General features: G+C 40.0%; 3 protein-coding genes across 6 annotated transcripts in view; all 3 read right to left on the minus strand.

The window, feature by feature from the left end:
* Positions 1-15,770: 15,770 nt before the first annotated feature.
* LOC147178599 (glutathione synthetase-like) lies at positions 15,771-18,535 on the minus strand. Its single transcript, XM_086066916.1, has 7 exons — positions 18,465-18,535; positions 18,228-18,305; positions 18,065-18,134; positions 17,233-17,427; positions 16,611-16,692; positions 16,253-16,439; positions 15,771-16,123 (listed from the first exon to the last, which is right to left on the minus strand). The coding sequence occupies exons 1-7, from the start codon at positions 18,533-18,535 to the stop codon at positions 16,000-16,002; spliced, it is 807 nt and encodes a 268-aa protein (XP_085923042.1). The 3' UTR covers positions 15,771-15,999.
* Positions 18,536-35,366: 16,831 nt separating this feature from the next.
* On the minus strand, positions 35,367-57,838 carry LOC147178600 (glutathione synthetase-like). Of its 4 annotated transcripts, none has more exons than XM_086068294.1 (14): positions 57,789-57,838; positions 51,461-51,519; positions 47,217-47,349; positions 46,917-47,062; positions 46,618-46,693; positions 43,668-43,807; positions 43,256-43,372; positions 39,484-39,564; positions 39,253-39,330; positions 39,099-39,168; positions 36,955-37,149; positions 36,333-36,414; positions 35,975-36,161; positions 35,367-35,844 (listed from the first exon to the last, which is right to left on the minus strand). In XM_086068294.1, exons 3-14 carry the CDS (start codon positions 47,346-47,348, stop codon positions 35,721-35,723), a joined length of 1,428 nt encoding a protein of 475 aa, XP_085924420.1. In that variant the 5' UTR covers position 47,349; positions 51,461-51,519; positions 57,789-57,838; the 3' UTR covers positions 35,367-35,720. The 4 variants fall into 4 exon arrangements, with proteins under 4 accessions (XP_085924420.1, XP_085924421.1, XP_085924422.1 ...); XM_086068295.1 differs by lacking the exon at positions 57,789-57,838 and adding an exon at positions 51,590-51,990; XM_086068296.1 differs by lacking the exons at positions 47,217-47,349; positions 57,789-57,838 and adding an exon at positions 51,590-51,991.
* Positions 57,839-58,960: 1,122 nt separating this feature from the next.
* Positions 58,961-72,089, minus strand: part of LOC147178601 (glutathione synthetase-like) — a 13,443-nt gene continuing 314 nt past the window's right edge. Inside the window, exons 2-13 of the mRNA XM_086070309.1 lie at positions 69,918-70,050; positions 68,801-68,946; positions 68,506-68,581; positions 65,791-65,930; positions 65,144-65,260; positions 64,861-64,941; positions 64,665-64,742; positions 64,514-64,583; positions 63,416-63,610; positions 62,700-62,781; positions 60,686-60,875; positions 58,961-60,543 (exon numbers count right to left, since the gene is read on the minus strand). Of these exons, the coding sequence (XP_085926435.1) occupies positions 60,420-60,543; positions 60,686-60,875; positions 62,700-62,781; positions 63,416-63,610; positions 64,514-64,583; positions 64,665-64,742; positions 64,861-64,941; positions 65,144-65,260; positions 65,791-65,930; positions 68,506-68,581; positions 68,801-68,946; positions 69,918-70,049 (1,431 nt within the window). The 5' untranslated portion in view covers position 70,050 and the 3' untranslated portion in view covers positions 58,961-60,419. The remainder of the gene's footprint in view (positions 60,544-60,685; positions 60,876-62,699; positions 62,782-63,415; positions 63,611-64,513; positions 64,584-64,664; positions 64,743-64,860; positions 64,942-65,143; positions 65,261-65,790; positions 65,931-68,505; positions 68,582-68,800; positions 68,947-69,917; positions 70,051-72,089) is intronic.

The following is a 72,089-nucleotide window of genomic DNA, read 5'->3' on the forward strand; positions in this document are numbered from 1 at the left end:
AAGACTCTAATGATAAATATTGTGGTTTGCCGTTATCTTATTACAGTGTGCCGTATCTTCCTCCTTCTTGCATTTTTAATCAGCGAGAGTGTTGTCCAACAGCTGATCATGTCTGTCCTCTTCCCGTAAGTGCTCGTTCCTCACTTGCATAATCAGCCACTCATCCGTCCTGACTGTTAGATTGGGTAATACTGACGGAAGCATCGCTCATCACTCCGACCCTCTTATCGCTCCGTCTCACTGACTCTGTCCCTTCCTTCACCTTCTTGCTTGCACAGCTACTATTCGCTAAAAGATGGGAAATTATGTGGACCCCTGGGTCAGTGTGTGACTCTAATTTATATATTTTTTAATACCAGTATTGTCATGGATAGAGCCTCAGTGTCTATTAAAACTGAGCATTAGTATTACTATTAGAAGATTTGTTTTTCATGTAGGTCTTGGATAGCATAATGAGCGAAGAGTGCGGCCGTCGTGCCCCATACGGGCCTGCCAGACATTTACTGTATATTATTGCAGTGAACATTTTATGGTATAGCTTATTTCAGTGTGTTCCGGTACATTCAATAGGGAAGCACAACACAATTCAAGAGGGACTCCAGTTTGCCTGGTCAAGAACAATTGAGAAAGGTGAAGGTGCAAAACTGAACATGTGCATTTCTCCCTTGAATCCTATCATGCTGTTTTTTGTCTGAACAATTGTCTGTGTATTCTTGTGTGTACTATTCTGAACCATTTACAGGTAGGAAGATAAAAAATCCAATATTTGAAATTGAAAACCCTTCTTGGCCAAAGCTGCAAAATGTTACATGTCTGCATGTAAAATTGTCAGATCGCTTTGCAAAGATAATCAACTGCAAAGCCCCCCCCCCCCCCCTACATCACTATTGAGAGTCTTGTAAATCCTGCATTCATTTAACTTTTTTCCAAGATTTGCTTTCTTAATTAAAATTTCTGTTATCGTGATCATTTTTAAAATGTAAATCGAATTGTGACACAAAGGACAATATAAGGGGGAAATAAATGTCAATTTTAGCAACTATGTAAAAATACTTAAAATAAATAAATAAACATTTTAAAGAATTTTTATTTCAATAATTTCAAATTACACAAATAATTGGTGCACCATTGATGAAAACATGAGGGATAATTGCATTGTAATTAAACATTTATAATACAATGTTATTAGCAAAATAAAAAATACTGTTTTAATACTGTTTTTTTTTAATATTATTTAATCTTTCAATGGCCTTGCACATTTGTCAGTTTTAAAAAACCAAATGTGGGCCCACACCTGGAAGGGAGCAACAACCCCCTCATTGTATCTCAGGATGTAAACATCATCACTCCAGGTTTAAACCAATGACAAAACCTTCACACATAAAAACCAAAGCACAACCCTTAGCCAATCCCTGTTCCTAGACTGATGGCGTGTCACCTTAACTGAGTCAAGCAGAGCAACCTCACACTTCCCGAGACTACTTGTTGACTATTTGTTATTCGCACTCATTTGAATTTGTTAGTCAACATCTGTTTAACACTCATGAGTGATGTGGGTTGCACTTTGTATTTTGTTGACATTGTAGCTTAATCAAACATTTCAAATTAGCCAGAGGTTTGAATGGTTGTTTTAATTTTGTCTTATGGGCCTTTATGCTGTCATATAGAATTGAGCATGGTCCTCGCCGGACTTACTGAATGTCACGTTGTCAAAACGTTTCGATTTCTTCCATGTCCTGCTCTCTTACTTTTTTTGTTTGTTTGTTTGTTTGTATAATTTAGTTTTGCACTTCCGTGTCCTGTCTGCTTTTGGACAAACTGATAAGAAGATGCAGTCATCACTCATCGTGATGCAGTCATCACACTAGCAAGTTGATGACATACTTGATTAGTTGGTAGGGATTAGAATCAATGGAGAACAGAAAAAGAAGAAAATTCCCCAACAAATGGCGACATTTATGGACGAGATCAAGTGTAGTTGTGGCCATGTAAAAAAAAAAGAAAAGAAGTTTGGTTCTCATGAGAACATGTTGCTGAACATCATCTAAAAGCAACACTCACATATTTTATTCACTCTTTGAGACCTGAACCCATGACCTTTACACTGTAACTCAAAAAGATCAGTCACATTACAGGTTTAGATTGAACTTTTAAAAAGCCAACAGCAAATTTGTTTCACAGCCACTGGGTCTAGTGATGGTCGTAAATTGAAGTCATAAAAATATCTGTTTGAGCGTGGAATCATTAACTCATTCACTGCTGTTGACGGCTATAAACGTCAAAAATTCATTTGAACTATTTCTATTAGTTTAACATTTTTTTCCACTTTTGTTAACAAGAGTATGAAAACCTATGGAAAAAATCTTTATTGTATATTTAGAACAGATATAAAATTTGTGATTAATCGTGAGTTAACTAGTGAAGTCATGCGATTAATTATTAATTAAAAATTTGAATCGTCTGATGAGATGATTATTAAAAATTAGGGGTGTCGGGCGATTATTATTTTTTTATCGGAATTAATCGCATGACTTCAATAGTTAACTCACGATTAACCACAAATGTATATCTGTTCTAAATGTGCAATAAAAAAAATCGAGGTTTTTATACTCTTGTTAACAAAAGTAGGGAAAAAAAGTAAAACGAATAGAAAAATTCAAATGCATTTTTGACGTTTATAATCGTCAATGGCAGTGAATGAGTTCAAATAAATAAATAAATAAATAAAATGGTCTACCCTGATTTTTATGTTAAAATAAATGCATCAGATTGCATATTCAGGTGTACATTCCGTGTAAAATAGAAAAGAGCAGAGTGAAGCAAACAAGGCAGAGCACAACATTTTCTCATCAGAAAATGAGACGTGATGGTGTTCATTCATTCATTGACTCATTAAGTAGGAATGCGTAAACGTCTCCTGCTCGCTTCGTCTGCATGAGAAGACAGCCGGCAGTCATCCTCCCGCACCTGTATTCACATGAACGTCAACCTGCATGTGGAATTTGTTTTCACGTGCGAGCAGTGAGTGATTCAGGCACAGAGAAGCAACTCCCTGCCCCGCCTCAGGACTCCGACGCCGGGTCCCACGGGCCGAGGCCTTCCCTGGCACCTCCATGTCCAACATGTCTGGGCAAGGATGATGCGAGGAGGTCCGTGAGATGAAGGTGTCGGGAGGTTGGCACATGCATGAAGGTTTGGAAAAACAAAGTGATCCTATTTCAATCCAGGGAGAATTCCCACACAGTTGGTTGCATCAAGTTTTCCCAGGAAAACAGACTGAAACTCCTTTGTGACAACATGGGAACCAAAGGTCATATGCGCATGTTGGGAATTTCCAATTCAGCATCACAATGTTGTTTATTTACATTTTTAGTATTCTATATCAATTACATGTATTCTATTGCTGGTGTTGGGTTAAAACATTGTGGCTGCAAAATCGTCACTTTTCAGGAGACCCCGAAAACATTCAACCATAAACGTGTATCATCAAAGAGAATAAGACATTTTTTTAGATTGGTCAATCATTTGTAAGAATGACACCCACGTGTGGACAGACCAAAAGTATAGATTCCTGAAAAAATATTGATCTATTGTCCGACTTGTGAGTAAATGTAAAGGTTGCATTTACAGTATGGTTGGCATACCGTATTAGCATATTTGGGCAACACACAAAAAAAATAATACAATACTACTATGGAAATAGTCAAGAATAAAATCAATTTTTTTTATGAAAATTAAGTTGTTATATTTCAAGAACTTTTTTTGTATATTTTTGGGGGTTTTCTTTGTTGTTTTTGTGATGAAAGTGTGCCTCGTTTAACATTGTTTTCCATCCTTATACTTGTATATTTACATATTTTTTCTTTTAAAAATACAAATTTCGTTTTTTTTTGTGTTAGCTGGTTATTTATATATCTAAATAGACCGGACTTAGAGGATGAAAACATCTTCTCAAATAAGCTTGTTTAAGAAGGGGAGGGGTCTATATGGGTCCCTAATTCGCTAACAAGGAAGTACGTTTTTTTTTTTTTTAAGAAGTGGTTTGATGGGAGCTACTTTCAGGTGTTTCGGAAACTCGCCTGGACTGAAGCGAGCAATTTCCGTAAGTACGTATTGCACAATATTTGTGAAAAAGTAAGATGGTCTTGAGCCAAGGCAGAACGTTGTTGATTTTAGCTGCATGATTAACTGTTTTCGCTACATTTTTTTTTTTGATCAACTGTATCAAATTCAGACATGGTAATTGAGTGGTTCCTGGCGGTGTTACATTATTTTGTGACTTTGCTAATATTTGACCAGGCGGATTGTACCTTTTCACGAAAATAGCAAGCAAATTCATTTCATTTATCTGCTGAACGGAGTTCTGGTGCTATATATTTTGAAAATGATCTTATATTTTATCTTTGGAGGTAATGATGTCAATAATGTGACCTTGAGTGTGTGTCTGACTTTTCGCATGTATAAAGAACAGGCGTATTCCTGTGTCATTTAATGGGTATGCTGCAGACCTTTTTTTGCTGCAAAGTTCCAAATTCTTATGTAGATAATAAGCAGAGCATAACATGTATCCAAGAAACCCTCGATCTTATTCAGATCCTGCTGACTTTTGCAAGGTCACCACAATGATAATGTCCACAAGAGAAAAAAGAGTGTGAAGTCGAAGCGAGAATTACGAGTTCTTAATGTTGAACTTGTCTTTTTTTTTTGTGCCCTTCGGTTAAGCATTAGCAGTGAGCAGCTTTCCCAGGCCTGGCAGGCTTCTGTGGGAGTCCAGGAAGTGAGTGCGCTCGCTCAGTGTGTCTCTGTGTTTGTCTCCAGGATGCCTGTTGGGTTTCCAAGGTAATGGGGGAGTGCGTTGCCTGAGCCAGGGGCGACCCTGACTCTCTCTTTGGCCAGTTCCTTAAGCAGCCAGATAGGCTGCGAGATGGGGAGGCAAAGCGAAAGGTTATGGGAATAGGAACTTGAAGAAGCCACGTTGAATAGATCAAGACATAATCATGAGCGAAAAGGTTCTTTTGGGCATTCATGTTGGGGTTACTTTTAGTTTGTTTATCTTAAAAGACGTGGATACGGCAGGAATAGAATACATATTAGTTTTTGTTTCTTCATCACTAGATGTAAAAAAAAAAAAAAAAAGACAAAAGCTAAAAACGTTTCAGTACTTAGTATACACCTGCCACCAATTCAAGTGCCGATGATTTACCCCAAAATAAATGACAGCAGGCTTTTCCTATTTTTTTGTCATTCTAGCATAAACCTGGTTGTTTTGTGCTGACACTGACTGCTACTTGGAACTGTTCCTAATTCTTCCCCTCTTGTCTGAGGCTCCAGTTCCAGCTCAAGGAAAACAGCACCAAATGCTGCCAGCATCATGCGTCACATGTGACATGTGGGAAAATGTGTGCAGGAAAACACGACTGAGGCTATATAAAAATGTTCTCCCTCTATACAGTAGATTAAAAAAAATACAATTCAAAATGCATTCTTTTTTTGTCATATGTCATTTCAAACAAATCTCAAGAGCTTGATGTAATTAGTCTGATGCCTCCGTAACAGAGTAATGTCTGGCAGTTGATCTCGGTGAAACAAGCAGTACCAGATGTCCTTAGACGACTTTTGTTTGGAAATTGTCCAATAATAAAAAAAGTAAATAATGGATGGGTTCAATGTTTGTATCCGCGTCGTAGTTATTGAGTGTGAAAATAATTTGAAGGTGAAATAGTTGGCTGGCGAACTGAAGTTTAATGGTTTTGCCACTAAAACTAATAATAGTAAAAGTTGAAATGACTCATCAGTCAAAGCCGGTTCGATAGTCATTGAAATAATCACAGCTATTTGCAACCCCTTTGTTATTTTTAATTGAAAGACTTGTTAAAAGACTTTTAATTGTGCCGTTTTGATCTTAAAGACACAGCTTCAGCAAATAAAAAACATAATCATTCATTTGTGCTGAACTGTAACGTACAATAACAGCATGGATGACTTAATAATAAAATACAAATGTATTAAGTGTTCCACAGTTTCTGTTGATGTCTGGAACCTGCTCTTCCGGCGAGCTTTGTGGTGAATAGCGAACAACAAGGTAGACAAGCAGGCTTGCAACCAGGTCAACCAGGTTGACCTGTTTCGGGTTACTCGTCCACATGGAAGAATCTGGGTGGGACTATTGAGTTTCACCTCAAATATTTATGCTAAAGGTCACTGAGACCAGAAGCAGATGATACAAGAAATAGCCTTCCATCCCTCAAAGTGGAGAGTAAACAGTGTTATTCATTTCAGGGGGTTCTCTACCCCCCCAACAAAAAAACAACAACAGTCAAATTGCACGCCATCACCTGGTAGAATTCAACAAGTAGTAAAAGTGGTGAGACCTCATGCAGGCCTTGAAGGAGATGCCGGGGGAGCGCCACATTCCACTTGGCTGACTGAAACGCGCCGGACACGTAGTCCTGGTGGCTGCCATATCCTTCAAGGGAAAAGGTCAACATCCCCTCCCTCGCTGTGAGGGCAAAGACTACAACTCGCAATTAGTGCTCGGTGTCTTTGTTGTGTTATGAAACGCGCGCACAGTCATTGAACTGTGAGTCATGCGTTTGCTGTGATGTTTAATTGTGCTTGCCATAAAAAAAAAAAACAACAACATAAAATTGTACTGAGAAATTGGCGGCAAATTGGGGCAGCGGTTGGCAGAGACCCACTAGATTCAGCAGGTAGTGCTGTTTTTTTATTTATTTTATTTTTTTATAATACCCATCCGTTCAATTCCTTTTAAAAACGAATGTCTGCTATTTTGTGCATTGCCATAGGAGACAAGTTGAAAGAACATGTCGTTCGGAGGAGAACTTGCCTCACTCCTTTTTTTCCACATAAAAAGACCACTGCATTGTAAACGAGAACACAGTGTATCACTTTGATCAGCAGCAATAATGCCATTGCTGAATCGCCCCTCGGCGCGGTGAACAAGACGTCGGATGCCATTTCCTTCTTTTGCAATAACCACGAGTGTTTGCCTCCAAGCACGAGTTGTGAGTCGTCATCCGAGAATGCGTGATTGCTTGTGATGAATGCGATTAAAGTGTTCTACCTTTGCACTTTGACTCTCTTTTTAATCCCCTCTTCCTGTTTGCCTTAGCAAATATTTGTCATACCCTCCACACCCACGCGCTTTCCCATTAAGCCCCTCCTCCCGTCCGCCACACACACGCACACACACGCACGCACGCACACACACACGTGCTGGCTTCCAGTAAAGATGCAGCCTCAAACACTTCCCCATTCCTGAAAGACCAATAAAGAACTGTGATGTGGCAACACTTCAGCTTCTGCTTGCTTGTGCTGACAGGATGTGCGTGTATGTGTGTGGGTGCGGGTGGGGGGGGGGGGGGGTGTTGGCCTCGGGCAGAAAGACATTATGTGTGTGTTTGGAAATACAATGCTGGACACCGATGTTGATAAATTTGAGACCGTGCTGTGGTGCATTGTCACTATAGGAAGTGATGAAGGCGAGGACTTACGTTTAACCTTCCTGTTATATCAAACTGAATTGTACATCTAAAGAATAATAATAATAGTACATGTCATAATAATAATAAAATGTGTATTTTCAAACAGTATAGCACATCTTCCTTTGGTCTTGTTCTTTCCTTTTTATCCATGTTGTTACTTTCAAATTATTTTATATATATATATATATCTCCAAGACGATTCGATATGCATCTCGATACACGGGGTGCGATCCGGTACTAGGACGTTTCGATTTTCAAATGGAACGATTCTGTTTGGTTCGATTCAGTAGAATTACGATTCAGTTCAATTCGGTGCAACGATTATTTGATTACTCGACAACTAGTCAATTGCCAAATTCAATTATAATTATTTTGATACTCCATTAATTGTTTGAATATCTTGTTGTCTGCTTTTATTTTGGAAAACAATGATCAACATTTTTGCATATGTAATGCTGACATGTTACAGACCAAATTAGTAAGTATGAGTTCTTTTAACATGCATCTGCCTAACAAAATGCAACACTTGTAAGTATTATTTTAAGGTTCTTCAATATTTAGGCAATATTGTTTTTTGAACATTTGAGTATGATTTTCATTCAATATTTTTCATGACTGGACGGGCTAAATAGTTGTCTGCCATGTCATCCTTCGTTTCCCCCCGTAACTTTCGAGCAAGCCCAAGGGGCGATTCAAAGTTGTTTTATGCGGCTCGGGGGCAATGTAGTTACGTTTTGGAGCAGAAATATTCCCGTTTTTATCCCTCCTCAGTTCGCGACAGAACGGCTTGTTTGCTAACACTCGCTAGCAGCAGCATGCAGCGCCGGCAGATATAAGCAATGCGTCATTGGTTTGGAGCAATGTTGAGAATAAACTGTAAACAATCACGTGAGTCACTGGCCGCATGGAGGATTGTGGGATTACTGTATGCAAATAGCCATGTTTCCCCCCCTCCTCGTCATTGGCGACGTGGCGAACGGCTAGCGCGCACCCTGTTGCAAGTGTACCTGCATTATAAAATCGATTTATAACGTTTTGACCGGACCATCGGCCGGTTTGAGCTATTTTTAGACCGATTCATTAGTCCGTGTGCCGGTGCACTTGCATCGTTCAAATCGTTTTTTGTTACATCCCTAATATATATATATATATGCATACACTTTCAATGCAAGGTTGTCGCCACTGAAACACACAGCTTGATGACGTATGAACAATTGATGTACCTTCTAATGAGCACCGTGTCAAAGCTTGGCGATCATTTAAATGAAAAATAGTGTCAAAGGGAAACGTGCATCACTGTTTGCAACACTTGATAAACCTCCATTAAAAGAAGCAAACCCAATTTATTCTTATTCAGCTCCTATTTGTTTTCCAATTAGCCTAAATCACTGAACAAATGACAAGAGGATGAAGCTTTAGTGACACATGCTTACATTTCCAAGGTTATCACATGCAAATGAAGGCAGACTATTCACTTGGTCACAGCTTCCTGAAGATGAGATGTGAATGGCTGCCTCTCTTCCAAATGTATTATTGTCCCTCACAATGTCACGTGACCAGATATCATGATATCGGCTTACACGGGATACAGTAGTTCTGTTAGCCGAGGTTGATGGACTTTCTGTTTTGTACAGTATAACTGCAAACGATGACATTATGTAACATTTATTGTTGATTTAAAAGCTACTATTGTCAGCAGAATTCTAACTTCTTTCAGCGCGGCTGGTCATTTCAACACACTGGAGCTCCTGTGACTGCCGACGGTGCATTCCAGCAGCATCACACGTAGGAGGAAGAGTAAAGATCAGATCCTGTTTTTTGAACCTTTCCGAGTTCACAATGACATTCCACTGCTATTAATGAACTCTTACCAAACAGCCGGATGGAAAATCCAGAGAGAACATTCAGCCAAGATCACAAACTCCTGACACACCCTCGCTACACATTAGTTATCACATGTTTGCTCACAGTCAGGGAAGCCTGATCGCACTAATCAAGTCGAAGTGGAATTTCATGGCTTGTGTTCGTTCCCTCCTGATGCGATACGGGGCCTCCGTAAAACGGTTTCCTAAAACTTCAGCAGTGATCATCTACACACGTTCAAGTTGCACAAATGCATGAGAAACTGCAGCAAATCAAACAATAGAATGCTAAAGAAAGAAAAATATGGGGGTCTGTAACATTGGTTAATATAATGTGTGTGTGTGTATATATATATATATATATATTTACAGTATATATAACATATAACATCACACACCTGTGGAAACAGGGGCCATGTTGGAGGTCGGCACATTGTTTTGTTCCGGTGCTTATTGAGGGTTTGAATAAATGAATTGATTGAGGCAAAATGAATTACTGAGCAATGATTGGCTGCAGTTAGGAAGAACAAAGTCGAATTTCACTTTTTACTCGCACTCATTTGTAATCAACAGAGTGAGAAGACTTTGTCAAGGAAAAGATGGAGGAGGGATTTCATGAATCAGCAGAGCTTGATTGATTGATTGATTGATTGATTGATTGATTGATTGATTGATTGATTGATTGATTGAACATTTCAGTAAATATGCCAGAATTAGCCAAAAGCTGATCTCAATCTGGCCATGGATGCCCGCAGCCCATACATTCAATTCGTTGAAGGTAAGCCTTAACACTTGATAATTTTTTTTTTTTTTTAAGTGTACTGTACATATATTTTAGTTGAGCTGTCTTTTATTATACAGTACATATGCACAAGTGAAATATAGGATTCTGAACTCTCCATGCTATTGGCTATCTATCCTTGAGGTCAACTTACCAAGCTTATATGCAACATTTCTAAGATGAACATCATGCAAATCAACTTGCGATTGTGATTGGTTAGTTCAGATCCAATCATGAACCAGAAGTGTTGACATCATCCAAATGATGCGTTTTATTGGTTTAAAGACGTGAATATGTCATCTATGGGTCTGAAGGGTTAATTAAGTCAGGTGTCAGATAATCCGGGTGATGACGTCCCTATTTTAATTGTGCTTGTCTACTCGCACAGTTGGGTGGTTTCATTTGAGAAAGGATCGTCATCATCGTTTTTTTTTTTTTTTTTTTAACAGCCGCTTTGTTATTATGTCATGTCTTTGCCACTGCATTCAAAGCTTCTCTACATTTTGTCAACTTTTTAGCACTCACTTTAGCAAATCTAAAATCTAAGTGGACTGGAAAATTCATAACATATCTGATATTAACGAATTAGCGTTATACGGACAAAATAAACAAATGAAAACAAACAAAAACAAACCTCCAACATAATGACAAATACATATCACATGATCGAAAACTATCTATAATCCCCATAAAGTGCTATTATTTGATACATTTCCTGTCTGTCTTCCTGTCACTTCTCACATAACTCCCTAGTTTGTCCATTAACAACCCAGTGGTTGTGTTACAAATGACTACTTTGGCCTGTGGGGCAAATGTGGCTCTGCCCCATAAACCTTTTATTGTTTATCTGTTTGTTTTATTGTTCAAATTCTATTTGAGGCTTCACAATGCATCACATATGAAATGTATTACCTGTGCAAGTAAGTACAGTACTTTACATTACTTGGAGGGAAACAAAGTACAGCAGAAAATAATTATTTTCTAGAATCAGATGTTTTGGTCACTGCTTGCACCTCGATCAAATTCACCAAAAAGAAAAAAAAAACTCCATCCACCGGTCGGAAACCCCAGTATGGCAAAGCGCCGTCTGCTAAATTCCCAAACACGCTTAAAAAAAAAGGTTTGCACCAGCACGAAAATCAAGAAGCAGCAGTTTTTAATCCCCAAGTGCACATGACCCGCCTACAAAAATAGAGCCCAAAAAAAGTGGCAATTGACTCCGAACAGCCACGAGCAAACATGACTATTCTCGTTAACAGGGTAAAGTAGGGGTGAAAAAGTGGTATTGAGTGTCATGCAAAAGTATCTGCCCCTACAACCCAATACACACTCACTCAAGCACACAGTGGCGCATAAAACTTGCTGACGCCTCTGCCTTCCTACCTGAGGAAGGAGTCAAAAAGGAGAGCAGGGTGACTCTGACCCACTTCCATCCTTTCACGGCTAACATCCTGCCTCTCTACCCCTGTGTCGCTGTGACACACACACACACACACACACACACACACACACACACACACACACACACACACACACACACACACACACACACACACACACACACACACACACACACACACACACACACACACACACACACACACACACACACACACACACACCTAAGAGAGAGAGGTCACTGGCTAACTGGGCCAGAGCACTTGTGTAACGGGCTTATTACCGCACAGTTGTTGGATGTGAGGCAGGTTGGATGGATGGAGAATTAAAAGGAGTTCAAAACATAACATGGAGGTGGGGCTGCACCAGTGACCATTCAACAGCCAATTGAGAGATTCCTGTACCACTGCCTTTGTTTTGCTCATGCAAAAAAAGGCCTGTCATCATTTTGCAGGCAATTAAAAGGGACATGAGATTTAGGCTGGGAGCTAAAATTAAGCACAGCGATTGCACTTTACAACTGTCATGTGACACAATTTACATTATAGTGGACCTCCAAAATCCAAAATAATCCATTCCAGGATACCGGCTGACTGCCAGGTTGTTCTAAATTATTTTCCAACTTCAAATAACCTATAATACAATTCAACAGCAGTTGAACAACTCACCCTTGAAAGATGCTTGTTGCCGGCAATCAAAAGGCAGCAGGAAGGTTTTGGCAGAGCGATACTGTCACTCAGTGGTGTTTCATTGTTACTACTGAAGGTGTAGCACATGACAGTACAGGATGTCAGAAAGCAAGATAAGAACACACTTTTAGCTTTGGTAATATGTACCGTAGAAGAAATTGGCAGGTTGATTAATATAGTCATGATATAGAAATCAGCTGCTGTACACACGATCTATCATTAGCATCAGTTACAAATTACAATACCACGTTGGGACTCCAAACCTTCAGTAAAAATTCAAATGGAAAGTACGAGGGTCAGTCAATAAATAAGGTGAATTTTTCGGTATAAGGACTTCTAATACAGACAGAAGCTGACTTTTTTTTTCTTTCTTCAACGTAGTGTCCCAGCGCAGTAACACACTTTTCCCATCTGTGCGCAAGCTTCCGTATTCCCTCAGCGTAAAAATCTTTGGACTGATGTCGCTCTCACAACACTCTTGACTTTGTCACTTTCAAACTTCTTTAAACAATTTAGCCCACTTGTAGACATTTTTTTCCCCCCCGACTGAAACACGTGGCAACATACACAGTTTACATTCTCCTATGAATTATAACTGGTTTGTACCCTTCAGCAACTGCCCGCTGTTCAATCCTGGAGCATGCTTCTTGGTCGGCCAAAAGTTTTTCTTTAATCTACAAAATAAATTAAATCCATGTGAAAAAGAAGTGAAACACACACACATATATATGTGTGTGTGTTTCACTTCTTTTTTTATATATATATATATATGTGTGTGTTTCACTTCTTTTTCACATGGATTTAATTTATTATATAATAATAATAATAATAATATAAGTAAGCTTCTATCTGTATTAGAAGTCCTTATACTGAAAAATTCACCTTATTTATTGAATGACCCTTGTACAAATTTGTATTGTGATCCAAAATATACACTGTCGGCAGTGGGTGTTATTTATTAATTTATTTTAATTGACTTATTTGACAAATTATTGACTACTCCAAAGTGTTGAAAATGGCTTGCTCTCTTTGATGATGCAATATGAACAAACATGCCGTGGGTCTCCTTAAAAGTGACAAATTTGTTGGTCCAAGGTTTTGGCCTGACGCCAGCTCCAATTAGCAAGCAACATGAAGTAGATACAACTTTATTTGCTTTAGTGTATTTATTGTTTAGATTATATTTGTGACGGGCAGGGGTATTGTCACTAGACTTTGAGTTTAGCCATACTCAATTGATAAACTCCTTCAAAGGGACCAAAATCACAAATGTTTTTTTTTTGGTCCTTTTTTTCTTTTGAGGCTCTGGCAGCAAAAACAAAAGGATGGCGTCCGGCATACGTTTCCTGTGGGACATGATCTGGTACAGGCGGACTTCAGCGGCAATGACCTCTGTTTCTGTTTGATGACCCCCGCTGAGGAATTTGTCGTACTTGCAAGTCAACACTATTAAAGATAAAAATAACAGGAAGACTCCGGGGGTGACACTGGTTTTCCGGTACGGAAAGAGCCACAGTGGTAAAATTGTGTAATAATTGTGTTGATGTTGTAAGCTTTCGTGTACACTTTAGAGCTGCTGCTCCTCAACATAGAGAGGAGCCAGATGAGGTCGAGCTGGTTTGGATATTCCTGGACGCCTCCATGGTAAAGTATTCCGCCCCAGAGAAGACCAAGGACATGCTCAAGAGACGACATCTATCTGGGAGCATCACAAGATGGAAAAGCTGAATAAAATGGCTGAGGGTAGTCTGGGCTTCCCTGCTGCCCTTGTGACCCAGATAAAGAGACGGTCTAGTAGTGGTTAGCTCTTGTGCCACATACTTCTGAAGTTCTGGGTTCAATTGTCAACATGTGCCCCCCTGCCAGTTGCTGGTGACAGAGTCTTGTTTCCTGCCTCTTGCCCACAGTCAGCCAGCTTAGGCTCCACTCAGCCACCACTCAAATGAGGACAGATGCAAAAAAATATGTACATATATTAACACACAGCTGTCCCTCAAACTCATATATAAATAATAAAATAATGATCAAAATAAATAAAAAGATTATTTGCTCATTGGGAAGACTAATAAAGAGCTATTATCTTGTGTACATGGTTTTTTTTTAAAGAAAGAAAAGGGAAAAAAACAGCTTTTACTGCCACCTGGTGAATTATTTGCAACACTGCAAGCTACACAATATCCCTTCAAAGTATTATACGTCACTAATTAACAATTTGTCTCACAAATCAACGAGCATAATAGCATAATTTTAAAACGGTTAAAATAATGTAAATAATGTTTTAGAGTTTTTTGTGTGTGCTTTTTTACAACCTCTGGGAAGGAGGGTATCAGTATTGTATATCTTGACTTGGAAATATTAACCGCAAAAGTGTTTCAAATCTGACCGAAAGTAAGAGCATCTCTTGTACACAACACTCCTATAGGAACTCTATAGATTTGAATTGGATTCAGGTCTGACCTCTGGCATGACAGTGTCAGTAAGCAATGTAATCAATTGTGCAGTATTTCATTCCTTTTCAACATTAAAAGTTGTAAAATATTTTTTTTTAATACATTTTCTCCTCATGGTGTACAGTATTGTTTTGATAGCCACTGTAGGAAATTGTAACCACCAAATGCTAACTAAGCCTGTATACATGCATGGCAAATTGGAGGATGTTGGAGCAATATCTGCATGGTTCTTTGTTTTTAATGTAACACAAGACTGAAGCCTTACAATACAGTATCATGCTAAATGTATGAATACATTTGATGCGATGGTTGAACAAATGTTTACTTCAAAGTATGTTGTCAGCATTTGTGGGCTAAATGTTTGGGCCTTTTTAAAATAGTTCTACTGAGGTTGTATTTGTTTTTACAGGGCACGCAGTATCAGTATCATGGGCCATAGACTGTAGGTTCCACACCTGCGCATAAAAAAACAAATATTTCAAAATATGTAAACATATGCCAACCAACAATGTTAAAATTTGTATCCAGTGGACCAAAAATTGACGTTTAGTGTTGACGTCTAGTTTTTTTAGATGCTCACTGTGCTGATCATATTTGCAGTTAGGATTTGCTCAGGTCTGAGGTCTCACATCATAGTTTGAACTCTATCGTTTCTCACCGAGCAACGCAGGCCTGCGAGAGTGCACTCACATAGCGAGTGTTGCTTTTTCGGCAGGCTTCCTTCAGTGTTGCAAAACGGTACAAAGACATTTGTTACACTCTCTCAAACCCTCTTTATGCTTTTAAACCGTTTTTGTTGCCACCATTATTAAAGTTTGAATGTGTTAAAAATGTCTCTGAACAGCGCATGCATGCAAGGTGCACGCATGTAGTGAGTGTTGAGATTTCGGCAAGTTTCGTTCAAGACTGCAAAACATTGCAATGGGATTCCTGGGAGAACCACGAGACAGGAAAGTCAAGGGCAGACAGGCAAGGCAGAGCAACTTTATTCATATAGCACATTTCATACACAAGGCAACTCAATGTGCTTCACGCAATCAAAAGTGCAACGTTTAGAAGCATTCACAAACTGTGAAAGTTAAAGACGACAGTTAGAGACATTCAAAAGCAAATAATAAAAGCAGCCCACCAAAATTATTAAGAGAACTTACAGTGACAACATTTAAAAGCAATCAGACGATCAATCCTTGGAAAAGAGCTGGAGCATCTTACATCGGCTTGTACTGAACAATCATCAGCAGAGCCTTAATTAGGCGGCTGTGGCTGATTTGCAGACTTGCAAATTGTGTCAAGCCCAGGTACACGTGCACCTTCTTAGAACAGGAGCGGGTTGTCAAAGAACGACACTCCTACAGCTGTACCACCGTCAGGGTGCTCTGAACTCTTCGTCCTCATAAGATAGCCCACACAATCGTTCATCGCCATGTCTTTACCTCGCCTGCACAAAAATGACATGTGCAAGAGAAACCTTTTGCTGTCTTTCTTTACTCCTCATCCTGAAAGTAGCAAATGTGAAACAAGCATCCTAATGTGCCCGAAATGCAATTCTATTAGTGGCTGTGCTTACCTGACATAGGCTCCAAAGAAGCCCAGTTCACTCAGACAATGACTTAGTTTGAGGGGCTTGCCTCTTCTCAGCAGGTAGTTCTGTGTAGGCACGGGCTGGATCTTATCCATCAGGATATAGGCCATCCTCTCCGGACTGTTTACTTTGCCAAGAACCTCACAGATATCTTGTCCGTAAATGTTGTTTCCTGGAATTATAGAAGTGTGATGACTTTATTTACCAAGGTCAAGCTTTCTGGATTTAGCAATGCATCAACAAGAGCAGTACTAACCCTAATGCATAAAATGCCACCATGCAGAAAACTGATCGATGTTTTGCTGCATGATGAAATGAATGCCTTTTATTTCTTTGACCGTACCTCCTCCTTCTCGCTGAGGCTTCAGGACAAAGCGATCCGGTGCCGCCAAAGCCATTGCTACCGTTTTGTCACCTTCTGCTCCCTTCAATTAAAATAAATAAATACACTTAAGAAATGTCACATAAAAGCATAGAACACTGTAATACATATGCTAGGCCAGTAGTTGGAAGTTTCTGTTATAAATAGTGTTGTATAAATGGGCCCTCAATTGCAGTATAGGGATGTAGACAGGAAAACAAGCTTGTACATTTTTTGGGCTCGTCTTCTATCCTCCCATAAGGAATGTTTCATCTTACTGACAATTTTTAATTTCATTCATTTCATTTTTGTTTTATGCTAGGATGCCTGTTTGGATTCATGAGAGCCTCTCAAAGAATGAACTTCACTGTTTGCATCGACTATTCAGAGTTTACTATCTCATTGTGAATCGTGATTTTCAGAAGTTAGGTGAACATTTTTTTCCCTGATGGTCTTTGCTTTCTTGGGAATTTGAATGAAACAGTCGTGTTAATGATTTCTGTAGAGATCAGCACTAGTAATTACTTGTAGATAATGGTTTTGTGTGAAAAAAAAGCTTTTGTGTAACTTGTATTGTGATTCACAGGCACAGCTTGTTGCTCACCATGTCCAAAGTGTAAAGGCCAGCAAAGGTGGCCCTCACTTGCTCCACTACTTGTGGCTGGTTGGGGAAGAAGCGTTCCAGAACACCGGGCTTAGCAAGCACCTGCTGCACCTTCTTAGTTCCAGCCAGGTGGGTGCTGATATCCGGACATTTCACAGCCAAAGAGCACTCCAACATTAGGCGGGCCTCCCAGGCCTATGAAAAAGAAGAAGAAAAGAACTGGAACAATTGAAACCTGTAGGGTGGCAATATCCAAGTATGATTTGTTTTTACATGTTAAGGATCCTGATGAGAAAAGGATCTCAGGTTTACTTAACTTTGGGATCCGATCAGTTATTTATTTATGCTCTCATTAAAAGAAAAAAAAAAGACATATTAGTTTACATTAATGTAATTAATTAATTAGTGTGTGCTCTGAATGCAGACATCCCAAAACCATAAAAATCTAAATATCTATATTTTTTAAATGTACATAAATGTTTTTCACATACCAGTGACGAAATGCTGCCGCAATGTTTGATGATGCATTTGAACATAGTGACGAGTCAATGTGTAGACTTAAGTCTGGGATTGATAACGATATGAATCAATGACTTTCATAATCAATGTATATGACTGATGCGTATAGTAAGAATCAAAAGGGACAGATTACTAATGAGCCATGGCTTCTACCCGTCAGCCCTACTTTCGAATGTTAATGTTGCAAATGATGATGTGATCGATGTAACCTGTAATAATGTGTCCGAAAGGAAAAAATGACTAAAACAAAACAAAAAGAAGTAGTACACTTCAGTGAGGAGTGTGGGTATTGAGACAGGGCCCAATTCACTACCTTTTCAGACTTGTAGTTGTGAGGCATATAGCCATTCCTGAAGTAGACCACTGCAACCTCCTGACGATCACTAAATTAGTGGGGCAAAACTGTATCAGAACAAGCAAAAAGACAAGTCTACACCGTTCTTCATGTTGGGTATTGATGGACAGAAGACACTTACACGAACAGTCTCTTGTTGTCATCAAGTTTTCCAGATTCAGAAATATCCTCAAAACGTTTCCGTATAGTGGCAATATTCCTGAAAATTATGGAAGACTGTGAAATTATCATTAAATGAAAAATGTTCAGTGAGGAAAGGATGCTTTTTTCCCCCAGAAAAGCTGCAAATGTTTCATTTTAAACATCAAGATGATTAAGGATTTTGCCAAGGTCTTAAGTAATCTATATCACAACTTACCCTTTCCACAGCTCATTCTCAATTATCCGTTGATCCACGATATTGAACTCATTCTCCTCCACCAGGAACATGACAACCGCTCTTTATTGAAAAGAGGGCTCCTGTTAAACACTTTACCACTACATAAATACATTGTACAATGTCAAATGAAGTTTTATTTATTGAATGATGTCTATTTAAGATATAAAAACTATTATGAGGCAATGAATTGTTGTTAAAAATAAGGTTTTTGGTGGACGTACCGCTTTGAACCATAAAGCTCCCAGGCCTTGGCCACAGCCTTGGCCAGTCCCACCGCAGGGTTGTTGTCAATGATGCACTTACTTTCTTTCAGCTGGCCAGCCACCTTAAGAATGTGTCTGTTGTATGAAGGAACATGACATTTTTGCCAATATTAAGAGACATTTAAAACAAAGGTCCACTTAAGAAATTCAGCGCAAACTCTGAGATCAAGTGGGTTTTTTTAAATAGGAAATTATAAAAGTTAAAATATTCTGTTCCAGGGTCAACCTGTCACAACCTTAAAACTTTTAGCTGTGCAAGCCATTTTTCAATCAACATTTCAACATACCGGTAGTCTTGTTAATATTACTTCCGTACATATAATTTTGTCATGCATGGCAGCAGTACTCATCCCTTCCACACTCAAGTTTTATCAGTCAACATTGTTTCCATTTTGTTCAGATTTTCTACATCGGGGGCTTTCTGGTGTTTTAGTCCCAAAAAACCTTAATGTCAGATATCAAATGATTTTGGGGCTACATGTTGACAACTACTTTACCGGTGTACATCAGGTATGCGTGAGGCGATGCCTCCAGCACCAACAGAAAAGGTGTTGATCTCGACCTGTTTGAGAGATGTGTGTCCATTCTCCTCCTGTTCCCACATGTAGTCAGATCGATTCAGACCCAACACAATTGACTGAGAGAAAAAAAAGGCAAGATGACTAAATTACAGACTGACACTAATGAAGACAGCATCTTCATTGTAAAAACAGCGTTTGCAGCAGTTTATCATGCAACGATATTAGTTTGCAGTGGTTCCAAAACATATTTGCGCCACGTACTGGTCCAAACAAGTACCGGTACATGCTTTTTCAGGGTGGGTGCTCATGGATGTTTTAACGACCTGTCAAGTGCATATTGGAGCATTTATGAATGACTTGCGCACTCGAAATTTCAATGGGGCCCCACACGGACGATGGTACCCCTATGCACTGTGTGTACTCTGCGTAATGGGAGCGGCGGCCCTGCGCAAAGATTCCTGAAGGCATGCTTAGCTAGACAAGCTTGATAAACAAGCTGGATTTACATACCTGCAATATTCCCTCTTTAAGGACCTGCTGGTGTATCTTGAACAACCTTGCAGTGAAATCATCCACAGTAATGGTGCTGGAATAAGAAAATATTTTAAAATAAAACGTGTTATCCTTTGTAATAATACTTTAAATGACTATAGACGGGTTCGACCTTTGTGCTAAAAATATGACCATATCCCACCATGCCATGCGGTCGTCTATTTTGAGACGCTGCTCTTACGAGAGAATCCTGTTATTACAATAGCACTTGCTATTTCACATGCAATGTATTCCAAATGAGTCAGTGGACAATTAAAATATTGCTGAAATCCTGGGTTTGCTCTCCGGCCGGTGGCCCTGGCGGGGCCCGGGGGTCGTCCTTTGGCGCTGCCGCGGCCTGGGGGGCCCTGAGGTGTTGCGCTTGCTCTGTTCCGGCGGGGGTCGTCGGCTCCCCTCTTTGGTGGAGATTTTCATGCATGCCAGATCCACCACACCAGCATCTACCGAAACTCAGACACAATCTGTTTCCTCCTCAGGTTATTGAATCGGTGGAGGCTGGTGTCTGCGGATCTCACGCGGCTTCGTCTGTCCTTCCTTCCTTTTCTCGGTCTCTCCTTTGGTCTCTTGAGGCCTCCCTGATTTTATGTTTTTTGGATTTGTTGGGGTCTGGATGTTTCTTGGGCTGGGGAGGAGTTCTGGTGGGGGGTGTCTGGTCGGTGCTGGATTTCACCTTCCTTGGTTTTCTTTGGTCCCCTCGGGTCTCCTGGTGTTCGGTTTAGGTGAACGGTATGAGATTTTTTCTAATAGGTTTTCTGGTGAGCTAACAAATACACGCACGCACGCACGCACGCACGCACGCACGCACATACACATACTCACCCACACAAAAAAAAAATATATATATATATATATATTAAAAAAAAAAAAAAAAAAAAAGAGCAATGATGATGACATTTCCGAATGAACAATACTGAGCTCTTAAAAAAAAAAAAAAAAAAAATATATATATATATATATATATATATATATATATATATATATATATATATGATACGATGAAAAAGTATTCTGAGACACAAGAAGGGGAAAAACCACTGCGATTGGCAGTGAAGATCCGTCGATAAGTCTGAGCGAAGTAAAAATCATGATATCTGCCCCAGCAGGTTCATACTTAGATGTTAGCGGATACAAAATAAATAAATAATTATCATTATTATTATTTTTACCCAGCCCATTTTACACCTTGAAGTATTTTCAGAACTACAAGAGTCAAGAACGCTATGACCGGTTTGTTTGTGGAGCTGCATAACCCAGGTTAGTGCAAGTACACTAAGGGAAGAGTAATTCTTTCTCAAAAGTTGTCTGATGCAAGTTTGACACCCGGGATTATCACAGAAAGATACTAGCGACGTAAGCGGGCGTTGTTTTTCCTTATTGTGGGATCTTGATGGATTTATTTATTTATTTTAACAGCTCGCTGTCACGTCGGAGCCCCTCCCCGCTTCGCTGTGCTCTGCCAGTCTACTTTCCGAAAAAAGGACATTGTAGAAGGTTTGAATTATTCACTCATAAGGTATATGCCACGGAGGAGGCGGGACTTCTGACTTGCTGGTTTTCACACATCAGCTTTGTTTCTGTTTCCTGTTTGCGACATGTGGGCCGCGTCCCAGTTCTTGCGCTTCCCACTTTTGTGCTCCTCGGTTGCGCGTTCCCGTCGACAGGTGCGAGTATGTCTGTCTCGCCCTGTGGTGGGAGCGCGAGTGTTGGAACGCGACCATCAGTGGCCGGAAACGACGCTGATGTGTGAAACCTGGAAGTTGGAAGTCCGTGGCATCTACCCCATAGCTTCTTCTTTAAATACAATAAAGCTCCCTTACTTCATGATTAATCTATCCAGCTATAACGTGGGAATGTACCCCAATATCAATATCCCACCTGGCAAGAGCCTCTTGCAGGAAGTCAGCATCCTGGCTGATCTTATCCACCAGTGTGTTGTAGTGAGTTTGCACTTCCATGGCTTGGAGGAAAAGACTTTTCGGCACAGGTGTGGGGAAAAGCGTGATGGGACCATATGTCACCACCTAAAATACAAATAGGAATGTGTAGCGCTATACTGCTGATTGCTTCTTTTTTTTCTCTATTTTTCTAGAAATTAGTTGAGTAGTTTGATGTATCCATGCTAGCTAACAAACAAAAAAAGAAGAAGACGGGAAATTCTCACCTCTGATGAGTTGCGGGATTCGTTAAGCCTCACAAGGAAACCATGCACGAGTGCTGAATCTTTTGCCACTTCTGCCAGTTGATTTATCAGGCTTGTGTTCATCAGTAACTCATTCCGTGTTCCATCAGCCATTCTGACTGACATGTGATATGTGAAAGACAGTCAAAGTAAATGGAAATATGTAGCATTCTGAACACACAGTGCTCAGAATTTGAGTGACCGTCCCTCTACTGCCCCAACGGACTAAACGCATGCCCATTTCTCCGAGACTTCTGGACGTCACATGACTAATTAACTTTGTCGATGAATAGGACATAATAAGATACATGTGAAAGCTGGACAGGTTGGATATTGCGGTTCCTTATTTATCAAGCACCAAGAGTACTTTTACAACTATAACGAGGTCAGACGGGGAGAAGTTGAACTACAATGGTGAGTCCTTGCAATCATATAAAGACTTGAAAGGTTCATCATCATTGTCATCCTGCCTCCATCGTTCACGGTGCTGTTACTTGTTATTTAACTCCCACTAAGAAAACAATTTTGTTAAACTGGAAAAAATAAATAAACACGCTACTAATATTAAAAAATACATTTCATTCAAAAATGTCAGAAAAATCAACTAGATAATTACATAGAAAGCTGCTCACCTATCATAAATATGCAGATCCTCGACCTTTGATTCCTCTTTGCCTGTGTAGAATGTCATCTGCCAACAACAATGTTATATGAAAATAAAATCTAACTTTTTCTCCAGGTTTTAGACTGCTGTTGTATAATGAAGGGCCACAAGAACATATTGGAGATCAACCCTTCTTATCTCCTCCTCCCCGACCTCGTGGGCGGGGCAGATGCCAGATGCTCTCTGTAGTCGTACCCCGACTCGCTGGAACCTAGTGTCCTAAATCGCTCACTTTGCACATACTTATGACATACGATGTAAATATTATTCACAAGTTGCTTTTGGGCTCATACACATATTTGCCGTTTCTTGTGGGACAGGTGCAGGGCAGTGGAATACGAGCAACTAACCGGGATTCAGCACCTCTGTTCTGTGGGGGGCTTTGGGGCAACAGTGCTTGGCAGGCCCCCAACCCATCCTCACCAGCGCTTATAGATGTTTATGCAAAACACCGCAAAGGTCCAGATGAACATACATTTGTGCTTGAAAGTTTATGAGCGCACTCTATGGGTGAGAAAAATACTTAATGCTCATAAAATCCAAAACACTGTGGCAATTGTTTTGACGTTTTCAGAGGTTGAAGTTGGCATGAGTAGAGATGTGCATGCGAATTTGGGGATTTATAGCATGTGGGTGCAGTTTTTTTCTAAATGGGAAAGAAAGAAAATACTTTAAAAAATAACTGAATAACATTACAACAAAAACAAATACCTCCTCCTACTGATTGAGTCAGGATTCATTCCTCTTTATGGTACTCATATTTTTCAAGATCAACCTGCACAATGCTTACCATCTTGCCCGCATCCGGAAAATGGCTCTCAGTATACCACTTGGGTATAATGAGTACGTTCTAATGCCTTTTGAGTTAACAAACACGCCTACAGATTTTCATGTCCCGGATAATGATGTCCTCTGGGACATGATTAACAAGTTTGTTTGTCTATCTTGATGACATTTTGATTTTTTTTTATTATCCCCATCTGAGCACATAAGGCATGTGCATCTAGTGCTACAGAGGCTGTCAAGGCTAAGAAAATTTAGTTTTATGTCTCCAAAACTACATTCCTCAGCTACATATTTGCTGTAGGTGAGCTGCATAGGGACCCAGGCAAGGTGCCTGCTGTTTCTATACTCAACAAAAATGTAAACGCAACACTTGTTTTTGCTCCCATTTTTTCTGAGATGAACTCAAAGATCTAAAACTTTTACCGCATACACAATATCACCATTTATCTCAAATATTGTTCACAAACCAGTCTAAGGCCCCGTACAAACGGAAAGCAAAGCCGGTATGTAATGTATATGCCAAGTCCGGAGTGGCGCTGTAGCGCAGCCACAGGGAATTAACGGAAAGCGTAGAAGAAGAATCAGCGAAGAAGACGGATACTTTATTGCAATCTACAGAACAATCATGGCTTTGCATGTATCAAAACAACATGAAAAAGACAAACACAGGAGAAGTGACAATGGCGGGTGATTCAAGTACAACACCGCTTGTGGAACGTGGGAATAAAGCATAAGCAAGCTAAGGCGGCTGCGCAAAACAATTATGACACGGTTATCCGCCATTGTTGTTGACAGACTGACGGTTCCCGTGCAGTCACGCGAGAATTGGCGCATACGTCATCAATCTGCGACAACGCGTTGTCATCGAGCTGCGACCATTACGTCATCACTGGACGAGTAGCCTGCATATGGTGTCCAGACGGACGCGTACGGGGCAAGTTTTGAAATCTTTCCACTCTGGAGCCCGGGTTCAAAAGTGATCGGTTTCAAGCTCCGAAACCGCGCCATCGTGTGGAAGAACGGCCTAAACGGTAAGAAAACTGGGGAGGATATATTGAAAATGGCTTTCGTGCGGACGGGGCCTTAGACTGCCCATAATGAAAGGCCACTTTGAAAGGTGCCGTTTATTTTAGGGGGGGGGGGGGGGGGGGGTCTCAGAAAACCAGGGGGACACCATCCATCCATTTTCGTAACGCTGGAGCCTATTTCAGCTGGCTTCGGGTAGCAGGTGGGGTACACCCTGAACTGGTTGCCAAATAGCAAAATATCTTAAAACAAAATGTTTATTCGGCTACAAATATAACTAATTTTTCATAGATTTGGGGGGAAAAATTTGCCTTTGATAGTATTATCTTACCCGTGTGTATGTGCTTCCACAGCGTTTTTGTGTGAATATTTGTTATTTGAAGGAAAAACACTCCCGAAGCTGATGCTAATGGTCATTAGCATTTGAATGCGATCCTCCACTGACTGTAGCCTTTAGCACTAGCGATGTTTAATCAACGAAGCATGTTTTGTTTAAATCTACAGTGTTAATTCTATTTATTGTGTGTTTTGTTTTACAGTAAACTTCAACTGTGGTGTCATTAAACAGCTTAAAGGGTAGCTCAACAGGAAGCCAGACTCTTGCTCCGCCTCTCAATAAGATTTGAAAATGGCACTCAAAGGTGGTGTTGCCTTGAGGACCGTTGTGCTTGCAAATTGGGAGAGGGTTGGGCACAGAGTGGCTGTGATTGACAGCAGCAAAAAACTACAACCTAAATAATTTCTATACTACGACAAACTATGCGAAATAAACTAACCAAATGCTATGCTAATAAATCACTAACCTGAAAATGGGTATAAAGATGTTAGCAAAACGCTACTACAACATCGCTAAGGAGGCGTTTAAGGAGGCATGTACGGGACCGAGCCGGCGGGTGGCAGTAACCTGGTAGTAGACAGGTTGATAATTGTGATTCACTAAAGGGAGTTCTCCACAATAACAATCTGGGACCGCTCCACTGTGATATGCTCGGGAAAGGCAGGACATTCGGTAGAATACTACGAGCTGATTGGACGAACCGCCAACGTGTGCACGCCTACCAAACTTTTGTTTTGACCAATCAAGGCAACAAAATGTGAATGCCGTCGTCGTAGAAAAAACCCCCCACAAACATCTTAACCAGCTAAAAATGCACAAAGCACCTCTCGCTGTTCTTCAAAAAGGAATATGTGAGTATTATATATATAGTATATAGTAAATAATGACCTTTCCCACCTAATTCAAGCTTGTTTACGTTGTATTTACCCGGGGGTTTTCCTTGTAGTCTAAAAAGAGAAACATTTGAACCAAAAATGCACTGCATTCAAAACGTTTTCTCCAGAAATGTTCACAAAGCAAAAGTACACTACGTTCAGTTCACGTTCACCTAAAATATGAACGAGTTCATGAACTCTCGTTCAGTGAACTTGTTCAGGTACAACACTACATTTCGGCCTCACGCCAGGGATGTGGAACCCTTTTTGTTGACACATGCAAAACAATAAATGACCCACAGGTCATAACAAATACACTTGAGTTGTTGTAGCGTTCCAATCTCCCGGATTCTCCATTGTGTTTTCATAAAATGATTGACAGGAACATTGACTGGTTATACTTGCTGACTTTGTGAGATGCTAAAAGAATATGACATAAGGCTCCAAAGTGGCCCTAAATTGTGATATTTTACCCATAAAATTTGCTCGTCAATATTTCATCTACTTGCGCATGTGCGACAATTAAATTAACTTTTTTTCTTAATTATTTGTGAATATTTTTTAGCATGCAAACTTCTACTCCAAGACCATTGTTCAATAATATAGTGGAAATGAGCAGTCATGTAAATATTTACTTCACCATTCTGTCAATTTACAGTGTACATCTCTAAATTTTCTACTTGTACCCCTAAATTTTTAGGTTAGGGGCTACTGTGCTCTTAGTAATAAAAAATAATAAAAAATACAAATCTGGGGCCCTGATTATGTATTCGTCATTACTTCACTGATTACTGTACTTCTTTTTTTTTTTAAGTCAGAAAGTTAGATTACAAGTTACTGCCTAAGGTTTCTTCCTCCAATTGAAAATGAAATAGGGAGTTTTTCCTTACCACTGTTGCGCTTTCTCAGAGGGTACGTGCAAGGTTAGACCTTGCTGTGGAGCGCCCTGTGGCGACTTGTTTTGATTTGGTGCTATATAAAATGTACAATTATTGAATTATTACTGGTCCTGAGAAGATGGATGGATGACATGGTACAATGCTCGTTAAAAATAATAAATAAATAAATAACGTCAATTTGCCACCGTAAGTGCAACATTAGGCTAACGGTTGAGGCGTTATTAACATCGTCAAACTTTACACAGCAAATAAATAGCATCGCTAGTGTTTTCCAAAAATATGCATAGTTACCTGCAAAGTAGAAAGCTGCTCCTTTTGCACAATATTTCGTGAAATGTTTCACCGTGTAAAGCGCCGGAGATAACATCATGTGATTTGTAGCTTTGCGTGCTATTGGTTGAACTGACATAATCTGTTGCGTTTGCCTGCACATTTTTTTTTTTTTTTTTTTTTTTTTCTTTTTTTTTTTAAGAGCTCAGTATTGTTCATTCTGAAATGTCATCATCATTGCTCTTTTTTTTTTTTTTTTTTTTTTTTTTTTAAAAATATATATATATATATATATACACATATATACATACATATATACATATATACATACATACATACATACTTTTTTTTTTTTTTTTTTTTGTGTGTGTGGGTGAGTATGTGTGTGTGCGTGCGTGCGTGCGTGTGTTTGTTAGCTCACCAGAAAACCTATTAGAAAAAAAAAATCTTATACCGTTCACCTAAATCGAACACCAGGAGACCCGAGGGGACCGAAGAAAACCAAGGAAGGTGAAATCCAGCACCGACCAGACACCCCCCACCAGAACTCCTCCCCAGCCCAAGAAACATCCAGACCCCAACAAATCCAAAAAACATAAAGTCAGGGAGGCCTCAAGAGACCAACGGAGAGACCGAGAAAAGGAAGGAAGGACAGACGAAGCCGCGTGAGATCCGAGACACCAGCCTCCACCGATTCAATAACCTGAGGAGGAAACAGATTGTGTCTGAGTTTCGGTAGATGCTGGTGTGGTGGATCTGGCATGCATGAAAATCTCCACCAAAGAGGGGAGCCGTCGACCCCCGCCGGAACAGAGCAAGCGCAACACCTCAGGGCCCCCCAGGCCGCGGCAGCGCCAAAGGACGACCCCCGGGCCCCACCAGGGCCACCGGCCGGAGAGCAAACCCAGGAGCAGGAGCGCCCCCCGCCCCAACACGGCCCGCGCCCCCGGCCCAACGCAGCAGGACGGGGCACTGCAGGCCCACCAGGCACCCCACCGGCCCCCAACCCCCGCCCCCCCACCACCCCCCGCCCCCCATCCACCCCCCGCCACCCACCCCAACCCAGCCCCAGCCGCCCCCATGCCCCCAATCCCCCAGACACCCCCCACCCCCAGCACCCCCCCCACCCCGCAACCCCCACCACCGCCCCCCCCCCAACAAAGCCGCCCCCCCCCCCGACCCCACCCCGACCAACCGGCAGCCCCCCAACCCCCGACCCCCAGCCCCCGGGGACCACCCGCACCCAGGCACCGGCGCCGAAGAGGGGCCGGACAGCGGAGCGGAGAGGGCAGCCGCGCCCACCCCACCCCCCGCCGTGTGGAAGGACGGAACACCGGGGGCAGAAGGGGGAGATGGGGGCACCGGAGGGCGGCCGACACCCCCGAACCCCAGGCCCAGCGGGGGAAGGCCCCGGTCGTCACCCCAGCGTTCTTTGTGAAAATTAACCCCTGTTACTGAGTCCGCCAGCTCGCGGACTGGCGAACTCTACCCCTAAACCGTGAATGTGACCCCACCCAGTGTATATACAAGTGTGTGTGTGTGGTGCATTAAAATTAGGAGCAGGTGAACCGGAGCCGATGGAAATGATATTCCCACGCTCCGATCCACCCGCCACCCAAGCATGTTGCTGAGTGTATGTGGTGCATTAAAAAAAATAGATAGGGCGGGGGGGGGGGGGGGGGGGGGGGGCGGGTGGCGACACGGACAGGGGACCGCAGCACTGCTCTATACTGCGGCCCCCAACCGATGGCACCCCCACAAGCCCCCAAGCCCCCCCCCCACCCACAAGTTGTGTGGTGTATTAAAATTGGAGGGGAGTTGTAGGGTGAAGACGGTGTTTCCACCCTACCCCACCCCCCAAAGTGTGTTATGTGCCCTATATGTCTATAAAAGTGTATTGTGCAAACCTAGTGTAGTGAGTTAAGAGGTGTGACCAGCGGGGCCCCCCCCAACCGGGCGGGGGCAGGAGGCGCACCGGCCCACCAAGCCCCCACCCACCCCACCAGGACCCCGGCGGGCATATGGGACCCGTCCGGCGGGGCGATAGGGCTCGCCCCCCGGATACTGGGTCCCGCCCGAGGTGTCAGGACGCCCACCGGAGCGGGGCGGGCACGACACCAAACCCCAGCCACCCCCGCCGGCCCCCATAGCACCGAGACCCGGGCCATGGATGGAGCCCCCGGCCCAGGGGAGGGGAAGGAAGGCGTACCGGGGAAGGGGAAGGGAGGAGGGAAGGGGACGACAAGAAGGGCAGGGGGCAGCGGCAGGGACGCAAGGAGAGGGGGAGAGGAGGAGGAAGGGCGACGAGGGAGAGGGGACAGGGAGGCGGAGGACGGGCGGGGAGAGGCGAGGAGGGAGAGGCAGCAAGGGGGAGGAAGGGGGAGGGGAGAGGGAACCACCGGGCACCCCGGCGGCCCACAGGCCCCGAACCGCGTCGCCGGGCCCAGAGCGACGGACCGCGCCGGAACGGCGCCGCCCCCGACACCAGGGAAAGCCCCGCAACGCAGCACCCCCCAAGAGACCCAGGGAACGGCCAAGACGCAGCCGCCACCCAGCAGCCAACAGAGGGGGAGACCCGCCCACTCCCCGCCAGGGGGGACAGCACCCACAGAATTAACCCACTGGCATGCCGTGAATCCGAATATCAACCCCTGGTGCCCATCGGAGGTGAATCCGCTCGATCCCGCTGGCAGCAGCCGGGTTCCTGACTATGGAAACACAACCATTAGTTACAAATTGCCTAATACAGAAACATCAATGCCAGTTATAACGCTGCTGTGGCTCTCGCTAACAGGCAGAATTAAAATCCAAGTTTAGGTTAAAAAATTCTATATACGTAGACCATGTTTCTTTAAATTTTGACATTTGGTTTTTATTTGAGGCAGATATTTTTTCCATTAAAATATGATTTATGAGGAGGTTAGACCATTGGTCGATATTCAAAGTTTGTTTATTTTTCCAGTTAACAAGAATTGTTTTTTTTGCGATAGTAAGGGCTACAAGTATAGATTGAAATTGTTTATGTGGTAAGTCAATTGTTGTTAAGTCACCTAGCAAACACAAGTTTGGAGAGAACGGTATCCTACAGTCCAAGACAGCGGAAAGTTTTTCTAAGACTTTAGTCCAGAAACACATAACCGGAGTACATAACCATAAAGCATGAAAATAAGTGTCTGTAGTGTTTTGTAAACACTGGAGACAAATGTCGGAGTCTGAGAGTCCCATTTTCTTCATCATATATTGAGTAATGTATGTTCTGTGAATAATTTTATATTGGATAAGTTGTAAATTTGTGTGTTTTGTCATTTTAAAAACATTTTCACAAACTTGAATCCAAAAGACAGATTCCGGAGCTATAGACAAGTCTGTTTCCCATTTTGAGATGGGTAAAGACGTTTTATCAGTATATGAAAGTAACTTATATATTTTTGAGAGTTTTTTTGTTGTTGTTGGAGAAAGCTTGGTAATATCTTTAGCTAAAACAGGCGGTTGGAGCGTACCCTGGAGTGTTGGAATTTGTTTCTTTATCATACTTTTAACTTGCAAATAATGTAAAAAGTTTCCGTTTTTTATTTTATATTTTTGGAGCAAGGATGTATATGATATAAACATATTATCTGAGAAGAGATGGTGGAGATGTGTAATTCCTTTCTGCTCCCACACATTCAAATAAAACGATTGGTTGTTAATTTGAAAGTCGGGGTTATGCCATAGGGGAGAAAGCCCGCTGGGCTCCACTTTGGCTTTTGTCATTTCTAGTGCCTTCCACCAGGCAGTCAGGGTGGCGGAAATCATTGGATTTTTAAAGCAATTATGGCGCTTAATCGATGTTGTAATAAAGAGTAAATCTAGGAGTCTGAGGTTATTACAATCCTTCTGTTCTAGTTCCAGCCAACAGTTAGTATCTCTATTGGGTTGTGCCCATAAAATAATATATTGTAGCTGGTTGGCTATATAATAGTGCATAAAATTTGGTGCCTCTAGACCTCCTTTGGATTTATTTTTCTGAAGAGTAGATAGACTAATCTTTGCTTTTTTTTTTTTCCAGTAAAATTTTGTAACGGCTGAGTCCAACAACTGGAACCAGTTAGCCGTAGGTTTAAATGGAATCATTGAGAAAAAATAGTTTATTTTGGGTAAAACTTTCATTTTAATAGTGGCTATTCGTCCTATTAGAGAAATAGGAAGATTATTCCAGCGCTCCAAGTCACTATAAATGCTATCCAGAAGTGGAGTGAAATTTAAATGAACTAAATCAGTTAATTTAGGTGAGATTTTTATGCCTAAGTATTTTAAATTACCTATAGGAAATGAGTAGTATGGGTCCTGGCTTGCAGGGTTCCATGAATTTTCTGTAATAGGTAGAAGTGTTGATTTTGTCCAGTTAATAGAATAGTCTGATAACTGTGAGAATTTAGTTATTAAGTTAAATACTTCCCCTAATGAAATAGCAGGCTTTTCTAAATAAAGTAAAATATCATCGGCATATAGATTAATTTTATGTTCTGTTACCCCAGAGTGAATTCCTTGAATCATTCTTTCCTGGCGTATGGCTAATGCAAGCGGTTCAATAAATATTGCAAATAATAAAGGCGACAGTGGGCATCCCTGTCTTGTGCCTCTCTGTAGAGTAAAACTCTTAGATATAATCCCATTAGTAGTAACAGTAGCTTTAGGAGAATCATATAATACTGACACCCAGTGAATAAATGACTTCCCAAAGCCAAATTTATTTAAAACAGCAAAGAGGAAGGACCAGTTAACTTTATCAAAAGCTTTTTCTGCATCCAATGATATAATAACTGCCTTTTTATCATGCCGCTGTGACATACTAATAAGGTTAAAGAGCCTTCTAATATTATTAGTAGAGTGACGCTCTTTAATAAAGCCTGTTTGGTCGCTATGAATGATTGTCGGGATTACTGTTTCTAATCTAGATGTAAAAGCCTTAGTGATAATTTTAATATCAGTGTTAATTAGTGAAATCGGACGGTAACTTGATGGAAGGGTGGGGTCTTTTTCTGGCTTTAATAAAAGTTTAATTGCTGCTGTATTCATGTGTGGGCGTATGTGACCATTAGTTTTAATTTCTGTTACTACTCTTAAGAATAGTGGAGCAAGCATTGACCAGAAGTGCTTTAGAAATATAGCCGGATAACCATCAGGGCCGGGTGCTTTGCCATTTGGCATACTATCTAGAGCACTGTACAACTCGTTTATAGTAAGTGGTGCATCTAACATATCTTTATATTCAGTAGTTACCTGAGGTATACTTAAGCTACTGAGGAATGCCTCAATATGCTCTGGGTTAGGTTTATTAGTTTCTGAGTATAAATTGTGATAATAATTATAAAAAATTTGATTAATTTCTTCTGGTGATTGTGTACATTCACCAGTTGTACCTTTAATAGCCGTTATAAGCGATTTTTCCCGATTACGTTGAAGTTGGTTTGCAAGAAATTTACCTGATTTGTTATTATATTCAAAGTTGTTGTATCTCAATTGTTGTATTATAAACTCTGTCTTTTTAGTTAACATATCGTCTAACTGTATTTTTGTATTTTGTAAGTCAGTCCATATTTGGTTATTTGGGTTTATTGCGTACTCATCCGTCAGTTGTTTAATTTTATCTTCCAAGTCTTTTTCTAATTTTTGATCCTGTTTCTTTTTATAAGATGAATATGATATAATTTTACCTCTAATTACTGCTTTCCCGGTTTCCCAGAGAAGAGCTGGAGATAGGTCTGGAGAGTCATTTATTTCCAAAAAGTCCGCCCATTCTTTTCTTATAATTTTGTCAAATTCTGCGTCGTTTAGTAGTGAGATGTTAAAACGCCATGTAGGTGGTGGTTTAAAGGTATAATCAACTTGTAGGGAAAGGGAGACTGGTGCATGGTCGCTAATAATAATAGGATGTATTTTTGTAACGGTTTTATCAGCAATAGAATTATTTGTAAGAAAAAAATCAATTCTTGAAAAGGACCGGTGCACAGCGGAAAAGAAGGTAAATTCCTTCTTATTTGGGTTTTTAAGTCTCCAGCTGTCGACGAGGCCAAAGTCATCCATATATTCCCCTATTACTTTTGTGGATTGTGATCGCCTTATACATGTTGTTTTATTAGAACGATCTATTAATGGATTTAAGGTTGTGTTAAAGTCTCCTCCAATAATAATAGTAGAGTTCGCTGCTAATTCAAACAGTTTAGAGAAAAATTCATGGAAAAAGGCCGGATCATCATTATTAGGGGCATATAAATTACCGAATGTATATATTTTATTAAATATAGTCACCTGAATAATAATGTATCGGCCCTCTGGGTCTGTTATTGTATTATTTAGAGTAAAGAGTAAATTATTATGTATGAGTATACAGACTCCCCTTTGTCTACTGTTATAAGGGGCGTTTGCCTGCACATTTAATGAAATTTACAACTTCATTTCGGGAAAATGGGAAATAATTACGAGTGCCAGCAAAGAAAATCTAGTTAAGAAATAAATACACTTGAAAACATGAACGATCCAGGACAGGTCTTCCCTCACCAGGGATCATTGATTTCAAAAACTAAAGCAGATATGTGGCCTCGGCCCATCACTTAAGTGTTAACACGAGAGAAAAGCACAATCATATGAAGACCTTTCTTATTTAGGAAATCCTTTACTTTATAAAGAACAGCCACTGATTTAACTATTTTACGTTTAGTATATTCTATCTGTTGCTTCCAACACGGTTTATGATCAATGTTCACACCCCAAAACTTTGTGGAGTGACTCGTTCAATTTCAATACCATATTTAGTTTTATATCACAGTTGAGCTGCATACCACCAAACACCATAATTGTCATTTTCACCAATTAATGATAACTTATTGCAATCAAACGATTTTTTTTTAAACACTATTAAATGCCTTTCTACAGTTTTCATTCCAACTTTTAATATGCCGGTATATCTTTCAAATCAATTGTAAATAACACAGGTCCCAATACTGATTCCCTATTATGTATAGCATCGTTGAGTTGACTTTCAGTTTCAGTTAAGGGTCTCGAGGCCGTGTCAAGTGTCCTCTTTTTCCCAAATGAAAATATGGTCACCCTAAACCAGAGGTGGGAGTAAGTCATTGTTTTGCAAGTCACAAGTAAGTCTCAAGTCTTTGCCCTCAAGTCCTGAGTCAAGGCTGTCAAGTCTCAAACAATTCACAAGTCCTACACTTTTGAGTTTCAAGTCCTTTCGAGCCATTTTAACAACATGGTGGAATATATTATTTCGGGTGACCATCAAAGTCGGAGTCAGGGACTCGGGGAGTGAACCCAGAGTGGTGAAACAGATTGCCGTGTTTGCAATGTGTTACCAGTGAGTTTACGGTCTCATTAACTACACAGCTAGCAACGATAATTAGCCGATAAACAACTGACATTAGCTTTCTTACCGTTCTTTGTGCAACTTCAGATGTTGAACGAATTTTGAAGTTGTTGCCTCTCCGTCAGTGATCTAATCTTGGACATACTGCAATTCAGTTTTTGTTGACCACCTCATAGTTTTTGGACCCAAACAACTAGTGGTGCAACGGATCACAAAAGTCACGGATCGGATTGTTTTTCAAAAAAATAAATAAAATGAAATCAGATAAATAGAACGTTGTCTTAATTTATTTTATAAAATGCTTTTGCCCATTAAAGTAAAAAAATAAAATAAAATACTCAAAATATCGAATATGGCCGTTAGGATTTAGGAGCACAACTTTAAGTGCAATATAAGGTAAGATACATACATACATATTGCACTTGAAGTTGTGTTCCTAAAATACAAATGGCCATATTGGACATTTTTTATGTTTTTTTTTAAAGTTTTTTTTTTAAAGCTTGTGTTTTATAAAATAATTATAAATGAAGGCAAAGTTCTATTTTTGTGTGTGCAATTTAAGGCACATTCCTTTTGTTTAAACATAGAGAGCGGATTACAAAATAGCATAGGTCCACAATATTGAAAATAATAAGAAAAACAAGCGAGCCAAGCAACAGCTGTCAAACTACTGTTGCCAGGCAGGCACCTGATCCTAACGTTACCAGCTAGCAACAAGCCACGAACGCCAGAGACTTTTACCGCAGGTGTCGCAAGCTGCCATGAACAGGTGCAGGTGATTACAGAGGCGTGACAGCTTTTTTGAGACAAAATTTAAAGAGAGGAAAAATTCCATCCGAGTACGGCACTAGTCATCCAATATAGGTTTGAGCTGTGCCGGCAAAGACTAGAGTACACCGGGGCTCCATTAACGACCATTACAGCTTCACATGTTGTGTGGGTTTGGTCATGTGATGTTTACAAGCTGTTAAACTAACTTTATAACCCAGAAAAAGAGCAGTTAACTACTTTGGGAAGATTTTTTTGGGACATAAAATGTCAAAGTCTAGATAAATAACCTTTGAAGAATAGGGACAGGGTTTGGAATCAGGTGATGAAATGCTCCGTAATCCACGGAGAGCAGATTGGTGAAAGGCAGGAAGGTTAGAGAAGGTAAGGCAAAGCATCTTTATTTCATACACAAGGCAACTCGGTGTGCTTCAAACAATTTTTTTTTTTTACAGTAAAAGCATTTAAAAACAAAAAAACAAAAAAAAAAGCAAAGAAACAAAAAGTAGCCCACCAAAATTACCAAGAATACTTAATTGACAACATTTAAAAGCAAACAGAAGATCAATCCATAAAAAAAAGTGCTGGAGCATCTTACATATTGAACAATCTGGCAATGAGCGAATCATCAATTAATTAGGTGGACATGGCTGACTGGAAGAGCGAAGAAACACTCAGAGAGTGCACTGTTGACTAATTGCGCTCAAATGTGTCAAGCCCAACTACTCATGGACCTTCTCAGAAGAGGAGCGGGCTGTCAACGACTGCCACTCCTGCAATTACACCACCGTCAGGGTGCTCTGAACTCTTCGTCCTCATAAGATAGCCCACACAATCGTTCATCACCATGTCTTTATCCTGCCTGCACAAAAATGGCATGTGAGGATTACCTAAGAAACGTTTTGGTATCTTTCTTTAAACTTCTCATCTTGATCGTAACAATGTGAAACAAGCATGGAAATGCAATTCTTTGAGTGACTGCATGTGCTTACCTGACATAGGCTCCAAAGAAGCCCAGTTCACTCAGACAATGACTTAGTTTGAGGGGCTTGCCTCTTCTCAGCAGGTAGTTCTGTGTAGGCACGGGCTGGATCTTATCCATCAGGATATAGGCCATCCTCTCCGGACTGTTTACTTTGCCAAGAACCTCACAGATATCTTGTCCGTAAATGTTGTTTCCTGGAATTATAGAAGTGTGATGACTTTATTTACCAAGGTCAAGCTTTCTGGATTTAGCAATGCATCAACAAGAGCAGTACTAACCCTAATGCATAAAATGCCACCATGCAGAAAACTGATCGATGTTTTGCTGCATGATGAAATGAATGCCTTTTATTTCTTTGACCGTACCTCCTCCTTCTCGCTGAGGCTTCAGGACAAAGCGATCCGGTGCCGCCAAAGCCATTGCTACCGTTTTGTCACCTTCTGCTCCCTTCAATTAAAATAAATAAATACACTTAAGAAATGTCACATAAAAGCATAGAACACTGTAATACATATGCTAGGCCAGTAGTTGGAAGTTTCTGTTATAAATAGTGTTGTATAAATGGGCCCTCAATTGCAGTATAGGGATGTAGACAGGAAAACAAGCTTGTACATTTTTTGGGCTCGTCTTCTATCCTCCCATAAGGAATGTTTCATCTTACTGACAATTTTTAATTTCATTCATTTCATTTTTGTTTTATGCTAGGATGCCTGTTTGGATTCATGAGAGCCTCTCAAAGAATGAACTTCACTGTTTGCATCGACTATTCAGAGTTTACTATCTCATTGTGAATCGTGATTTTCAGAAGTTAGGTGAACATTTTTTTCCCTGATGGTCTTTGCTTTCTTGGGAATTTGAATTAAACAGTCGTGTTAATGATTTCTGTAGAGATCAGCACTAGTAATTACTTGTAGATAATGGTTTTGTGTGAAAAAAAAGCTTTTGTGTAACTTGTATTGTGATTCATAGGCACAGCTTGTTGCTCACCATGTCCAAAGTGTAAAGGCCAGCAAAGGTGGCCCTCACTTGCTCCACTACTTGTGGCTGGTTGGGGAAGAAGCGTTCCAGAACACCGGGCTTAGCAAGCACCTGCTGCACCTTCTTAGTTCCAGCCAGGTGGGTGCTGATATCCGGACATTTCACAGCCAAAGAGCACTCCATCATCAGGCGGGCCTCCCAGGCCTATAAAAAAAAAAAAAAGAACTGGTACAATTGAAACCTGTATGGCAGTAATAGTCAAGTATGATTTGTTTTTACATCTTAAAGATCCTAATCAAGGCTGGACTGGTACATTTTGTGGGGCGGGGGGAGGGGGGATATGGGGTAAAAAAAAAAAATGTGCACGCAGAGCTACTGGTGGCTAACTGTAGGTATTTGCAGCTCCGAAACGAGCGCACCGTACCATACTTGGTGCATGCATGCTAAAAACAAATGGTAGCATGTATGCTAAAATACGGTAGCAAGCATTCTACTATGTGTTTTAAAATGGCAACTGGAGTAAAATAGTGAGTTCAGTTGTACTTTATAATTCAACTATTTAACTCACGGCACTCACGTTATTCGTTGCCGTGTACTTTAACAGACGTTCACAATCCATTCACACACCGCGGCGCGGCCTTCCAGTTTATTTTGGTGGCTCGTTCCAATGCTTCTCCAGCGGTTGGATCCTCCCATAATCATGGCAAGCCCCGACGTTTTTTTGCTTCCTCACCTTCCGAACCATGGATTCCATGAACCATGAACTCTCTTCTGCCTTCGCAGCCAAGCCCCCCCCCAACCAAACCCCTGCAGTACCAACACAGGCCAGCAGCCAACCAAGAACGAGTGTGAACCAGACCGGCAATCAGAAACATGCGTTGGCCCAGCAACATTTGCCCCGACGCTTGGCTGGAAGGAAAACGTCTCCAGAACTCGGTGCACACACAAGACAAAAAATAAGTGCGCCTTATAATATATATATATTAATATATTTTCTTGAAAACTTCTTGCGCGGCGGCCAGTATTAACATAGTGTGGGAATTGATATTGAATACAAGAATCAAACATACTGTATTCTTTTTTTTTCCTGGAGAACTTGTTCATTCGGTAATTTTACCGATTTGACATGTCATCATCATTGCTCTCTTTTTAATTTTTTTTTTAAAAATGTTTTAAATTTTTATAAATTTTTATTTTGTATGTGGGTGAGTATGTGTATGTGCGTGTGAGTGTGTATTCATTAGTTCACCTAAAACCTATTAAAAAAATCCCAGACCGTTCACCTAAACCGAACACTTCAGAATCCAGCCAGCGTCGTGAGGCCGTCAGAGACCTGAGGAAAGACCAAAGAAAAGAAAGGAAAGTGAAATCCAGCACCGACCAGACACCACCCACCACCCACCGGGCCAAGAACCAGAGTACTTCACCAACCCCAGAAACATCTAAATTCCAACAAATCAGGGAGACCTCAAGAGACCAAAGGAGAGACTGAGGAAAGGAAGGAAGGACAGACGAAGCCGAGTGAGATCCACAGACACCAGCCTCCACCGATTCAATGACCTGAGGAGGAAGCAGATTGGGTCTGAGTTTCGATAGATGCTGGTGTGGTGGATCTGGCATGCATGAAAATCTCCACCAAAGAGGGGAGCCGTCGACCCCTGCCAGGGCAGAGCAAGCGCAACACCTCAGGGCCACCGGCCGGAGAGCAAACCCAGGAGCAGGAGCGCCCCCCACCCCAACACGGCCCGCGCCCCCAACCCAACGCAGCAGGACGGGGCACTGCAGGCCCGCCAGACACCCCCACCGCTCCCCCCATTTGAGAAAATGACTTCAGGTTTACTTAACTTTGGGAACGTTCCTTATTCTCGGAGACTGCTACACAGTGAAATATGTACTCATCACTATAAATACTATTCTAAATTTGTTGGCAGGATATGCACAAATTCAAGTGCGAAGATATTGATGAATCACCCATTTGTGCGTCAAACATGAACAAATTGTTGCACACATACAGTTAGTGAATGATGCCCATTGTGAGTGGAGTTTGGATGCTTCCAGAAACATATCCTTATAAGTGTTAAAACTTCATTATGTGCCTGTGTCTGTTAAAAAATGTGTGTGGTTCCCCTTGAAGAAATACAGTAAGTGACTACCTTTTCAGACTTGTAGTTTTGAGGCATATAGCCATTCCTGAAGTAGACCACTGCAACCTCCTGATGATCACTGAATTTGTGGTAGGACACAACTGTATTAAAACAAGCAAAAAGACGTGTTCATGTTGGGTATCGATGAACAGAAGACACTTACACAAACAGTCTCTTGTCCTCATCAAGTTTTCCAGATTCAGCGACATCCTCAAAATCCTTTCGTATTACGGCAATATTCCTGAAAAACATTGACAACTGGGAGATTATCATTAAATGGAAAATGTTCAGTGAGCAAGGGATGCATTTCACAGAAAAGCTGCAACGTTTTCATTTGAAACATTGAAGTTATGGAAGATATTGTCAAGGTCTAAAACTAATAATCACACCTTACCCTTTCCACAGCTCATTCTCAACTCCCCGTTGATCCAGGGTATTGGGCTCATTCTTCTCCACCAAGAACATGACAACCGCTCTTTAATGACAACAGGGCTCCTGTTAAACACTTTTTAAAAACATTCTACATTAGGGTATGGTGCATAATTGTGTCAAATAGCCATTTTTGGAAAGCCTAATGAATACAATGTGAAATTAAGCAATCTTTATTTAATTATGCTTATTTCATATAGCTTAGAGTACAAACCCAATTCCAATGAAGTTGGGATGTTGTGTTAAACAAATAAAAATGGAATACAATGATTTTCAAATCACATTCAACCTATATTTAATTAAATACACTACAAAGACAAAATGTTCAAATTGATTAATTTGATTGTGTTTAGCAAATAATCATTCAATTAGAATTTTATGGCTGCAACACGTTCCAAAAAAGCTGGGACAGTCACAGGTGACAAAAAGACTGAGAAAGTTGAGGAATGCTCATCACACACCTGTTTGGAACATCCCACAGGTGAACAGGCTAATTGGTAGTGAAGGCAAAACGAGGTTTTCTGAAGCTCTGAACCTTTTTTGAACCACTGTGTCATAAAGTGGTTGCCTCCCCAAAGCTTCATTCAGTCCCCTTGGGTGACCTCTAGTGTCAGTAGTAATAATTGTGCATTTGGATTCATTATCCAAAAGAACTCCTGCAAATGTGACACGCTTGTTTTGTATAATACAGGGGTGCTCAAGTTCGGTCCTCGAGAGCCCCGTTTTCCATGTTTCTCTCCACTAACACACCTGATTTGTGATCAGGATCGTTATCAGGCTTCTGCAAAACTTGCTGATTAGCTGATGCTGATCATTAGATTCAGCTGTGCTGCAGGAGGTGGTTTGTTGTTTGTTTTTCCTTTTAAATAGATCATCATTTCTCAACATGACTTAAATGCTTTGATGAAACCCACAGTACTATACCATCCGATTTAATCAAAAACTTGTAGGCTACATTGCAAAGGCAGTTTTTTTTAGCGAAAGGGCATTTTAAGTTTTGACAGAAAGTATTAGAGAAGAAAAATAATGATCTGCAAAAAACATGCCACCTGGACCGGGAATTGAACCGGGGTCACCTGCATAACAGACCGCATTCAAAAGGTTGTTGACATTTTATGATGTAGGGAGATGAATCAGCAGTGAGGGCAATTTCACATACGAAGTATACTTAGGTTGGATTTATTTGGTGGGATTTTATTTAATTTTAGAACATGATGTTCACTTGCTGAAACAATGTGACGTTTAGAGGCGAAATGGAAGGCGAAAGGCAACTGTCACGTGACATCCTGATTCTGAGACAGATTTAGGAACGCGATTCAAATCACAAGTTCCGCTTGTGTTCCTTCCGCTTGTGTTCCGGTACGTACAATTTTGCCATCACTAGTTTGTAGCCTTCAGGTATTTTTGTGTTTGTTAACCTTTTGTCTTGGCTTTCAACCAGCGCTTTGTGTTTGTATTCACGTGTTTTGTTGAATAAACCACTCGCATCCTCCCTCTGTGTTCTGCGATTCTGGGATCCCCTTTCCGGTCATACCGAAAACCTAACAGGGATTGTGCTCGGTGTACTGAGTGTTTATACTTGATAGTGTGTGTGTAGTGTACTGAATGCTTGTATAACTGTGTTTTTATTGAGGAACTGTTATTTTTCGGTTTGTGGGCCTGGGGTTTTGTTTTATTTTAGGTGTTCTTGTTGTCTTTGTCTGTGTGATCAGTGTTTTGTTGTGTTCCTTGTCTCGTCATGTGTAACCATCTCCACCTGTGTGTGTGTGTCTTGCCTTTCCCGTGTGTTGACCAATCAGTACCCTCAGTCCCTTGTGTCTTGTTGTGTCAATCAGTGTGAGTGTATTTAGGCCCCGTCCAGACGGAAGCAAAGCCGGCTCCGTTCCTCAAACAAATCTCGTACACACAGAAGCATTTCAAGACTTGCCTGTGTCCAAAAGAAGACGCTGAGGACATTTAACGGCTGTAATGTATATGCCAAGTCTGGAGTGGCGCTGTAGCGCAGCCACAGGGAGTTAACGGAAAGCGTAGAAGAAGAATGAGCGAAGAAGACGAACACTTTTTTTTTTGCATGTATCAAAAGAAGTGACAATGGCGGGTGATTCAAGTACAACACCGCTTGTTGAACGTGGGAATACAGAAGCAAAATATTTTGCTGCAAAAGCATAAGCAAGCTAAGGAGGATCCGCTAAACGACTACGACACGTCTATCCGCCATTGTTGTTGACAGACTGACGGTTCACGCGCAGTCACGCGAGAATTGACGCATACGTCATCAATCTGCAACAATGCGTCGTCATCGAGCTGCGACTATTACGTCATCACTGGAGGAGTATCCTGCATATGGTGTCCAGACGGACGCCTACGCAGCACGTTTTGAAATCTTTCCACTTCAAAAGTGATCGGTTTCAAGTTCCGAAACCGCGCCATCGTGTGGACGAACGGCCTAAACGGTAAGAAACTTGTGGGGATACATTGAAACGGGGCTTTCATGTGGACGGGGCCTTGGTCTGCTGTTTTTATTTAGTCAGGACGCTCTCCTGACCCGCCCCGCCGGGTTCCGACAGGCTCCGCCTCCGCAAAGATGATGCATAATATCAATACCAATCATAAGTTTGCACGAGCATGTAGCATTAAAAGCTCCGTTGAATCAAACAATGAACACGGAACGTGAGCGTAATTTACCTTTTCGGTGGCACCAAATCACTTGAGAACGCTTCCTGGATGGGTCTATCAGTTAAAAAGTTCAACACTCCAAATGTCAAACGACAGCTATTCGTAACGTACAATACGTGTAGAAACAGAGATATAATGCAATGTTTCAGCCTGCACTGAGTTTCGAGTCAAAGTTTTGAAACTCCGTCTGTCAAACCGAAGCAGTCAGCTGACTGTCGGAATGAAGCAGTGAAGTGGTTTGAACGTCATCAGTGACGTCAACTGAAGCAAGCTCCGGCCCACTGATTCACTATAAGCCGCCTTTCGAGTTTAAAGCGTGCTTCGGAGCTTCATTATCTACCCCGGATAAGCGGTAGATAATGAATGGATGGATGGTAATTGTGTACGACGTTGTGTCTAGGCCAACGAGGAAAAGAACCAACCAGACTGTTATGGACGCAAAATTCAAAAGCCATTATCCGTGATGGTATGGAGCTGTGCTAGTGCCAATGGCATGGGTAACTTGCACATTTGTGAAGGCACCATTAATGCTGAAAGTTACATTTGAAGAAGCATTTCAGCAAGATAATGCCAAATCACATTCTGCACGAGTTACAACAGCATGTCTTCGAATGTAACTGCCTGCAGTCCAGACCTGTCTCCCATTCAAAATGTGTGGCGCATTATGAAGCGTAATCTATGACATCGGAGACCCCGACTGTTGAACAGCTGAAGCTGTACATCAAGCAAGAATGGGAAAGAATTTCACCAACAAAGCTTCAACAATTAGTGTCCTTAGTTCCCAACTTCCCAAACATATATTGAATGTTGTTCAAATAAAAGATGATGTAACACAGTGATAAACATGACCCTGTTCAAGCTTTTTGTTAAATATTATTTGCTAAAAGCAATCAAGTTTATCAGTTTGCACATTAAATATTTTTTCTTTGTAATGTATTCAAAATCACCATATTCTGTTTTTATTTATGTTTAACACTTCCTAACTTAATTGGAATTGGGTTTGTAGAAATGTTATTATTAGGCGATGAAGTGTTGTTTAATGAGGTTTTCAGTAGACGCACTGCTTTGATCCATAGAGCTCCCAGACCTTGGCCAAAGTCTTGGCCAGGCCCACTGCAGGGTTGTTGTCAATGATGCGCTGGCTCTCCTCCAGCTGGCCAGCCACCTTAAGAACGTGTCTGTTGTAGTAACGTAAAGGACATTTTTGTCAATAGTAACAGAAATTTAGAAAGGAAGGTAAACATAAGAAATTCAGTGCAAACAAAATGTTGGTGCATCATCTACTCTTCGCAACAAATACAAATACCACAACATTAAAGTACCAAAAGAAAAATTTTCAGCCAAACATTTTTCTCCTTTCTGATTTGACTTTTGACTTTTGCTTGGCTGTCATGTCAGCCAGCAAGCGGCCCCTCTAGTGGATAACCAGGAAAGTTCCTGTTGGCCCTGCCTTGTCAGGCCGGGCTTGCTTACCGGTGTATATCAGACATGCATGAGGCGAGGCTTGCAAAAGAAACAGCAAAGGTATTAATCTCAATCTGTTTCAGGGATGTGCGTCCATCATCATTCTGCTCCCACATGTAGTCAGATCGATTCAGACCCACCACAATTGACTGGAAAAAAAGGCAAGAATACTAAATGACAGACTGACACTTTGATGAAGACAACGTCACCTCTAAAATGATTTTGTGTGTGTGTGTGTGGTCTTGTTTTTGTTACATAGTGGGGCCAACATTTCGGGATTTCACAGAGTTGGGGGGCCCACCCGTCCATGTTTGGGCCATTTTGCTGGGCCCCACAAGTTTAGACCTCTCTTTGAGGGTCAAGACTTGGTTTTAGAGTTTAGGTTTGAATTGGGTTGTGGTTGATGTTAGGGTAAGGAATAGGGGTAGGCAATCATTTTTGATGATTGGGGTTAGGGGAAGGGGCTAGGAAATGCATCATGTTAATGAGATGGCCCCACAAAGATAGTAAAACAAACGTGTGTATGTATCTTTATACTGTATACAAAATAAGTACGGTAAAGATGCAATATATAGACAAAAATCCTGGGGCCTCATTTATCAACTAGGGAAACACGCCAATGTATGCAAATCATTGTGTAAGAACATCCCCATGCAAAGTATCAGATTTAGCAACGTGCACTTGTGCATAAAAACGTGTACATTTAAGCACAACTTACCATACATACAGCACAAAGCCGAGTGGTAGAACAGTAAAACTACACACAGAACGGAGCCTGACCCCTAAAGCAGAACTTGCCCATTTCCCCATTTGATAGCGAAGTGTCCTTTTGTCAGCGATTTATTAATTAATTTGTTTGTTTATTTTGCATGTGCATGCAAAGCCTGTAATAAATCTGCATGTAAAAATATGTGCATTTTTAACTCATTTGCTCCCAAAAATTTACAAAAACTTTCCATTTTAACTCTTTGACTGCCATAAACGTTATAAAACGTTTAGCATAAACCTAGGGAAGGGCGCCGAGGACGTTAAAAGACGTCCCCTATGTTTTTTTTGTTGTTTTTTTGGAAACGGGTGCAGGAAAGCCTTGGGCAGCTGTGCTGAAAGTATCAGGCAGATCTGATTAGTAAAAGACTCGTTTTGGCCCCTAGAGGGCAGCGATGACTCTCTTTGCACAAGGTTGGATGGGCCGCCCACCGTGGGCGTCAGTAGAAGACGTGAGGCGGAGCTAGAGTGTTGAGGAGACAATGGCTGATGAAGCCACAATGGCTGACCAAGCAACCGGTTGCAAGCAGCTCACGCTTGAGCATTTTTTTCAAAGACGGAAAGCATCAATCAATACTAAAAAGCGCATTGATGTCGACGATGATGATGACTCCGAGCTTGACGCCAAAGTTGGAAGCCTTGACGCGACTGTTATGATCACGTAGTAAGCCTCACCGGCTAAGCGCGGCTAGCGCGGCTAGCGCTGCTAGCGCTGCTAAGGCCGGAAAACGCGCACAATAACCGACCGGGTACTTCTACACAATCGGACATTCGATCGGGCGATGGAGAGTTGGCATCGACCAATGCAGATTGATGATGATGATGATGATGACTCCGAGCTTGACGCCAAAGTTGGAAGCCTTGACGCGACTGTTATGATCACGTAGTAAGCCTCACCGGCTAAGCGCGGCTAGCGCGGCTACCGCTGCTAAGGCCGGAAAACGCGCACAATAGCCGACCGGACATTCGATCGGACAATGAAGAGTACCCCGAGTCCAATGCATATTCATCGGAGGAGCGGGTACAGTCTGATCACGGAGAAGACACTGTTTCTGGACTACGATGCCACCATGAATGGAGTGGATAAAATGGATCAGAACATCTCTTACAACCCGGTGTAGCAACTGAAGGACACGAGGAAGCGAGACGTAACGAAACCGTAGCATGATCCTGATATTAGACTTGATGGCAACACACACTGCAGTATATACTTGCTATTCCCCGGAAAAAACAGCCTGCAAGAAAGTGGAGCACGCGAAGAGGCAATCTGTTGTGCAAATGCTGTTGCGTCTCCTTGCACGCAGGAGAGTGTTACAAAAAGAAAAACTGTCGTAGAAACATCCACATATTTGTAAATAGCACCACAGTTGCACACATTTGTAAATAGTTTGCCAAATTGTTGTCAAATTGTTACACTGTTGAATGTAAATAAACGTATTTTGCTATCAAAAAAAACTTTTTCATTCTTGGTGGTAGTGTTTTATAGAAGTAAAGCACTATTTAGGTGTTTGTGGCATCATTCATGGACAAAAAGAAGTGTAAAATTCACTAGAATGCATGAAATAATATCGTTTCACTAAAAGCTTGATTTCTCCGTATTTTGGTCCAAAACAGGCGAAATTGGGTCAAACTAACCATTTTCTATTGTTGATTACTAAAGAACGGAATAAGGTAGAAACAAACTTTTTTTTTCTGATGAAAGATGAAAGTCCAATCTTTCCAATCATTTGGTAGTACGTGTGTTTCCATAGTCCAAACAGAACATTTTCTGTGGACCTTGAAAGATCAGTCAAAATGCTTAAATCGGCTGGCACTGACGGCATCCCTTTTCTGAAAACGTCTGGCAGTCAAATAGTTAAATATTGCCATGGTCCCAAAAACGTATTTATACGTTTTTATTTTTTTTATGCTAGAGCGTACAGAAGGCTTTGATGCAGCCTAGTATAAGAGATCAACCAGGGCCGTGTTGCAACAAGCCCTTTTCCCCAGTGTTTTCAACAGGTTTGGAAATAATGATTAAACTTAGCTATATTCTAATGCTAATTGCTGCAAAACTGAAAAAGTTACAAAAATATTTTTTTTTCCTGGGGAAAGAGGAGACTCTAATCTTTCCTTTGGTAGGTTCCATGTTTTTATAGCAATCGAATACAATATTTCTTGGGCCTTGTCAGGTTATACAGGTGGATTTGCATACCTGCAATATTCCATTTTTGATGACGTGCTGGTGTATCTTGAACAACCTCGCAGTGAAATCATCCACAGCAATGGTGCTAGAATACAAAAATATTTCAAAATATAAATTGTAAACTCTAGTAACAATATTTTAAATGACTATAAATCACTTGACAAATATGTAAAAATTGTGTCTATTTTGTAGAAGGTTTGTATGATTCACTAATAGTTTCTTCTTTACATTAAAAAAATGTTTCCCTTCCTTCATGATGAACATGTCCAGCTATGATTTGACACCCCAATAGGAAGTCAGCATCCCACCTGGCAAGAGCCTCTTGCAGGAAGTCAGCATCCTGGCTGATCTTATCCACCAGTGTGTTGTAGTGAGTTTGCACTTCCATGGCTTGGAAGAAAAGAGCTTTCGGCACAGGTGTGGGGAAGAGCGTGAAGGGAGCATAAGTCACCACCTAAAATACAAACAGCAATAGTGATATTCAAGTACTACTGATTGCTTGTTTTTTTTTCTAGAAATTGTTTGAGTAGTTTTATGAGACCATGCCAACTATCTAACATGTTCAATTAAAGGGCTTCATTATAACCAAAAAGATGGTAAATTCTCACCTGTAATGAGTTGAGGGATTCTTTGCCCTTCACAAGGAAACCACGAATAAGTGCTGAATCTTTTGCCACTTCTGCCAATTCATTTATTAGGATTGTGTTCTTCGTGAACTCATTTCGTATCCCCTCAGCCATTCTGATTGATATTCAAGATAAGTAAAGACAAAGGACACAGCAGAGGATCATTTCGATTAAAAATGCCAGGAACATCCTTTTGTTCTTATAAGTGCTATCTAGTTCAGTGTCATTCATCAATCTAAACAAAACTTTAAAGGGTTTATGTCATGCAAAACCTCTGAAAATGTCAAAACAATCGCCACAGTATTTTGGATGATATTGGCATTCAGCCTTATTCCCCATAGATGCTCACTATTAAAAGTGTAATGTTAGAAAACTACAACCACTCACCACCAAAATTCACATACACAAATCTCCTTAGGCCCACATCAGTCTGAAAATATCAATATGATCGGCTCAATAGTTTGGATTTTATGGACATGAAACGTTTTCCTCATTAAACGACGTGAAAGCGTCGTGCGCACCTGTCGAGCACGCACGACGTCGTTACAGCAGATTGATTGACGGGATCAAGAACCAAATCGTTAACTCATTCAGTGCCATCCACGAATTAACTCGGGTTTTGAATCCAACCGTTCGGGTTTTGCAGTTTTTTTTATTTGTATGTACTGGACGTAGAAGAACCTCATGCAAGTCCCAGGCTTGTATTGAGCTTAAAAAATATTGCAATGAGGTGTAGTTGCCAGAAGATGGCAACGGTAGCTTATGATGCCTATACTATCTTTTGCAGGGGTTAAAGTTCTCCGTCGTGGGGACGGATTTCCGTCATTTTGAAAATGAGACAGGGGTGTACCCTATAAATAAGTCCCCATGGGGACTGCACGTTTGTTGTAAGATCCCATCACTAAACTGACATTGCTTTCACGCATTGAATTTATTAATACCACCTTAAAAATTCTTGAAAAAGTATTGAATTTTAATATCTGGGCGAGGTCTTAAATTTCATGCTGTGTGTACCTTCTCCGTGGAGAAGCAGCAAGCCATATTAGGAGAAGTTGGCGGAACTGTCTGTCCCTAGAGTGCAGGGTGGCATTGCGGACGGGACATGTCGAGAGTCGAGTCCTCCACACGCTATGGGCCAATTAGAATGTAGAAGTGGAAAGAGGATGTTTTAATCGCTATTCACTGTTTGGAACTTACTCACTGAAGAAAAGGAAAAAGATGCTGCGGCGTCCTGCTAGGGAGGACCTAGTTGCTAACCCGCTACATGCTAACGTGAGTCAGTGTTCCACCTTCTTTACATATTACGCACCAATGTACTATTTAGACACCATATTAACAAAAAAAGTGTCAAAACTAGCAACTGGGATAAAAGCTCGTTTTGCGGTTGATGTAACGCATCGTCATCATCGTCGTAGCGTAATTAGGTCATCATTACGGCGCGTGCGTGCGTGTGTGCGTGGGCTCTTGCGTCTTTGTGAGTGATGAAGGCAAGGTTATTTGGGTGTGAATCTGTAAATATTGCCTTCATAAGCGTTATTTGTCCGCTTTTTCACCATTTCACACGTTATGATGGCAACAACTGTTATGGAGAAAGCAAATCTACTTTCCTCATGGGCTGAATAAATAATCTATGTATCTGAGCTCACCATTCATCCATCCATCCATTTAAATAGGTGTCAATTACACATGGATTTTGGTTATTCGCGGTCATGGCTTACTGGCCAAGTTACATTATTTTAATAGTATGGTGATTAGATTACGTTAATAACTACATTTCTTTTAACAAGTAACGAGAAACTGTATCAGAAGAATGCAATTTAAAAGTAAGCCTCCCAACCCTGCTTATATAGCATAACATGCCCATGTATGTAGATAGATGTTTTATTTTACATTGATACTGTCTTTTAAGTCTGCTTGACTTTTATCTCTCAAAATGCATCAAATTGATGTTTTTAAGTATGCGTGAAGTATTTTTTTTTTTTAAATTGCATTCCCAATTACACTCCTAGAGCGGTCGTATACGTGTCACATTTTTCATCCCTGATTAATGCCTAAATATTATTATTTAAAAAGAATCAGTGTGCGCCCTACTGCCCTGCAAAATTGTTGTTAATTGACCGCAGTTAATTTAAACATAAAAATGTTTCAGTCAAATGAAAATGTTTTGCTTGAACCCTTGATCTATTGCCTTGTGTGTTACAGATCATGAATTATGTAAATATGGAGTTAAAGATAGCAGTGCACGATAAGTAAAAACAAAATTAAAAAAATGGTCAGGTCAGGTCAGTTATGCCAAAACCACTGAATAAATGAAATAATCAAAGGTAAATTGAAACACTTGTGGTAATAAATGCAAGTGCAGCAACAAAAAAGTATGTTTCGTAAAGTACTTTTTTCTTTATATTGGATTGTGTATCCAGCACCAGAACAACTCAAGCTCCTCCTGTTTGCAGTGTAAATAAAGGTAAAATAAATTTTAAAAATAATCTTCACATTGCAATAAGTAAATATGTTTATGGTGATTTTTATGTATTTCTTTTTATTGTGCACATCAGGCAGCAGACGTTAAGATGATCCTTGGATGGAATCATGCTGACTATGTGGTATACGTCGTGTTGCACAAAGGACTTTCACATCTACTACACCCAAAGAAAGTATGTGCCTTGAAGGCGGGCAAGACCGCACACGCACTTGTAAATAGCTCCGTATTTTTTATTTTTATGTTTGATGTTATTTTGAAGGGAAAATACTGTTTATATGTGTGACCTGTAATAAAAACAAAAATTATTATTGTCAAAGTTGAATTTTTACATCAAATGAACATTTTCACAAAACCCTCGATTTCTCTGTTTTTTTGTTAGTTTTTTCCAAAACAAGATTTGCAATTAAACTTGCCTCTCTTCTACTGCTGATTAATCAAGAACAGTAACCTTTGGAGGGGAAGGTGCTCAAAGTAAAAAATAATAATTAAGGGGCACATGATAACGTGCATACACTGCCCATTCACTTAGGATTCGAACCCAAGTCACCACCAAGCTGCCATGCTTTAAGAGGGGGTCGGGGTGCTGAAAGTAGATGAATAGTGCAGGAAATTGATAGAGGGTGTGTGTATGTACGTGTATGTAGATATGTGCGTGAGTACGTGTGTGTGAAAATATCCATTGTAAAATTCTTAATTGAAATAATGGCTAAACAATAAATCACACATAATGTTGTTTGTCTGCAATGCCAATCACCATAAAAACTATTTTTGACATTTGTTTATAAAGAATCAATTATGAACAACAAATTTACATAAATAAAAATGATTACGTAGAATGTACATGAAATTGACATTTTAATTAAAGCAATTAAGGTCAGGTAAGAGCAACTGCCTTTTATTATTTTTCGGCAGGTGTAGATGTTTATATTTTATTATCAGGTCTGTACTCCACAATTAACTGCCACATCTCGGCAAGCTACATTGTTTTTGATAAAATGCAGTGATTTTTTAAAATGTTGTTTTGGTTCTTCATTGTCCCCTTAATTTCTGAAAGCACTGCTACTTGTTTCTTATCAGTACCTCACTCTGACTGCCCCCCCCCCCCCAAAAAAAAACGAGCTGTTGGTTAAAATATAAGCAAAGATCATGTAGCAATTTCCACATATGTATTCAAAGAATATTTCTATTCAGCTATCATTGAGTACATACATGCTATAAGACATATAGCTTAACAGAAAAAAGTTACAAACATCTACTGAAAGTTGTTACTTCTATTTTTCACATTAAGCAGAGGTCCTTTTTTTTTACAGCACGGTAAGACTCGTGCTGCTCGCTACCTCATTTTCTACAGCGTGTTAAGACCTGTGCTGCTCGTGTTGCGGAGTTTTACTATTTGAAAGGCAACAAAAATTACTTTCACAAACAAAAAATAATATTTAAAAAACTAGACAAACATTTTTTCTAATGAAAGATGAGGGTTTAAGCTTTCTTTCGGTAGGTCCCATGTTTATATATGCCATAGAACATAATATTCTGTAGGCCGTCAAAAATTTAAGTTAAAAGTTCATTGAAGTTAAAATCCTGTCAAATGGCATTCAATAAATTAAGATGATCGACCCGGAAGACACAGCGACAAACGATCCTTGAATACACTTTTAATCAGTGGTTAGATCTAATCAAAGGATACATTGCATTAAAAATATGAGCAACACAGAATAATGTAATTACAAATAAAGCTGCTCACCTTTCATAAATATGCTGGTCCTAGATCTTTGATTCCTCTTTGCCTGTGTAGAATGTCACCTGCCAATAACAATGTTGCATTAAAATAGAAAGCAACTTTTTAATTAGTCACTTCTGGGCTTATACACACTTGCCGTTTCAACTTGCCGTTTCTTGTGGGGCAGGATTGGGCCAGTGAAATATGAGCAACAGACCGAGCTTCAGAACTGCAGAGCTTGGCAGGCCCCCACCCCATCCTCACCAGCTTTGATCAATTTTAAAACAAAACACGGGATTACATGAACCCAGATTATGTTCAATGACTGCCAGTCGGGGACCCGGTAGTCATAGGTGACCTAAATCTCCTGGAGCCGGATCCCTCTGGTTGGAGGATGGCTGCAGGGGGTATCTTGTTGATTAGACGCACTAAGCTAACTGCATGGTGTGTTTTGTGTCACAATCACTGTTTGCAGTCTGCCTTACTTATTAGGTAGATGCCACGGATTTCCGACTTCCGGGTTTTACACATCAGCGCCGTTTCCGGCCACTGCTGGCTGCGTTCCAACACTCGCAGCCCCACCCGCACACTCCCACTCATCGGCGGGAGGGCGTCTCGTATGGAGGTACATATGGTGCAAAACTAACTTGTAAAAAAAATTTGTACCTGTAAAAGTCATGATTTGTACCTGTAAAAGTCATGATTTGTACCTGTAGAAATGACAACTTGTAGTCAAAGAAGTCGCCACTAGGAGTCACAAGTGTTTTTTCTGCTGCTGTCCAGTGACGTGAGTTTTGCACCATTTATCTCGCTACAAAAGGTGCAAAACTGATTCGTACTTGTAGAGCGCCGTGATTTGTACTCGTAGAAGAAGAGGGCGGGCTCTGGAGGATTTGGGCGGGCTAAAGCTCAACCTCATGGGTTGAACTCAAATGACGCCCATGCACAAGTCCGCAATTCCAAACAAACAGAGCAGCCACACCAGTTTACGCGTCATTTTGGAAGAAGAGGACGTCCCAAGCGTCAAAATTTCAACATGGTTCAATATACGAACACCGTGTGGAACAGCTTAAACGTTGGTTGACATGCAGAGCACTCCAAGTGGGCAGAAAGAAAAGTTTTAGTATGAAGGTAAGATTTATTGTACGAACATAGCTCGTAATCCGGTGCTAGCTAGCTAGCTAGCTCATCTCATGTTGTTGTCACGAAAACTGAACACATTGAAGTCTACCAGTGTAAACATACGATCAATAGTTTGTACCTGTAAAAAAATAAAATCTCAAAAAAATACCTCATAAACTGCTGCTTAGTGCTTAGATGCGAAAATTACTATAGAGCTACAGAACCCTATTGAATGTTTTACAAGATAACCTAAACCTATAACCAAAAGTGGACAGTACTCAGCTACTTGTATTTGACTAACATTATATTTAAGCATCTGTACTCTTACTATCATAATAAAATGAAAACAAAAAGTTTTTACTGCGAGTGGATCTTTAAGACGCTACAGGTATTTTAACCTCAACCCTTTATCCTCTGTATTTAATCATTTTATTTTAAATATTACAATTTATTGATAAATGTCAGTATTTTGCAATGTATGCTTTGCAAACAGTTTAAAAAAAAAGGCTTACACTCTTAGTTTACTCATCACTCACAGTACTCAAATATTTCTGCAAGTATTTTTTCTGCGCTTTTAATTTCTACTTGAGTTAAATTTTCCAATGTAACATTACTCTTATTTAAATATTGGCTATTCTGCTTTTGAAATGCTAGTCTATCTGTATCACTAAGACGTGAGCAGTGTCACTGTCACCTAGCTACTTTAACAAAAGTAACTAGGTCAAATGTTAGTTTATTTATTTTTAATTAAATGAGAATCTCATAAGTTTCAAAATCTTGCTCAAAAGGTGGAGACAACTGCTGCAGACACTGCTGAAGCATCAGTGAAAAGGATGACCCAACTCCATCAGCAAGCAGCCAAGAGACAGGAGATGACACCTGGGGGGTCCATCCATCCATCCATCCATTTTCTGTACCGCTTGTCCTCACAAGGGTCGCGGGGTTGCTGGAGCCTATCCCAGCTGGCTTCGGGCAGTAGGCGGGGTACACCCTGAACTGGTTGCCAGCCAATCGCAGGGCACACAGAGAAGAACAACCATACTCACAATCACACCTATGGACAATTTGGAGTGTCCAATTCACCTGCCATGCATGTTTTTGGAATGTGGGAGGAAACCGGAGTACCCGGAGAAAACCCACGCAAGCACGGGGAGAACATGCAAACTCCACCCAGGAAGGCCGAAGCCCGGACTTGATCTCACAACCTTTGCACTGGGAGGCGGACGTGCTAAACCTGGGGGGTATTCCATCAAACCGGATTATGGAAAATTATTTTGCAGATCTTCTGTTGATGTGAATGTAGCAGGCGGTGGTCCCCTCCCCCACCTGTGGCAGTGGTCTTAGTCTTTTTTTTTCTGGTGGCTACAATAATGGGCAACATATATTTACAGCTCAACACCTATTTAGTCTTAATTTTTATATATATTGTTATAGGCTACTTGCCGACTTGTTGCCATGATCGCTTTTGGCTACTGTTGAGATGTAACAGTGAAGAATGAATATGTAGGTCAATTCGAAGTGCTTTAAATTAAATCAATAATTAATAACACGATTAATGTGAAATACACATCTAACATGAAACAATTATAACTTATATATTTAGTCTGTCGGCTTTTTTTTTTTTTGCCAATGATATTTCCCTCGTCTTAGTGATAGCAGCAGTATTGCCTTTTTTGGTGAGTCTTGAATTCCTCATACAGCTCCATCAATAACTTTTGTTCTGTTTGTGAGAAGAATACTGTTCTCGTCTTGGATGGATGCAGAAACGGCTGGACATCAAATAAAACATTTCAAATGATGCACAATCTTGTTTATTGAATGATACATGTTGTTATTTGATCTGACTATTTCAAATAACTCTCAATATGGATTAAATTGTATTCCTGCAACATTTCAAACTCAAAATTGGAAGACATTTAGAAAGCATAATTTCTTCACTTTCCCAAAGGTGTTTGCAGTGAAATTCTCTCAGAACAGTAACCAGTGTATCAAGGATTCTCATTTGTTGGACTTCACAGCCACTTTGAAGCAGGTTTGATGTCACACCATGTGCCACCTTCTAGACATGGATCAAGAAGTAGCTTTGATTGACTGCATGCTGGCATCTGTGCGAATACAATGATTGGGTCAGCATATTCATACAATAAAAAATAATCATAGCTTCCTAGCTGTGTCATTATCAAAACACAGCCACTGACATTATACGTAATCAGTTAAATGTTTAGCTTTATCTTGTTAGCCGAAAAAAAAAAAAGATTTTGTCACATCTTAATATCAGAAATAGTGTTATTACTGATAGACACAGACATTGTTCATAAACATTTTCATTTGCATTATTTTATTTGGCTTCAGTGTTGAAAGCAAATGTGTATGTTTGAAAGTGTAAGAGCCTTTTATTTTAACTGTTTGCAAAGCATACATTGCAAAAATACTGACATTTATCAATAAATTGTAATATTTAAAATAAAATGATTAAATACAGAGGATAAAGGGTTGAGGTTAAAATACCTGTAGCGGCTTAAAGAACCACTCGCAGTAAAAACGTTTTGTTTTCATTTTATTATGATAGTAAGAGTACAGATGCTTGAATCTAATGTTAGTCAAATACAAGTAGCTGAGTACTGGCCACTTTTGGTTATAGGTTTAGGTTATCTTGTAAAACATTCAATAGGGTTCTGTAGCTCTATAGTAATTTTCACATCTAAGCACTAAGCAGCAGTTTATGAGGTTTTTTTTTTTTTTTATAGGTACAAGCTATTGATCGTATGTTTACACTGGTAGGCTTCAAATCTTGAAATAAAAATCGTGACTTCAATGTGTTCAGTTTTCGTGACAACAACATGAGATGAGCTAGCTAGCTAGCTAGCACCGGATTACGAGCTATGTTCGTACAATAAATCTTACCTTCATACTAAAACTTCTTTCTTTCTGCCCACTTGAGTGCTCTGCATGTCAACCAACGTTTAAGCTGTTTCACACGGTGTTCGTATATTGAACCGTGTTGAAATTTTCACGCCTGAGACGTCCTCTTCTTCCAAAATGACGCGTAAACTGGTATGGCTACTCTGTTTGCTTAGAATTGCGGACTTGTGCATGGGCGTCATTTGAGTTCAACCCATGGTCGTTCGCTCAACCAATGAGGTTGAGCTTTAGCCCGCCCAACTCCTCCAGAGCACGCCCTCTTCTTCTACGAGTACAAATCACAGCGCTCTACAAGTACGAATCAGTTTTGCACCTTTTGTAGCGAGATAAATGATGCAAAACTCACGTCACTGAACAGCAGCAGAAAAAACACTTGTGACTCCTAGTGGCGACTTCTTTGACTACAGGTACAAATTTGTTTTTATAGATATAATTTTTTTTTTACAGGTTCGAATCACGACTTTTACAGATAAAAATGTAGACTTTTTTCTACAGGTACAATTTTTTTTTACAAGTTAGTTTTGCACCATATTTACCTCCATAGTCTCGGCTATCTGAAATGCTTCAGACACTGAGACAGACACTCGCAGCCTCGCACCCGTCGACGGGAACGCACAACCGTGCAATGTCTGTCATAGTAACAAGACTGACAGACTGATAAGCAGCACATTGCTACACGCAATCCACACTGACAGAAAATAGTAAGACGAAGGGAGCAAAATAAATAGAAGAAGATAGGTTAGCTTACACTTAGCTTGTCTGATAACTGTTGGACACATCTGCATCCATTAGCAGCGCGAGCTTCAGGTTGTTTCCTTATTAGCTAGCGTTCTGTTTCATGCTACAATCATGTACATGGATCGTCTGAACTTCTGTTTACCGCACACGAGATGTGAACGTTACGTTACGTTATATATATATATATATATATATATATATATATATATATATATAAATAAATAAAATAAAAGTCAAATTTGAATATTTCATATGACATAGTTAGAGGCTCAAACAAGTCCATAAGTCATAACAATAGAATTTTTTTATGCATGCCCAGTTTTTACACAATGGCATTTTTCTGAATAGCACAAAACTCTTGTAATTTTGCCCAAATCAGGCATTTCCTTTGAAGTGAGATAACTTAATCATTTATGAATATTTTTTTCACTTTCAACCGCTCAAAATGTTCAGTGGCATCAGACCTAACTATACATATATGATTTTTATTTTTATTTTTTAATGCCCCCTATGGACAATAATAGCATTATTATGCTAACAGCAAGACTAACTATGCTGTATATATATATATAAAATAAAAGACTAATTTGAATATTTCATTTGACATAGTTAGAGGCTCAAATAAGTCCATAAGTCATAACAATAGATTTTTTTAATGCATGCCCAGTTTTTACACATTTTTCTGCATACAATTCTTGTAATTTTGTCCCAAATCAAGCTTTTCCTTTGAAGTGTGATATATTATGAAAACTTTTTTTCACTTTCAACCGCTCAAAATGTTCAGTGGCATCAGACCTATCTATACATATATAGTTTTTGGTTTTTTTTATGCCCCAATGGACAATAATAGCAGTATTATGCTAACAGCAAAACTAACTATGCTGTGTATATATATTATGGATAGATACAAATCAAAGTAAAATATTTCATATGACATAATTAGATCCTTGAATATGTCAATAAGTCGTAACAAGATATTTTTTTCTTTAGAATAAGGTCAAAGTCACAATAACTGATTTTGATGACAGAATTTATGAGTAACACTTTAGAACAAATATGCAGAATTCATGAACATGAAACACCAGTTACTGAAACGAAGAACTACTACTAACTAAACACTAGAACTACTTTTTTTTCCCATTTAACATTTCATGCAATGGGTCTTGATGTGTTTTTTGCAAATGTAAGTTCCACATTTTGCGCAAAACGTTTGAAGCCCGAAGTGGCTTTGTGCAAAGGGCACATTGTTTGCGCTTAGACGGGGGTCCAGCACGCTGCTCTGCATGCTCCACCTGCTCCACCAAGCCTTTGGTAGAAGGCTTTGCTTCCCGTTTCAAAATTTCAGGCCAAATTAGAGCCTTGCCTAGTTCCTCAAGCCGCTTGAAACTTTTCTTATGGTTCGCTGTATGATGCCCTAGTTGGAAGACAAATCTAACGCAGTTTCAAGGCTGCTGATTCTGGCTACTGCGTAGAGGGTTGCCCCGGGGTTAGGAATGGGATGGGGGAAATAATGTGTGGCCACTTCGTGAGTAGGAAACCATAATAGTTTTTAATTTTTTGAGACACTCACTAATTTCTTTGCTCAGATCGCCGTCATTTTCATCATCCTCTGCCGCCTCGTCGTGTTCACCCCTCCCCCCTTCGCTCTCATCTCCGCGATCATCTGCGTCCACTTCCCACACCTCTTCATGCTCATCTCTGTATTTATCGTCATCATCCTCTTCCTTCTCTGGCATTCAAAGTCCAAGAGTATACTCTTCAATCTCTTCCGAGCTCTCCGAACTAGCGTCCGAATAAAATTCTTCTTCGGAATTAGTACTTTCTAAAACTAGCCGAATCGCGTCCTCCAATACCATCTTTCTAGCCATTGCCTCCAGTTGTGGTGAAAGAAATGCAAAGTAGTGATCATCGCGAGAACAACGACCTCAAAAATGCCCGGAACCAATAAGAGTAAAGAAGTTCCAACACCCAACCAGTAAGAGTTGAAATTCAAACAATAACAACAAACAAGTGAATTTGTGGTACCTTTGTATTTTCTTGTGCACACCTGCTAATATGCATGCCCAAATAGACTGAAAGTGAGCTCAGACACATCAACACCAAACTTTTTTGTAATGCCAACCGTTTTTATCACTTTAATTTTGACCAATCTGCAGCAGGCTTTGCACAAGCAAATTCATTTATTAGCCTATGGCGCCACCTAGTGGATTTTGGGTGTTAACACTCTCAACACACAAATTCCTCTATTTTCACGTTTATGACTCGTCAAAGAAGCGATTGCACCAGTAATCACGGAAAATGCATTATAACACATCAGGTTTACAGCATATCAAAAACTGTGATTTATAATGGGAGTCAATGAGCCAAAATCGGGCATTATTACAAGAATTTCTCCCTCCTGTTAGCAATAATTATAAATTGCAGCATGGTGCCAATTTGAACTTCTACATTTTTTAACAATCCTGGTGAAAGGTCAGGTCCCTAGTGTATTTTTTTCAAATGCTTTTTCTTTGATGAAACATAGAAAAACATAAAAATGCCAGAAAATGGACAAATAACACAGACGGGTTAAGCTGATGCCATCTACGGAGTTCCGCCGGAGTTTGAGTCGTCGCCGCAGATAGCGCCTGGTCGCTACACATCGCCAAATGGGTGGGGTCCAAACGGGGTAAACAAAATGAACTACAGGAGACCACACTGCAGTCTGGCGTTGTATTTGATCTCTTTTTATTCACTTTCTCGTTCCATCTCCAAATTCGAATACATACAGCGACAACTCTCTTCTGCCTTCGCCGCCAAAAATCAAACATACTGTATTCTTTTTTTTTCTCCTGGAGAACTTGTTCATTCGGTAATTTTACCGATTTGACATGTCATCATCATTGCTCTCTTTTTTACATTTAAAAAAAATATATATTTTTTAATTTTTATAAATTTTTATTTTGTATGTGGGTGAGTATGTGTATGTGCGTGTGTGCGTGTGAGTGTGTATTCATTAGTTCACCTAAAACCTATTAAAAAAATCCCAGACCGTTCACCTAAACCGAACACTTCAGAATCCAGCCAGAGTCGTGAGGCCGTCAGGAGACTTGAGGAAAGACCAAAGAAAAGAAAGGAAAGTGAAATCCAGCACCGACCAGACACCACCCACCACCCACCGGGCCACCAACCAGAGTCCTTCACCAACCCCAGAAACATCTAAATTCCAACAAATCAGGGAGACCTCAAGAGACCAAAGGAGAGACTGAGGAAAGGAAGGAAGGACAGACGAAGCAGAGTGCGATCCACAGACACCAGCCTCCACCGATCTGTGGAGTGGTTTTGTGGAATGGTCTTGAGGAAAACATTGAAGGAAGTACAAGTATTTGTCAATTTAAAAAATTGTACAAAAAAATAATTTTTGCTAAATATAATAGGGAGGAATCTTTTTTTTTTTTTTTTTAAGTGATTGAAAGTACCATTTTTGTTAAGGCATTTATGAATAATGAGTTAAAGTAATAAGTGAGGTAAAATCAGGATAGGACTAGATAAGCAGTTGCTTCATCCTATTCCATTTCAAGCCTTTTCTTTTTAAATGAGGTTTCTTTGGAAGTCATTACTATTATTTATGGAGAACGAAAACAGTTATATTTCATCCTTGTTTTGTGGAACAACTTAAATGTCTCTGTTTGCATTTTCTTTTTAACACCATTGGGAAATTATGCTTTTTTGTTTTATTGTCATTTTAAATGTTCAAAATAAAGGTGAGGAAAAAAATGTACATTGTAGATTATACTAGACGTTACAACGATCCTATAATAATAATATGATCTTAAATTTCTATTAGCAGAGCAAGAGATTGAGTTTCAGGGATATGAATTGATTTTTAAAAACACATTTCATTAAGCTCTAACAACTTTTTACAGCCTTTTGCTGTTTTCTGTCATTTGAAGATACCAATTCAACAAAACACAAAATAAATAATTTTGGGCTAAAATATACTGTATACTGTGTCCCATAAATCGTATTATCATAATTACTGGTAATATCATGCAAGATTAACATCTCCATATTTTGGCCTTTAAGTTATTTTCTTAGCATTTGACTTCATTCTTTCTCAATGTAAATTGCCATGAGGTAGTCGTGGGTATTACTATTAAATACGTGAAAAGATGGTGCATCTCAGTGCCTTCTATTGGAGCCCAAATACTGGTGCACCTTCTCAGAAGAGGAGTGGGTTGTCCAAAACTGCCACTCCTGCAGCAACACCACCATCCAAGTGTTCTGAACTCTTGGTCCTCAGAAGATGGCCCACACATTCGTTCATCACCATGTCTTTACCCTGCCTGCACAGATATGTGAGGATAAACAGAGACATTTTGTTGCCTTTTTTTTATTCATTTTATTCCTCAGCAGCAAAGCCTAGCTCACACACATATGCTAATGTACAGACTGCCATTCTACACAAAGTCAATAGTGACTGCTTACCTGACATAAGCTCCAAAAAAGCCCAGTTCACTGAGACAATTACTGATTTTGAGGGGCGTGTCTCTTCTCAGCAGGTAGTTCTGTGTTGGCACGGGCTGGATCTTATCCATCAGTATGTAGGCCATCCTCTCAGCACTGTTCTTCACTTGGCCCAGAACCTCACAGATCTCTTGTCCATAAATGTTGTTTCCTGGAAGTAAAGAAGGTTGATTTTTTTTATTTTTTTTTTTATATGTATTTATTTTAATGTAGCTTAATTGTTCTGGACTTTGCAATGCTTGGAAAGAAAAATAAAGCAGAGTAACCTAACCCTAACCCAAGTGTCAGCAACATAACTTCCGGGTTTCACACAGCGTCGTTTCCGGCCACTGATGACCGCATTCCAACACTCGCACCCCCACCTTTGCGCCCCCCCAACCCATCCCAAGAATTGGGACGCGGCCCACATGCCGCAAACAGGAAACGGAAACAAAGCTGATGAGTGAAAACCAGGTAGTCGGAAGTCCCGCCTCCTCCGTGGCATATACCCCATAAGCCATTTAATTTTATACCACAAAACAGAAATTACAGGAGACCTTTTGACATCTAAAATGAATATCGGTTGTCTTTTCCTTTCTGCTGTTTTTTTCTACATGCAACACAAACATTTGGCTGAAGCAAACTTTCTGGTAAAATACTCAATGTTAATTTGGGTCTTTTTTTTTGTATTTTTGAAATAAAAACTCAAACCTAAAGTATCCACCAGTAGAAATGTGGATTTAATATTTGCATTAATGACTGAGGTAACTAGCATCTTGACATGCGTCTGTTATTGTCGGTTGAAACTGAGAGAATCTGGTCACTAATCAAAATATAATATGTTTTTAGCCTCGGATAAACTGGAAGCACTGTGGCTTTTTTGTTTTGTTTTTATTCTTTCAACTGTGTGGCCCGGTCCAAAGTGGCTCGTGAACCAGTAAGATGGGGACCACTGCTAAAGAATCAGTTGCATGGCTTCAGGCTTCCCCTAAATGTTGGCATTTTGCCCCTAAAATTGTAAAATAAACAGTGCACCTACATTTTTCATCTAATCGTACATAGGTAACCAGTAAATTTGCTAATTTTATTTATTTATAATTCTTGAATATTTTTTGAATCTGCAAGAATCTGTCCCAACAGGGTGTAACTCTCTCACAGTCTATATCTGAACTATCCATTACACATTATTATTATTATTAAATGACTAAAATATAAACACACGTAGAGTGGCGAAACTACTTGCAACCGCTTCTTTGACATTGGCAATGTGTTTTTTCACCTACATAACGTTCTGCTTTTCTGTATATGATGTATAGCAAGTTTGGTGGAAACCGGCATCCCTAGTTAGTTCCGGTAGTTAGAATTGGCATTGAAGATTCCACGTTGTCACCGTATCTATTGAAGTCTGCAGTGTGTGCTTGCACAAACCGTGTACAATTTATGTCTGACTGCCCTCTGAATGTTTCCACTAAAGCACAATTCCAAAAAAAACTAGCCCATGCATGTCTTGTTGTAGAACGACACTAAAGTGGATTTTTTTTTTTGCAGACGAAATACCAACATTTCGTACAATATTCTTTGTCGCTCTATAACATTTTGCCTGTCTAAGAATCCTCTATATAGCATGTTTTGAAGTTTTTTTTTTTTTACTTATTTATATTCTCAATAGTTGAGTACTTGTGCTGGTAACTGTCTGAAAAAAAGTGGTATTGAACATCCTTAAAAATAAACATATTTGAATGGTTAATTGTAATCGTCACAACAGAATTAAATTAAATTAAAAAACTACCAAACTACAATAACATGTATTTACTCATGATGATTTATTTTCTAAAGCCACTTGGAGCTGCAGCGGAGGGATTACAAAGTGAGACTGGAGCCACGGGTTGTCAACCCCTGCCCTAACCCACAAAATGTCCCCTTGGTTAATGCACAGGTCAAGCAAAAGGTTTTGCTGCATGATGGACTGAATGACATTTGATTTCTTTGAGTGTACCTCCTCCCTCTCGCTGAGGCTTCAGGACAAATCGAGCTGGTGTCGCCAAAGCCATTGTGACGGTTTTGTCGCCTTCTGCTCCCTTGAAGACAAAGATGTGAAACCATGGCAGGATTGTCATCATTATGTAACAATGACTCTTGTAATACTGACTGTGAAATACAGCTGCAATGTAGATGTGCTTTTAATCCATATGTATCCAAATGTAAATTCCGTTTTTTAGGATCATTATAACTTACAAATTAAACAGGTCAAAGTGTGCAAACCATTCAACAGTTTTCTGTTAAAAACAGTGTTGTATAACTGGGTTCTTCAGTTTGGAAGCGTAGACAGAAACAAAAGTCTTTTTTTTTTTGTTGTTGCTCCACTCTTAAGGTGGCATCTCATACACTGTTTTCTCCTAATGAACGACGATGGTCATTTGTATGTCTGTGCCAGTTCTTCAGACCCCAACTTGGTCACATATAGCCTCATAAATACTTGGAAAATGACTGGTTGAATACATTGTGGACTTTTCTGACTCATGTCACCATTGTTTTTCATGGTTGTATCTACACAAATCTTTGACAAGTTCGAGGTTATAGTGCAGCCTGTTGCTTGACACACTGTGGGGTTTACTGTCTCTGCTATGTTACACATAAAGTTGCAGTGCAGCAACATGGCGTGGCCAACAAGCTTCTATGGAACACTACAAATAAAACAGTGTTGCTACTCACCATGTCCAAAGTGTAAAGGCCAGCAAATGTGGCTCTCACTTGTGCCACTACTTGTGGCTGGTCAGGGAAAAACTGTTCCAGAACACCAGGCTTAGCAAGCACCTGCTGGACCTTCTTAGTTCCAGCCAGGTGAGTGCTGATATCCGGACACTTCACAGCCAAAGAGCATTCCATCATCATGCGGGCCTCCCAGGCCTATAAATTAGAACAATGATTCTTAAGTGTGGTACGCGTGCTCACACTAGTGGCACATCACGTCAGAATCACTGAATGAAATGTTCAAACTGTGCATAATGTTATGGTAAGAAGCTCAAAAAAAAATATTCCCCTGATACAGTACATTACTTGTTTTGAACTTTGTACAATTCACGAGCTAGGTTTTAGTGCCTGGGAGGTGAAAACTGATGAGCTTGAAGCTTCCACACTAGTTGAGTATAGATCATCTTCCCAACTACATAGACAGTATAGTTGAGCCATTGGTTAGAGGCAATAACCAATGCCATTTGAAAGTGTAACAATTGCATCAAAGTTGCTATTCCTCCTACTAGGAATGATTTCAAGTTCTTATTTACCTTTGTGTGTTTAGGCAAACTGCACCTTGCCCTTAGCAATGAGAGGAAACAAAATGTAATGACCGTGGATTTTACATTTGAAGCATCAACTGAATGAGGAAAATATGCCGTTTCCTTAACTCTGAAATGGATGTCAGCAGATTTTAAATGTGTTTCAAGTGGCATTTGCTCTGTGTTCTTGACAAAACAGAGATCCTAATGGGCAGCAGAGCATAAATAAGTTTGGTTTACTTTGACAGAGGGGCAGGAAGCATGTGACTGTGAGTTGAACACTGAAAGAAGCATTTCATTCCAGCCACATTGTTAGTGGATTTTGGAGGCTTCCAGAAACACTGCGGTTGAGAGACAGCACATTTTCTAATTGATCCAAGAATGACAAATATGTTTAATATGCATGTCCTTGCTTGGGTTAAATGTTGATCATGTACATTTGAACTGCATATTACAACACATACACTAAAATAATGCTTCCTTAAACATGAGTGTGCTTGACGAAAATCTTGAAGCAATAATCTTTTTGGTATACCTGTTCAGATTTGTAGTTCTGAGGCATGTAGCCATTCCTGAAGTAGACCACCGCAACTTCCTGACAATCACTGAATAAGTGGCAGGATGGAATTGTATGAAAAAAGCAAAAAGATATTGAAGTAGGATATTGATGGACGGAAGACACTTACACAAACAGTCTCTTGTCCCCATCAAGTTTTCCAGATTTCGAGACATCCTCAAATCGCTTTCGTATGGTGGCAATATTCCTGAAACACATTGAGAAATTTCTAATTGTCATTATAAAGAAAGTTGCAAGGTTTCATTTTAAACATCAAGGTTACAGAAGGTATTGCGAAGGTCTTGTCTTAAATAATCACATCTGACCTGGTCCACAGCTCATTCTCAATAAATCGTTGATCAAGGACGTTCCTCTGGTTCTCTTCCACCAAGAACATGACAACCGCTCTTGAACGACAACATGAACATGGTTTAAACACTCTACATACACTACATAGATGCATTCTGCATCAGGAGTAAGGTTCATAATTGTATCAAATGAGAATCTTTAGACTGTCCCATGAATAAATGTGAAATTAAGTACTCCACACTTAAATGCGCTTTTAGACAATGAAGTGTTGTTGCTAAAGATTTTCAGTGGACGACGTACCGCTTTGATCCATAAAGCTCCCATGCCTTGGCCACGGCCTTGGCCAGACCCACCGCAGGGTTGTTATCAATGATGCGCTGGCTCTGTTCCAGCTGGCCAGCCACCTTAAGAATGTGTCTGTTATAATAAAGTAAAGGACTTTTTTGTCAATATTAAACAGAACATTTGAAAGGAAGGCATATTTAAGATACTGTATTGTGTGCAACTCTAAACGCAAACATAATTTGGACTTGACATTGTTTTGATAGGAAACAACGTAAAAAATGTTTTCATCCAATTTTTAAAACAGTATTTTAACACGATGTATAAAATGTAACGGATCCTACTAGGACCAAAAGTATTTATACTCTTGCATTATTATGTATCCTTTGTTATAATTTTTGTTTTGTTTTGGTTTTTTTAACATATGTGTCTGCACTGGAGAAGGCATTACTTTTAATCTCATTGTACATCTGTACAGTATACTGACAATAAAGGCATTCGATTCTACTTGCTCTTACGTTTGATGCTACAGATGTCCATTTTAAATGGACATTTTGCTCAGCTTCTTAATTGTACAACGCCAGTGGTTTTCTGGTATATTAATCCAAAACCCCTATTTGTGGATGTCAAATTATTTTTGGTCTACATGTTGATGTCTGCTTTACCGGTGGACACCAGGCATACGTGAAGAGAGGCCTCCAAAACTAGCAGCAAAGGTGTTGATCTCAATCTGTTTTAGAGACGTGTGTCCATCCTCCTTCTGGTCCAGCATGTAGTCGGATCGATTCAGACCAAGCACAATTGACTGAGAAGAATGCAAGAATACTAAATGACAGACTGACATTTTGATGAAAATAGAGCCTGCGATGTTACCTCGAAAAAGAAGCTTTACAGCGTTCCATAGTTCATCACAAACTTAATTCTTCATGTTAAACTTAGTATTTAGTGACTCAGAACAGTGTGATAGCATGATAGTTGAGAAATTAAGACCAAAGAATAGGCCCTTAACGTCAAGACATGATGCAAAGTTTCCCTTTGGAATGAGAGTACCATAGGGTCACACAAATAAAGTTACCCTAAGACTCAACTGAGATCACACTTTGTATGAAAAATTGTTTCATCGTTATAATGACAAATTTGGTGTTAAAGTATACATTTTGGGGGTTAAGGAATCCAACAAAATAGGCTTCAAGTTTTACAAATGGATTGGTAAGGACCCTCAACCTTCCTGGTAAGGTCTATTCAGGGATTCTGGAGGGGAGGGTCTGTGGTGAAGCCGAATCTCAAATTCAGGAGGAGCAGTGTGGTCATTTCTTCCTGGCTGTAGAAAAGTGGACCAGCTGTACACCCTAAGCAGGGTCCTTGAGGGTGGATAGAAGTTCGCCCAACCTGACAAAATATGCTCTGTGGAGGTGTAGGTGTTTGACCGTGTCCCTCATGGGATCTATATTGGGGGGAGTTTGGACCATATTTCCTAAATACTAAAGCCTGGTACACACATAAGGATTTTTCAACTCTTAAAATATATATTTTTTTTAATCTATGTCAGCCCCCACATATAAAGATAAAAGATAAAAATAAAAATAAATCGGGCATTCAACAGTTTTATTGTGTGTGGGGTGCTCAGATAATCTTATCACAGCTCCGCACACACAAAGATTGTCTTCCACCACTGGTCAAGAATCCAGTCCTCCGAGGCAAAGCACAAACACTTTTTTGTCATATAATATGATTGAAAAATTCTAAACAATACACAAATAAATTGTGAACACTACACAAACATGTTAATATTGAAAACAACAAAACAAACAAACAAAGAAGCCAAGGGCGATATTTAAATAAAAACATATTTAAAAAAGAGCATAAAGCCACGGTTTTCATCGCTTTCTTGTTGATAGTGACTTCACAAACACCAGGCATTTCGGAGTATGCGCCGATGTTTCCGAGTGTTTATTTTTGCAAGGAAATAATTGCTTTGGAAATTATTTCTGGCGCCTGGGCAACTCACGTTGATACAAAAATGACATTGTGTAGGCATATAGGCTGTTGTTTAAATAAAATAATATAAATAACACGGAGAAAGCGTGGCTCGAAACCCGTGACCATGCGCTTGCGGGTTAAAAACCCTAACCCCCAACCCACGCAGGACAACACTTAACCGGTAAAAAGTGCTACCTCTTGTCATCACACAATTCACGGCCGGTGCTTGTAACCGTTTGGTATTCATAAAATGGGTGGATGAACTTCAGTTAAGTGATATTGATGTGTTTAATGTACGGGCACTCGTTTGTCATGTCAGAGAGCTTCTTTGTATGCGTACATTCCGTTCACGTCACAGTCTGCGGAGTCAGATGGCTCGGGAGAACCTCCGATTTTTGTCGTAAATATTGAACATGTTCATTGTTTAAGATTGTCGGCCCCGACTGGTTTTGGACCCAATTATCTGGACAAATCCACTCTTAACACAGCTTAAACATAAAAATGATCTTATAAAACAATCTTGTAACACATAAGATTGTTGGCCGTTTGACGTCCTTGGTCGGGAAAGGGCAAAATCTGGACAAAAACAGATAGATTCTCTTTATGTGTGTACCAGGTCAGATTTGTTTCCTTTACGAGTTGCGGACTTGGTCTGTCGTGGTGAAGAAAGAACTGAGCAACAAGGTCAAGCTCTCAAATTACCAGCCGATCTACATTGCACCTATTGTCACGAGCTGTGGGTCATGGCTGAAAGAACAAGACCACCGAGACGTGGCCTACATTAGTTTCCTTCACATGATGTCTGTTGCTCAGCCTCTCCTGTGGAGAGTTTTTCAGACACGTTCCAATAGAAGGAGGACACACGGACCACCCAGCAAACGCAAGAGAGACGGTATGTCTCCCGGTTAGCATAGAAATGCTTTGGGAACCCCCGGAAGAATTGGTTGGGGAGAGAGAAGTCTGGGAAACCCCGCTAAAGCAACCCCACTTGAGATGAGCGGAAGATGGATGGATGGATAGTTACAAATAGACTGTTTTTTGGCACACATTTTTAAAATACACAATTGCATATTTTGCTCCAATTGTCATGTAAAGGGGAATTCTGTTTTTTTTTTTTTTACTTGAAACCCATTTTATTAGATTCCTTGACCCCAAATATGTACACTTTGACACCATGTCTTTATCACGATAAATGTAGCAAAAATATAGGGCTCTCAAGTACAGTATTTGTTTTTCTATGACTAAGATACTTCAATGCCAAAGGGTGCTTTGCACCATGAATTGATGTCAAATGTCGCTAAAGCACTCTACTATGACTGTGACCCAACTTCACAGTGTAAGGTCCCTAAATGCATTCTTGACTAGATTTGGAAAAGGTTATCCAGGGTGGGCTCCCATACCTGCGACCTTCCTTCTTTAAGGACCTTCTGGTGGATCTTGAACAATCTTGCAGTAAAATCGTCCACAGCAATGGTGCTACGGTAGAATACAAGAATGTGTCAGAATATGACAATTATTATCCTTCGTAATATTTTTTTTATGTCGAAAGATCAGCGCACAAAGAAAAGCGAATTGGCTCTTACTAACATTTTCTGCTTCAAATTCAAAATATTATTCTTATTTCACAAGGAAGCTAGCAATCTATTTGGTTTGATGTATGATGAATTACATCCAAGTACGAGGCTAGACTCCAACCTGTCAAGAGCCGCTTGCAGGAAGTCAGGATCCTGACTTATCTTATCCACCAGTGTGTTGTAGTGAGTTTGCACTGCCATGGCTTGGTGGAAAGGAGCTTTCGGCACAGGTGTGGGGAAGAGCGTGAAGGGAGCATATGTCACCAACTAAAATACAAAGTGCAATAGCTGATTGCTTGTAACAAAATGTGGAAATCTAATGAGTTCTTCCTTTGTCCATGCCCCACCCCTCTATAAAGTTTCATGTAAATTGTTTTGAGGAGTTTTGTGTAATCATGCTATAAAAAAAAAATATATATATATAGTATGAATATACCAATACGGATACTGGTATCAGTGGTATATGTCTGTACTCTTACATAAGAGAATACTATAAGATAACTCTTTGCCATCTTTAACTTCCAGGCAGGTGGCATAGCAGCTAAATCAGTCATGTGGAGCAATAGTACTTTGAGGTAAACATGGATAACAACACTTTGTTAGCCAACTGTAAATTATGATCCGTAAAATACTTTGTAGATATTGAACTCTGCTTGAGCCCCATGAATTGTGGTGGCAGTCCATTTCTGAGCCAGCTGCACTTCTGTCACAATGCCAATGTGTATGCCGCGTTGAGTAAAGAGGAATAAGCAATGAAGCATCACTTCAGTTTCCCTGTCACAGTTTAATTCTATAATTTCTGGTATTCTAAAGAGACAGTCTTGTATTTCTTTTTACTCCATATTAAATTTACATAATGCCTCAGGTTATCTGACTGAGGCACCAGAAAACCGAAACAACTTGTGTTACAGGCTCCATTTAAATGAAGTGTTTAAGTGTGTGTGTGGCAAAACTGTTGGAAAATCATGCTGATGGATGGTAATATGTCAGTAATGACAAGTAATTACTCAAAAATGTCCCATTTAAATTAGATGCATGTCATGTTCACGAAAGGTAAATATTTGATTAAATATACATTTTCATCACAAGTGCTAAGGCGTCATGGCATTATACAGTTGATCAGTCAAATGTAAGTACTCGTACTTTTTCTGAAAAAACAGGTGTGGACATTCTGTACCCTTAGATGGTAAAAAACAACAAAAAGGAGAGGGTATCAAAAAGCTGATAACAATTCTCACCTCTGATGAGTTGGGGGATTCTTTAATTCTCATAAGGACACCTTGTAAAAGTGCTGCATCTTTTGCCACTTCCGCTAAATCATTTATGAGAGCTGTGTTCATCAGTAGCTCACTTGGTATTCCCTGGGCCATTCTGACAAAGAAAACACAGACTAAGTGAAATGAAATATGTCAGATTTGTAATTTAAAACACCAGGAACCTCCAGTTGTTTATACAGTAGTGTTAGCTAGTTGAGTGTCATTCTTCAAACATAAAACCGTAAAACAGAATTTGGAGCGCCAGTAAATTATTTCACTAATTCTTGTTGTAAAAATACAGGTGGAAAAACACCGCGGTGAAGTTAGTTTTAGGTTGGATATTCGATATTCAACAGATATTCGGGCTGCCTCCGCCTGTGGGGAAAGCCGCGGGAAAGCCGCCTCTACGCTACCGGGAAGCCGCTTCGACGGGGATATGCTCTGGGCTCCCGGGAAGCAGCCTCTACGCTCCGGGAGCCGTTGTTTATAACACGGAGTCGAGCCAAAAACATTGTGTGGCCCTATTACAGAAATTACGGTTAGATGCAAAAGGAAGAAAAAAAAACAACGCTCTCTATTTAGTTTTCAACATAAAAGCTATGTCAAAAGCAACGCTGTATATCCGGTTTCCAAAATAAAAGCTATGTCATTAACAGGCAACTGGAAGTATGCCTCATTATAATCTAGCACATTTTTATATACTTTCGTCACATGGAAACAAAAAAATATAAGATGTGTGTCAACCTGTCAGCATTGTGCTTTCATATTGCAATGAAAATGACTCGTATCTCACAGGGAAGCTATTGAGCTAAAATGCTAATTTTTACCTATAATATTCATACAAAATATTGAAAGATGTACATAAAGTATATACTAGGGGTGTGAATTGCCTAGTACTTGGCGATTCCATTCGTATCACGATTCATAGGTCACAATTCGATTCGATACCGATTAATCCCGATACAAATCTATAAATTGATTATTGCGATTTTTTAAAACTCTAATTTAGAAAATACAAATCAGTAAACTTGTAAATGTACACTGTAAGATTTGTATGAAAATGTATCTGAAAATTCAGGCTTATAACTGAGCCACTGCATTTACCAAACAGGTTGCAGTCTGTTTCATGTTTGAACAGCACTGAAATAAAATATTATGGCTTAATGTGCCATTAATATAACATTCTTCCATGCTTAATGTGTGAATCCTAACCCTAAGTAAGACGTTTTGTTGAATATTTTCATAAAAAATTGATGTTTAAAAATCAATTTGGCCTCATATTGAATCAATTCGAGAATTGCGTGCTAAACCCCTAGTATATACATAAATATATAGAGTATTTACATAAATTAACATGTATGCATCCTAATATTTTTAATTACCGGTAATAAAAAAATATAAAAAATGTTGCTGATGTTTTCCATTTTTGTCGATGTACCGTTTCAGTACCAGTATCGAGGTATTTTATACAGGTATAGTACCGATATCAAAATTTGGGTATCGTGACAACACTAATATATAGCAACCATGGAGCGTGAATGCAAACAAATACCAAGGGACTTGTCTCATGAGATACGGCTTGTTTTTCAATTTCACAACTTTCAATATTTTGTATGAGTTTGTATATGTCAAAATTAGCATTTTAGCTCAATAGTTTCCAGGTCTTACTCAAAATCAGTGTAAAATGATTGTGCTGTACCTTCCCTGTGAGATACGAGTCATTTTCATTGCAATATAGCACAATGCTGACTGGTTGACACAGATCTCATATTTTTTTTGTTTCCATGTGACGAAATTATATAAAAGCGTGCTAGATTATAATGAGGCATACTTCCAGTTGCCTGTCAATGAAATGGCTTTTATTTTGAAAACTGGATATAACGCGTTGCTTTTGAGAACTTTTATTTGAAAACCCGGATATATAGCGTTGTTGTTGTTGTTTTTTCCTTTGCATCTAACCGTAATTTCTGTAATAGGGCCACACAATGTTTTTGGTTTGACTCCGTGTCATAAACGACAGCTCCTGGAGGCGTCGAATATCGAGTATTCAACCTAAAACTAAACTTGGAAAAACAGAACGAATGGCATAACTCACATACAGAAAATGCACATACAACATTATTAATATGCTTATTTTGATTTTGGCTTATTTGA

This window comes from Leptonotus elevatus, chromosome 2 (assembly GCF_054856555.1).
Source record: "Leptonotus elevatus isolate MCC_2025b chromosome 2, RoL_Lele_1.0, whole genome shotgun sequence".
NCBI classification, from domain to species: Eukaryota; Metazoa; Chordata; class Actinopteri; order Syngnathiformes; family Syngnathidae; genus Leptonotus; species Leptonotus elevatus.

Coding starts and splice junctions, on each gene's coding strand:
- LOC147178600 (XM_086068294.1), bottom strand. CDS start 47,348: ATGGCTGAGGGGATACGAAATGAGTTCACGAAGAACACAATCCTAATA. Junction 43,808..46,617: donor TCAAAAATGGAATATTGCAG/GTATGCAAATCC, acceptor CTTTTTTTCCAG/TCAATTGTGGTGGGTCTGAA. Junction 39,565..43,255: donor GAGCTCTATGGATCAAAGCA/GTGCGTCTACTG, acceptor TTGTCATTAAAG/AGCGGTTGTCATGTTCTTGG.
- LOC147178599 (XM_086066916.1), bottom strand. CDS start 18,535: ATGTTCCTGGTGGAGGAGAATGAGTTCAATATCGTGGATCAACGGATA. Junction 18,135..18,227: donor GACAACAAGAGACTGTTCGT/GTAAGTGTCTTC, acceptor CCACTAATTTAG/TGATCGTCAGGAGGTTGCAG. Junction 16,124..16,252: donor TTCTTTGGAGCCTATGTCAG/GTAAGCACAGCC, acceptor ATTTTTGTGCAG/GCGAGGTAAAGACATGGCGA.